At 33.3% G+C, this 72,089-nt stretch overlaps 2 protein-coding genes and 1 long non-coding RNA gene across 12 annotated transcripts; 2 read left to right on the top strand and 1 right to left on the bottom strand.

Moving 5' to 3' along the window:
* Window positions 1-20,295: 20,295 nt before the first annotated feature.
* Window positions 20,296-23,499, bottom strand: LOC107939649 (uncharacterized). Its single transcript, XR_001695206.2, has 4 exons — window positions 23,294-23,499; window positions 23,036-23,106; window positions 21,430-21,691; window positions 20,296-20,758 (listed from the first exon to the last, which is right to left on the bottom strand). It is a non-coding gene; the product is annotated as an uncharacterized lncRNA (long non-coding RNA).
* An 18,900-nt stretch (window positions 23,500-42,399) lies between these two features.
* LOC107933840 (phosphoenolpyruvate carboxykinase (ATP) 1) lies at window positions 42,400-46,062 on the top strand. 3 transcript variants are annotated; one of them, XM_041084260.1, is made up of 12 exons: window positions 42,400-42,988; window positions 43,141-43,331; window positions 43,385-43,556; window positions 43,643-43,727; window positions 43,828-43,928; window positions 44,079-44,377; window positions 44,500-44,673; window positions 44,771-44,836; window positions 44,953-45,131; window positions 45,205-45,374; window positions 45,455-45,623; window positions 45,744-46,062. In XM_041084260.1, the coding sequence occupies exons 1-12, from the start codon at window positions 42,741-42,743 to the stop codon at window positions 45,885-45,887; spliced, it is 1,998 nt and encodes a 665-aa protein (XP_040940194.1). In that variant the 5' UTR covers window positions 42,400-42,740; the 3' UTR covers window positions 45,888-46,062. The 3 variants fall into 3 exon arrangements, with proteins under 3 accessions (XP_040940194.1, XP_040940195.1, XP_040940196.1); XM_041084261.1 differs by having other exon boundaries at window positions 42,515-42,988; window positions 43,403-43,556; XM_041084262.1 differs by having other exon boundaries at window positions 42,515-42,988; window positions 43,457-43,556.
* A 174-nt stretch (window positions 46,063-46,236) lies between these two features.
* LOC107933852 (probable sphingolipid transporter spinster homolog 2) lies at window positions 46,237-53,404 on the top strand. 8 transcript variants are annotated; one of them, XR_005906712.1, is made up of 17 exons: window positions 46,243-46,477; window positions 46,724-46,855; window positions 46,973-47,074; window positions 47,285-47,389; window positions 47,547-47,622; window positions 47,728-47,802; window positions 47,969-48,071; window positions 49,014-49,101; window positions 49,655-49,752; window positions 49,983-50,062; window positions 50,277-50,390; window positions 50,857-50,976; window positions 51,360-51,488; window positions 52,368-52,446; window positions 52,802-52,960; window positions 53,042-53,185; window positions 53,283-53,404. XR_005906712.1 is itself a non-coding variant. In XM_016866175.2 (16 exons), exons 1-15 carry the CDS (start codon window positions 46,335-46,337, stop codon window positions 52,924-52,926), a joined length of 1,566 nt encoding a protein of 521 aa, XP_016721664.1. In that variant the 5' UTR covers window positions 46,237-46,334; the 3' UTR covers window positions 52,927-52,960; window positions 53,042-53,404. The 8 variants fall into 8 exon arrangements, 7 of the variants coding, with proteins under 7 accessions (XP_016721664.1, XP_016721652.1, XP_016721644.1 ...); XM_016866175.2 differs by having other exon boundaries at window positions 46,237-46,477; window positions 47,731-47,802; window positions 53,042-53,404; XM_016866163.2 differs by having other exon boundaries at window positions 46,240-46,477; window positions 52,802-52,954; window positions 53,027-53,404.
* The last annotated feature ends 18,685 nt before the right edge of the window (window positions 53,405-72,089 follow it).

The raw sequence follows: 72,089 nt of genomic DNA on the forward strand, positions 1-72,089 counted from the left end.
CATATAATTTCACCGACAGAAATTGAACTACGACCGGATATGACTTATGAAGAAGAACCGATTAAGATTTTAGCTCGAGAAGTCAAACAACTAAGAAATAAAAGTGTTGCACTTGTGAAAGTGTTGTGGCAAAAGCATGGAGTAGAAGAGACTACATGGGAACCTGAAGAAACTATGATAAACCAATACCCACACTTGTTTACCAGTAAGATTTTCGAGGACGAAAATCCTTAAAAGGGGGGGAGAGTTGTAATATCCTAAATTAGGGCTTAATCGAAATAGTGGTTTCGTGACCACAAATCCAAGATAGAAATAATTATTTTATAATTATTTTGATGATTACGATATGATTGCATGATTGTGTGAAAATTTCGTGATGAAATTCTATGCCTAAAGTGCTTAAATTGAAAGTAGGGACTAAATCGAATAAGTTGCAAAATTTGCATTCTAGAAGTTTTTAGTATGAAATTGCGTTGAAATATTAATTAGAAGGTCTTAAATAGAAATTTGACCAATTTTAAGTTCATGGACAAAATTAGGACATGGAAGGAATTTTTGAAAGTTTAGTAAGGAGGGGCATTTTGGTCATTTGGAAATTAAATAAATAAAATGGGAAAAATAACACAAAATTGGTCATCCTCCTCCTTAGTTGCTGCCGAATTCTCCCTCTCTCCATAGCTAGGGTTTCTTCAACTTTCAAGCTCCATAGTAAGTGATTCCAAGCCCCGTTTTTAATGTTCTTTACGTTTTTGGAATCCCGGAAGCTCGATTAAGCTTATGCTAGCAATAATTCACCTAGGGTTTATATTTGAAAAAATACCCATAGGTGAAATTTGTGTATTTAGATGTTTTATGATAGAATATGAGGTTTTAAATTATGTTAGACAACTTGTGCTACTCGGTTTTGAGTGAAAACAAGTAAAAGGGCTTAATCGGCAAAAATACCTAATAGTCACAAGTATATGTTAGAGTGAGAATTTGATGTTGCCATAGAAGGGAAAAGTGATCAGCATGTTATAAAACATAAGAATAAGGAATAAAGTTTAATTCCCGAGCCTAGGGGCAAAAGTGTAATTATGCAAAAGTTTAGGGGCAAAAGTGTAATTTTCCAAAGTTCGTATTAAATGTTGTTTTGATGAATGCATGTATTAAATAAGATTAATTTGGTATTATAGATCAAGAGAAACGAGATTCAAGTCGCGATCGAGTAAAAGAAAAGATTGTGGACTAAATTGCAAAATCTTTATATTTTGGTACCAAGGTAAGTTCATGTGTAAATAATGTAACATATTTGTTATTTTTAAGTTATTGATGTTAATTATATGATATGCTGATTTTTAATCGTGAAATATTATGCTTTATGGTTAATGTTGAGTAATATGCAAATTATGTTTACTACTTGATAAATATGAATTGCTACCGAGTATCGGTTCCGATATTCCATGGAAGACAACAAATGTGGGATCGAGGGAAAAAGCCCGTTTGAACCTTAAGAATAGATTAGGATACAAGTGACATGCCACAAGGATGGTTGAGCATCCGAACTCGTTGAGTTGAGTCCGAGTTCACTTATGGATGCAAATGTCCGAACTCGTTGAGTTGAGTCCGAGTTCGTAAGATGCAACTAGGCATCCGAACTCGTTGAGTTGAGTCTGAGTTCATTTATGGATGCGAACGCCCAAGCTCGTTAAGTTGAGTCCGAGTTCACTTAGGGGCGGGTTACATGATTTCTTGATTACATATGTGGCACTTATGTGCAAATTATCCATGTATCCGAGTTATATTCCGATGTGTCCAACGGGTGAAATTTCTAGTTTAATGGAAGAGCACTTAAGATATAAGTGACGTTTTGGGTAAGTGTTGTGAAATGGACACTTTGGACAGGTATGTTCTTAACCCTCGGGTTGGAAAAAGATACAACAACGATAAGATCGTAAGATGATGAATGATATTTAGAAATGTGATAAATGTTTTGGTGATACCATGTTAAGGTTGTTTGGTATGATTGTATTGTTATGTTACTTGTTATTTGCATATGAACTTACTAAGCATTTATGCTTACTCCTTCCTTTTCATTCACTGTAGTTTTGAACAAGCTGGCTCAGGAATCGGGACAGGTCGAAAGTTCGATCACACTATCCAAAGGACTTTTATCTTGGTAAATGGCTTGTACAACTACTTAAGTATGGCTTGTATAGCAATATACCTATTTTGTGTAAATAATTTTATGATATGGCCATGTTTGGTTGAGAAAATGTTTGATATTGATAAGTCATGGTGATGGCTAATTTAGATCATGTTTGATATCATGGAAGTTTAATAGGTTATCTAGTTCATAAAAATTCATGGAAAGATGAAACTTGCCTTAAAACAGAATATTGCTACAGCAATGACATGAATTTGAAAAATCACTAAAAATAGTATAAGTGGAACTAAATGATGAGTAGGTTATGAAATTGAAGCTTAATGAGTCTATTTTCATGTGGATTGAACAAAACAGGCATATAAATTATATTTTATGAGATATTTAAACTTTTTGTGAAACAGGGCCAGAGTGATTTCTAGATCCCCTGTTCTGAATTTAAAAATTCATAATAAATTTTACAAAAATAATTAGAAGTTTTTATTTATATGTAAAGATTCCTTATTGAGTCCAGTGTTAAGAGAAACAAACCTCATAGTCATTGAAATTCTTTATAGAGAGATATTTGATTCGTAATACACAGAGGTTAGAGCAGTCGAACCTTGAAACAGGGGAGACTTTAATTAATAAACTGTACTAATTGGCCTAACCAAAAATTCTAGAAAAGAATTAATAAATAGATATATGAGTCTAAATTCAGGGAAAATTTACGGATCTTGATTTCGAGTTTCGTAACTCGAGATATGATTTTTTTCTTGTAACTGTGACGCAAGTAGCTAGAAAGCTGTGAATGTAGAAACAAATGATTTGAAGTTCTTAATTTGATAAATTATGTTCGGTAACCCCTCAAGCTCGACTCCGGCGATGGTCTCGGGCGTGGGGGCGTTACAGAGAGTTTAATGAATTGAAATACTAAAATACTACCAAAAAAAAAGCAAATGGAGAAGTGTGAGTTCATACGGCATGTTAATCAGAAAGAGTTAATGAATTGAAATACTAAAATACTAAAATACTACAAAAGATAACATAATGTTCCATGTGTGTTCAATCTTTTTGCAAAATTAAAAGATAATGATTAACAAATAATGCAGTTGCAACTCCAAGAAAAATTTCAAATTAATATCTAAGTATTCAAATTAAGTTAATAACAACATTATTTATACAATTAAAAAGGAAATTTAAGTTTTTTTTAAGTTTTTGTTTTTGAATATTTCCAGGAAAAAAACTATAAATTTGGTAGAACTCAATAGCCAAAATGTTGTTAATCTCTTCAAACTTCAAAAAAATTGAAAAATTTTGAAACAAAAATGGAAAAAAAAAAGTGCAGCCTTTCAGCTGGTTAGAAAATATCAGAAACTTAAACTGAATAGCTCAAAGTTTTCTTGGGCGCAATCAATTCAACGATGCTGTCATTGTCCCTTTAAGCTTCCAATTTTCCCACGATTATCTTAGAAACCAAATAGGAACAACAAAAGGAAAAGAAAAAAAAGAGCAAGTAAAATGAAAAACCATCACCGTCTCATTTGGCCGGTGTCGATCCAACACACCCCATTCTGCTATTCTTCTAAAGCACAAAAGCTCACCAATCTTCAAAGCCCGAAAGTTGAAATTCACAGCAAATTCTTGTTCATTGCAAAAAATAGCTAAATCAATAAGAAAAAGTAATACTAATACACAAATATCAGTAAATACCCTAATTCTAAACTTGAACTATTTTCTTCAACCCCAAAGCTGACTTCTGAAACCCTTGCCTTTGTTAATCCGATTTTCTATAGATGGGAAATCAATGGGCAGTGGGAAGGGTGAGTTTTAGGGATTTCAAATTGGGGAAAAAGATAGTTTTTTTCGGATGTCGAATTGGGGAAGAAGACACGATAAAACTTTAGGGATTTGGGACTAAGGAAAAGAGGGGAAATGAAGGGGAGAACGGAGAAAATGTTAGGTGTTATTGTCTGGGTAAAAAATAAGGCAGCAAAACGACAATGGTTTGACCAAAACAATTTGACATTTGCTGCGTTTCCACCGTATGGCCGCTAAAAGGGTAAGCTATTACGGCGTTTTACCAAAACGCCACTAATAAACCAATAAAACGAAGACGTTTTAATATAAACAAAATCAACTTTAGCGGCGTTTATAAACTAGCGCCGCTAAATCTGAACCTACTGCGGCGCTTTGCCACAAACGCCACTAACAAATCCTATAAAACGGCGCCGTTTAGTTTTAAAACATGATGATCTTTTGCGGCGTTTTTGGAAAAACGCCGCTATTGCATACCTTTTGCGGCGTTTATGGAAAACGCCGCTAATGCCTTTAAAATTTTAAATTATTTAATATATAAATAAAAAATAATATAAATTAAAAAACAATAAGTTATATAGCCAAAAAACTTTAATTTTATTTTAAATAATAGTATTTTAATTTTTTCATTTAAATAAATAATTTTTTAAAATTTAACTAATATTTAAAAGAGCTGCATAAAATTTGAAATCTTAAAAATTATTGAAAATTTGAAATCATTAAAATTTGAAATTATGTAATATATAAATTAAAAAAATCAGTCATATACCCAAAAAACTTTAAAATTAATTATTTTAAATAATAGTATTTCAAATTTTAATTAAATTTTTTAACACTAATTATCCTAAACCCTTAACCCATGTCCTCTTAACCCCTAAACCCCTCAACCCTAAACCATTAACCCTTAATCTTTAAAATTTAAACACTAAACCCTAAACCATGTCCCCTTAACCCTTAAACCCCTCAACCTTAAACCATAAACCCTTAATCCCTAAACTTTAAACACTAAACCCTAAACTATATCCCTTTAACCCCTTAACTCTTAACAATTAACCACTAGACCCTCAACCTTTAAATCTTAACCCCTAAACCATAAACCCCGAATCCCTAAACCTTTAGCCCTTGAACCATAAACCATAAACCATAAACCATAATCCCTAAATCCACAATCAATTATCCATAAACCTTAAAATAATATTAACCCATAAACCATAAGCCCCTAAACCCATAATCCCTAGACCCATGCATAATCCATAAACCTTAAAATATTAACTCGTCATAATCCATAAACCATAAACCCTAAACCATATATACCCTAAACCATGCATAAACCTTAAACTATAATAATGATAATTAATTAAATATTTTAAAATTAATATCATCTCTTTTATGATTATATAAGAATTTATTTAATATATAAATTGACAAACAATCAGTCATATACCCAAAAAGCTTTAAAACTATTTTAAATAATATATACTATATAACATTTTTTATTTTTAACATATATTTTTATATGTTTTTATTTTCAATTTTTTTCTACATGTCATTAATTTAGGGTTTATAGTTTAAGGTTTCAAATTTAAGGTCTATAGTTTATGGGTTTAGGGGCTAAGCATTAGGAGTTAGGGTTAATGGGTTAGGATTTATGGTTAGGGTAGTGTTTAGAGTTTTAAGGGTTTATGGTTTGAGACTTAGGGTTTACAAGTTTGGTAATTTAAGGGTTTAGTGGGTTAGGGTTTAGAGAATGGTGTAGTTAATTTATATTGTTTATAAAGTCAGTTTCAGATATGATCAAAATAAAATCAAAATAAAAATAAGACCTTATTTTATTTGTTATAATTTGGTCCTATCCAAAATAGATAGTTACCTATCCATATCAATTTGCTACTTTTTTTTTATTTTTCAATAAATAATTTGTTATATTTTTAATATATTAAATTTAATATTATCTCTTTTACAACTATATAATAGACTATTTAATATATAAATTAAAAATACTAATTAATCTAAACCTTAAACCCTTAACTACAATCTTTAAAACCCTAAATCATAAAACATAAACCATCAACTCTAAACCAACCCTTAAACCCATAATCTATAAACCTTAAAATAGTTTAGATCTATAGCGGCGTTTTTCCAAAAAGCGCCACTAAAACTCAAATCTATTGCGGCGTTTTTTGAAAAGCGCCACTAAAACTCAAATCCATAGCGATGTTTTTTAAAAAGCGCCGCTAATACTCAATCTATAGCGGCGTTTTTGAGGAAGCGCCGCTATTGCCACTGAAGCTCAAAATAAATGACGCAGTTCAGCTATAGGTCGACCGATAGCGGCGCTTTCTGAAAAACACCACTAATAGCGGCATTTTTGATAAAGCGCCGCTATTGCCACTGAAGCTCACAATAAACAACGCCGTTCGGCTTAATCTTTTAGTGGCATTTTTATAAAAAGCTTTCTTAAAAACGCCGCTAATTCTCGATCTATAGCTGCGTTTTTTTTAAAAACGCCGCTAATACTCGATTTATTCAATTTTTAGTGGCGTTTTCTTTTCAAACGCCGCTAAAAGTCTGTTTTCTTGTAGTGTTATGCTCAAAATTATACTCACGAAAAGCCCGAAGAAATTTATTACTCGCACAACCTTGATAATTCCAAGAAAATATTGATAATTTCGAATCCATAAAAATAGATAGGAATATATTAATAAAAATAAATAACACCAAAAACCTTACTAACAGAACCTTAAAAAATCGTTCTTAAATTCTTTTACCTGGGTCTGGAGCAACAGCTTCTGATTCAGCACTTCGTACCATGGAGACTGTTTGAGCCAACTTAGATATAGAATCACTCAAAGGAATTTTAGAATTATTTTTAGTTCTAAAATTAACCCCTTTCCCTTTTGAGTGATTTTATTAATTTTTTTAGTAGGTCGGAAACCCAATCTTTACTCCCCATCGATTTCCCCAAGTTCCGAATTTTATTACCACCAGGGGATATCACATTAGTCTTCTTTAAAGGGTCCCCTCCAGCTGTTCCTTTCACATTGAAGGACACAGCAGTGTGTCTATTTGAGTTAAAACCACCGGGGAAATCAGCCACTTGGATATCAACCGGTTCTGACATTGAGGAAATTGACATGGTTTGCGCATTTGATCCATCTCCCACGCTCTCCTCCTGTCCACTAAGGACAGGATTAATACAAGAAATATTCATAGATGAAGCATTAATAAAATTCGAAGAAAATTTTAAACATTCTGCGCCAATCGGATTTTTAATGGAAGGAATAATCAATGAATTAGTGCAGCCCCCTGCTTCATTAATAGAACGATTCGGCGCTATGCAAGAATGGCCCAAAATTTCATTGGCCTGATCCAGCTCACTACCAGGCTTGTCCGTATTTGTGTTTGGCCTTATTGGGCCGACTGCTCCATTGATTTTATTAGCAGGTAAACGGTCCACTGGACCACTCACAGCTGGCCTGCTTTTATTACCAGTTGACCGACTGACATCCTCATTAACAGCCCCCATCTGCTCCTTTCTGAAATAGAGTTTTCCCAATTTTTCATCCGCAAATTCTCAATAAATTTTCCAGATTTGAAGATATCCTTCAATTCAGCCGTTTGACCCTCATTTCCTTTATTAATTTCAGCTTCCAAATCCAAAACTTCCATATCTACTAAAGCATCAAATCGAGAACCTGATTTTCTTTCCCGAAAACTAGCTTTGCAGGAATTACTACTCCTGAAATTTCGCACTGCTTTCTTCTCCACTACCATCCAAGGCCCGTAAACGGCGCTTTCACCTTCGCTGACCTCCTTAGCCTGAGTAACTCCCGACTGGTCCTTCTCCGATGAAGCCTCTGGTTGCAATGAGCCGCAAAATTCTTTGGTATGTCCATATTTCCTACATGTAAAACAAATCGTAGGAAGACCTTCATATTCAACCTTCTGATACAAACCATTAACACGAACTTGAGCAATCAGGGGCTTATCCAGGTTGTTGTAGACGGCCATCCTAGCAAATCTGCCTCTAGCTCTGCTATCCGTGTTAAAATCTAACCGGAGCACTTTGCCAATGGTCCCTTCAATTTCCTCAATTATTTTCTTTTTGTACAGGTACCCTGGAACGCCTAGAAGTCTTATCCAAGCCATCACCATGGTTGGATATGGTTGTGAGGGGGTAAACTCTTTGGTCCAAGGTTGGACAGTCAAATATTATCCATAAATTAACCAGCCCTGCGACAGTACTTTAGCATAATCGCCAGTTGATTGAAACTTAGCCAGAAAATATCCATTCTCAATATCCATGAGATGGAAGGGCATGGATGGATTCCATAGGCTACTGATACGACTGTGAAGCGCCCCATACCCAACATTCCTTCCAAGCAATTTTAAGACAACCGTGGACTCCATTTCTTTAAATAAAATTTGTTGGATTCTTTCAGAAAAAGTCAATAGTAGGAATTCCATTGACGAAAGATTATGTATATCTCCATCCAAAAATTCCAGATCTTCATCAGCACTAACACCAGGAGACTCCAACCCTTTCTTATTCAGAGACCCAAAAGTAACCCCCAAAAGTTTGTCCTTCCAAGAGATCGTAGGGCCAAAACTGGATTCAACCACCATATCAATAATTTCCTCTTCACTACCATTTTTGAACTGGACTTTTTTCGTGTTGCAATCAGCAACTACCTGATCAACACCACCATCTTCATCTTCCGGCAGAGAAGAAATAGCATCAACAGACAGAGAGTTTTCCATTTTTTTATTCATTATAAAATTTTCTTACTAATCAAGTAAACGTATACATAGTGTAAATCATGGCGATGGTAAATATATTTATTAAACATATATTTGGATATAGTCTCCAAATTATTATATATTTACAAAGTTTGGGCTTTTATTGGTTTTTGTCTTTAAAAAAAAATTAGTTGATTTTCATGCTGGTTGGCATGTGAATGTATATTGTATGAAGATTTTGGCTAATGAATTGGGATTTTCCAGTTGGAATGTATCACTTTCACTCTGATCACCAAAAGTGGGTGAAACAAAATCACGATATAGATTCTATTCTTGTGTAGTGAAATAACTTCTTATGGACCCTGGAATAAGAAAAGGTTTGTGCACTAAACAAAAACTCACTTACACCTAATTTTAATTATTAAGTTTTATTCTAATTTAGTTAGTTTTGATATTATTATTATAAGAGAAAGTGGATTCAAGTGTTTTAAAGCGCCATTATTTTTTTTATTTAAAGATTAAAGAGTAGTTAAGTCTACATTTATGTAATTTATAAAAGAAGAAATTTAAAATAAAATCTTTTTTTCTTTTTGAACGAATATAATAGATGTTGTTAATATAATTTTAAATTGTAACTTTAAAAAATTATAAAATTAACTTTTTAGAAATTATAACTTAAAATATATATGAATCAATGGTATTCTTAGGTTTTGTTCAAGTCTAATTTTGTGATTGATTTTAATTTGCAAATGCATAATTTATCATATTAATTTAGTATTTTTAATTTTTATATATATATTTCTTAGTATTGAATGTAATAATATAAGGAGAATTCGGATTCAACTTTAAGAATAATATTATTAAAATAATCTCAAAATATGAAAGGAATTTTAATTTTAAAAAAAATTAAAAATAATTTTCGTAATAAAAAAGGCTCCATGATTATGGTTAAGGTTGTTGATTGTTTAGGATGCGATGAGCAGCTGTCAATGCTGTTTCCCATAGAGGCATGGATTCGCTTAGCCATTTCCTCTCTGTATCTTTACTGTATTCCCTTTTTTTTTTCACTCAAATGGAGAATAATCAGCTTAAGATATTTTTAAAAAGAATTTAAATTTAAATTTAAATTCAGTTATTAATAAAAGAGTAAACTACAAAAACAGTTATCCAACTATGTCTTTAATTCTATTTTTATCAATTTATTCACTAATTTTTTGAAATTAAATATTTTAATTACATTTCTATTAGTTATTGTTAAATGACAGAAAATTGACGTAGGCTTTTTTTTATTTGTCTAATAACAATTTTAACCTTTCATTGTTTACACATTCTAACAATTTAATCATAAAATTTAAAAAAAAAATAAACAAATTTAACCCTCAATGTTTATAAAATTTGTCATTTTAGTACTAATTCTTAAAATTTCAATAAAATTAGTTCTCAACATTTAGAAGGATTTTCATTTTAATTATAATTCTAAAAATATAAAAATATATTTTTAAAAAGTATTTTTAAATATTCCTTGATATGCCTCCAAAACATGCTCAACAATAAGAGTATTTAACACTAGTTATATTGTGTTCACTTTAAACTAATGTCACCTTCGTAAATATGGTAAAAAAATCAAGTTAACTTAAATTCAACTATCTAAGTGCCATAATTTACATTAATATCATATTATTTAATTTACTTCCTCTAAAATATTAACAATTTTTTAAACTATTACCGAACAATTATTCAAATTTTTGTTTCTTGTTTTAAAAATATACAGAGACTTAATCTTTGAGTAGAGAAAACAATGCAACGTGAAATATTTCATATGAAATGAAAAACCTAGAAAAGTTTCTCTTTTCACCTTGGCTTTTCTGACTTGGATGTATCATCAATAACTTCCAAACTTAGGTAGTCCCAAATGCATTGGTCAAATGACCAAATTCCCGAAAAATTTAGTTCAGGAATTGAAAATACGAGCTAAACTGAACAAAGGGAGATAACTTCGTCAATTTCATGTCTCATGGGATGTCCAACTTCATCTCTCTCTAATGCCCATCAATTCATTTCATGTTCATTTCTCTTTGAATCATTTGATATATTTTTCTTTTTGTTTCCTTTTGTATGTTTTGATTTTTTTGATTTATACTTTTTAGATTTTTTAATTATTTAAATTTTTTATCCAAAAACAATTTTTTATATTTTCCTTTTTTGAAGCTTTTAGAATTAGAACTAAATTGAAAAGATTTGTAAATGTTCGGTCTAAATTTATTTACTTTTTTAAAATTAGAACTAAAATTACAAATTTTATAAACGTTGAGGAATTTGTTAAATTTTTAAAATTTAATATCAAATTGATAGAATGGATAAACATTAGGGCACTAAATTTGTTATTAGGCAAATAAAAAAAGGCTTATATCTATTTTTCATCACTCATCTAATAATAACTAGCAAAAAAAATTGACTAAAATATTTAGTTTAAAAAAATTAAATAACTAAATAAATAATAATTAAGTAACCAAAATAAAAATAAAGACATAACTGATTATGGCTTACCCTTAATAAAAATAATGTTGCATAAATTTAGAAATTAAATCATAACATCTACAATCTCATTACGATATATTCGAACGGCAACTTTTATATATATATATATTGATGTCCTTCAGCTTTGTCAAAGAATCCTAAAGGTTCACATGTCAAGAATCACAAGTTACAGTATTGTGTTCCCTCCATCTTTGAAAAAAAGCATGGGAATGCCTTTGTTGATGGTTTATACAGTGGTGTCGATAGCTTAAGAAGTTCACATGATCGTATTGAGAGTCACATGCGATGCCTAAACATGCAAATCAAGATAAATTGAAGAGTTTGTGCGTGCTAGAATTCAAACCCATACCTTATAACGTATAAGGCGTTCATGGATAAGATAGATATCGGTTGAGGTGCCTTTGTGCCCTTTTCAAGGATGATACAAAATCTCAAGACAAAAACAGAGATAAAATTCTCTCCAATACAAAAGCTTCATAGTGCACACAAGTTTGAATATATCTATACCATATAATAATGTGATTGACTGAGTTGATGTCACGAGTAAACTCAACGCCAATTTAATCTTGGAAATTACTAAAAACCATTTATAAAAAAAGTAATTAAATGTTAATGCTTTTACTATTTTTATATGAAATGTTTAAATAAAACAACTAAAAAGATCAAATGTTGAGGGATTAAACCCAAACTTGATGAGGATTTATTCATAAGTGTTTTATCACTTTACCTCTGATTCTTTCTATTGAATAAATGTTTCATAAATATATTTTGGCAAAAGGGTTTAGATAACCCTTAGTAAAGAAAATAATTGAGTACTTGGGAAAAAATACACCCAATTGAGTAATTAATGATGAAAAAAATCAATTAAGCCATTTCGTTAACAAAAATTGCCGTTTATCGACTTGATTGTGAACAAATGTTGATATGGTTAGCGAAAGTAGTGAGAAATTGACACGTAATATACCATATGGACAAGTATATTGTGTTGAAAAAATTGTTTGTGAAAATGCTCTTGTTGCACAATGAAAATTTAAAATTTTTCATAAAACCAAACATTTGTTGTGTTATTTTTGATAATAAATTTTACCAAATTTCTTTCCTTTGTTTTTCGGACTAGCGAGGCCTACCGATTTTTTTTTCTACCAACTGATCTTCTTTGCTATCTTCGATCGAACCCTTAGTTGTTAAGAGAGTGAACTCTTAATTTGAACTGAACACAAAATGAAAACTCTAACTTCCAATGGAGAAAGTTTTAATTTCTCTATGGAAACCAAAGATCGAAAGAACTCAAGTACTCACAAAATTTAGATTTTATTTAGTGATTAGTAAATTTTGCTAAATTTCGATAGAGTATCCACGTATGTTTGAGTTGTGTTTTTAACTATCCCATAATCCCTATTTATAGGGGGAAATTACAAGAATTCTACTTAAAAAGAAAGAGAGGAAAAATAATATTTTAATAAAAAACTCATAGTCCCTTTCGAACACTATAATGTCCATCCCCTTTTTTTAGATAGGTTGGTTGGGTTTTTCATGCATTGGGTATAATTATATATATAGTCTAGTTTTAAATTAATTTAAAATAAGCTCATATAATTATACAACCCAATTGTTAATTTTCTATTTTCAAAATATTATTTATTTAATTAAATATAAATAATTAAGTCGATTAAATTATTTCTCTCAACCCAATTTTAATTTCGTTAAAGTCATGATGTTTTTATAGTATTAAAATACACGAGTAAATAAATTTAATTATAATGTTCAATAAAACTATGATGAGTAATTAATTTAGTTTTTACTTTAAATATAATTATTTAATTACAAGCAATTAAATAATCATTAAAATAAATTAAATTAATTTTTAAGTCATCTCTTGTTCCTTTCGAGAAAATATATTTACTAGAAATGGTAATTCATGCAACATTTATCTCTTTCATCATTTTCATTCATTTATCATATCGGTTCTTTTTTATCCATATAGGGTTGTGTTGAATAAGTGGAGAGATCAATTGGACAAATATAATTAAGGTTTAAATAATTTGTACTTAAGTTTCGACTCTTCGTCTATTAATTATAACAATATATTTCATGGAGTTAATCCACTAAAAGTAACATGACCAAACTCCCTATTATTATAATGACTCGATCTTGGTCGGTGTCGAAAAGATAAATTTTGAGGCTGATGTTATTAAACTGAGTTGTTCGAAAATTTAAAAAATTAAAAAGATTATGGGTTAAATACGAGACTAGAGAATAGAACTATTAAATTATTACATTAGATAAGTAATTAACTGTAGCATAGAGACTAAATTAAAAAAAATAAAATCAATTAGCAAATGAACAAGTACTTACAAAGTTACTAACCAAGTATTTGAAATTAATCATCCTATAGTTAATATTACGCTAGTGGGATAAAATGATCTCCACTATCCATATCCATTAATTCTTGTCAAAACCAACTACCGCCATTGAATTTTTGTTCACTAAAATTTATTTAGGTTAAGCAAATATGATCATATATATTAATGGGAGAGTGTGTAATATTATATATCTGGTCTAATCATCAAACTTGAATTATGGAATACTATATTAGTCACTTGACTATTCTCCATTAACATCCAACTTAACCTCCAGCACATCACGAATTAAACTAAATAAAACATGTATAGTTTTAAGAAAGTACAAGGTCGTGAACTTACTTCACTTGCCTCATGATACACAGTGACATAAATATGCTAACCTATGTTGCATGCATAACTTAACTACTCTTTTATAGAAGTCTTAAATAATTAAAGAAAGGAATGTGAGCCTTAGGTTTTTCAAAACAATGTACCTCGCGGTATACAGTAGTTCATCTATCTGATATAGAGGTTCGCACCCCTGCTAGCTTGCACAATCTAAGACTTTCATGGGGTAAGTTTCTTTCAACAAAGTAAGTCTTCACAAACTACCCCTATGTGTTTGGATACCATGAACATGGTTCGCAGGGTTTCTTTTATAGCACATATCAAATCCTTTAAAGGTTCGCAGTTAGCAAGTTGCCAATCACGGGGGTTTACACTTGGCACAGTTCGTAACTCTGTCACTTTGCAGCAATTTTAGTGAACTTTGAGTTTTGTTAGGTTGATTAGTTTATGTTATTGCTTATGGGGAACACTATGTTATAAATTACTTATTTAAGGTGAACTTGTAAAATTAAGAGAACATCAATCAAATTTGGACTATCTTTATAAATTTAAATTTTAGATGCATTTATAAAACATTATCTATTCGCGAATAAAAACTTAAGGAAAAACATAAGGAAGCATATTAGTAAGTAAGTCCTAAAACAATCAACGAAGTCAAAAGAATTATATCTCTAAGCCCAAACAGTATTTTCACATTGCCTTTAATCCAAAATTCGCTTGTACGACCTTTACAGCATGTATACTTCACTTGGATCACTCGCCTCGCCATTGCTCACCTTGCGATCTAGCTGTCTGTAATGAATAGAGAGGAGTGTGTGAGTTCTCGCGAACTTAGTGAATATACAAGAAAGAATAACCACATAGCATACACAAAACATAAGTTAAACAAAAGCTTTGGCAAAGTTGTAGAACATACGAACACGGTTCGCCATACTTACGCGAACTTTGGTTCATAAATACCTACTATTAGATAGCTTAAGAATAGCAAAACACATTATTTCAGAAAACATAAATTTATTTTCCTGTTGGATAAGCAGATCTCTTTATAACGCCTCAGAATGACTCAATGAGTCTTAACATGTCTCATAAGTGTAGTATAAAACTAAACATTCTCCAGCGCACCATGTCCTAGTGAATGAAGCTTAGCTCGACATTCCTTTATCTCTCCAACCTGTCTTAGGGCCTCTCGCTCAAATCACAAAACATAAAGGTGAGTACTCACAATCCTATGGTAAGCCATTATATCCAATGGTTTTAGGAAAAACATATTTGTCAAAACATGTAGTTAAAACATAGAGGTCGCATATTGTAAGGAGCTCGCAGAATTGTTCATATTGAGCTCATAATAAAGAGCTCGCATGTCATTGTTCATAAAAACACATATTCAAAGCACGACCACAAAAAAAAAGTTTTTAGAGAAAGCTTACTCTCAGAACTTAGGTTAAGACCCTAAGCTCCAGATAAACATTATGGTTTGCCCATACATGTGGCGATCTTTAGACACTCAACAATTTACTAAAAACCTTTAGACAAGCTTCGCTTTTCCCTTTTCTTTTCTTGTAGACAATTCTATAAAGTTTGAAATTTCACAAATATACATAAGTCACTAATAGACAAGGCATATAAAAACTCATACATAAACACAAGCAATCCTAGGTTTGTACATGCTTGTCTTTTGGCGAACCTAGTCTCTTTTGTTGCAAATTCTTCTAAACACAATATAAGAAAAGAGTCTTACATTAGATCTTGAGAGCTAAGTTTTGGGTTCTTAGAACTTGATAATAGAATAATCGACAAAGAATTTGAGAGAGTTTTTTTATTTAACAGTATATGAAATTTCTAATGGAAAGGGCTTAATTTATAGGCACTTAGTGTTTTGGTGTTCTTAGGATACCTAGTTGTAGTAGAAGTAGTAAATAGTTACGTGCATAAATGGTGCTGTGAAGAGAAAAGTAAGTTGACTTCCTAATTTTTAGTATAATTACCCTTTGACTACTCCTACTTTTGACTTTTGGCCCAAACAAAGATAATAGCTCGCCAGGCCCACTGGAGATCCTTGCTTCACTAAACCCACTGGTGATCATAGTTCATTGAATCCACTAGTAAACACCAGCTAACAAGACCAACTATCGAACACTAGCTTGACAGACCCTACTAGTGTACACCGTCTCGCCAGACTTGCAAACGTACATTGTCTTATCGAATCTGTTGGTGTATACCTTTTCGCCAGACCTGTTGGTGTATACTAGCTTATCAAGCCTTCTAGCGAACTCCAACTCGCCAAACCTACTAGAGATTGTAGTTCGTCAAGCTCAAACTTCTAGGCCCTATTTTAGAATGTTATAACTCTCTCCCTCTTAAGAAATTTCATCCTTGAAATTACTTAGAATAGATGAGGATACTGACGCTTCATTGCTTCTTCTGTCTCCAACGTGGCTTTGCAGGTTTTGCGCTTTCGCCAAAACACTTTAACTAAAGGAACTCTCTTGTTTCACAAGACCTTTTCCTCACAAACTATGATTTCAACTAGTTCCTTGTCATATCCACAACTAGATCACACCTCAATTTCATCCACTGACTCAACATGAGATGGATCTATTTGATACTTCCTTAGCATGGACACATGAAAAACATCATGGATTCGCTCAAGTTCTGGTGGCAGCTTGAGTCAATAGCCACTAGACAAATCCTTTCAACCACTTCATATAGACCTATGAACCTTAGACTTAGCTTCCCCTTTTGCCCAAATCTCAGGACTTTTTTTTATAGCGAGACCTTTAAGAACATTTGCTCGCCTACCTGGTGCTCAATATCTCACCATTTTAAGTTAGCATGGGACTTTTGTATGTTTGATGCAATCTTTAGTCATTCGCATATCATCTTTACCTTCTCATCTATTTCTCGAACTAACTCTGGTCCAACCATTTGCCTTTCATCTAGTTGTGTCCAATACAAAGGAGTTTTACATTTTCTTCCATATGGCACCTCAAATGGTTCCATTTGGATGCTTGATTGGTAGCTATTATTGTGCGAGAACTCATTGAGAGGTAGATATTGCTCCCAACTTCCTGCGAATTTTAACACACAACTTCGTAGCTTGTCTTCTAGTACTTGTATCACTCTCTCTGTTTAACCATCTGTTTGTGGATGGTAAGCAATACTAAAGTTAAGTTTTGATCATAAAGCTTCTTGCAAACTTTTCCAGAATCTTGAAGTAAGCGAGAATCTTAACCGAAAGTAATGGAAACCGGTACACCATGAATTCGCACTATTTCTGTGATGTATATTTCTGTCAGTTTTTGCAATGTATAGTATGTGTGAACTTTCAGTAAGTGCAAACTTTTTGTGAGTCGATTCACAATCAGTCATATCACATCTTTCTTTGTCGAAGCTAGGGGCAAGCTTAAAACAAAGTCCATAGTGATCCTTTCCCACTTCCAATCTGGAATTTTGAGTGGTTGAAGTAATCCTAAGGGAATTTGATGCTCTGCTTTCACCTTCTGGCAGGCTAAGCACTTCGCCACAAAGTTGGTGATATCTCCCTTCAATCCAGGCCACTAATATAGTTCACAAAGGTCACGATAAATCTTATTACTTCATGGGTGCATAGAATAAAGGCTGTTGTGAACTTCAATAAGTATCACATGTCATAGCTCTTCATCATAGGGTACACAGAGTTTTCTACGAAAACAGAGTACCTCTTATTTATTTAATGCGAAGTCCCCTTGAACTCATTTTTTTTACTTGGCGAACCCACTTTACCAAGTCTTTTTTGGCGACTTACTTCTCATTTATTTATTGTGAGAGGGTAGGCTTCACTTATAGTTTAGCGAGCAGTCCCCCATTACTCATCACACGCAAAAGCGAGAACAGAGCTCATAACTCACTCATTGATTTTCTACTTAAGGCATCTGCAACCACGTTTGCCTTTCCAGGGTGATATTCTATCACACAATCATAATGTTTCAACAGCTCGATCTACCTTCTTTGTCGTAAGTTCAGCTCTTCCTGTGTGAGAAGGTACTTGAGGCTCTTATAGTCTGTGTAGATGGTACATCGCTCGCCATATAAGTAGTGTCGCCAAATCTTGAGTGCGAACACCACAATTGCTAACTCCACGTCATGAGTTCGGTAGTTTTGCTCATGAAGCTTCAACCGTATTGAAGCATAAGCTACCACCCTGCCTTCTTGCATCAGCACGCAACCAAGTCCTATCTGTGAAGCATCAGTGTAAACCACAAAGTCTTTTCTAGATTTTGGTTGAATTAGTATATGTACTTTATTAAGTATCACCTTAAGTTGTTCGAAACTATTCTGTCTTTCATCAATCCATGTGAACTCCTCATCCTTCTACGACAACTTTGTTAAGGATGATATTATGGTGGCGAACGCCTCAACAATTCTGCGATAGTATCCTGCGATCCCCAGAAAGCTTCGCACTTCAATAACACTCATTGGTGATCTCTATTCTAGAAGTTTAAGGTCTATATGAACACCTTTTTTAAAACCACATGACCCAAGAATGCCACCTCTTTAAGCCAAAACTTACACTTGCTAAGCTTTGCGGACAGTTACTACTCTCACAGAATCTGTAGCACAGTTGGCCGATGAGCATCATGCTCTTCTTCGGTTCATAAGTACAGTAGAATATCATCTATGAAGACTACCACGCACTAGTCCAAATACTCATAGAACACTCGAATCATCAAGTTCATGAATACAACAAGTGTATTTGTTAAAAAAAGTGGAAGTAAAGCTAAACAGGCTGATTTCAAGAGGATCACCTACCTTGGCGGACAATGTAGTGCCCCATGCCCTACCCTTAATGAGGATCCAAGACGGTGCGTTACAGCCTTACATCTTTATATATTCTTAAAACCTAAATTGAAAAGAATTTGGACTTCGCTAACAATTACCATAAATAACAAATTAGAAAATATTGAATCATGATGTAAACCATTTCAAATCAAAATCATAAGTTTCAATACAAAAGTTTGAGAAAATCGTAGTTTGGCGAAATAATCTTAATTACAAAATATTATTCTTCAGAATTCTAAGCTTAAATGCCATCCCCCACTGTCACGCGTAACACAAATTCATTAGGAGCCTCACAACAGTAAATATCCTCTAGCGTAGTCCTAGGCCTATCCTTTACTTCTTCGTTAACCCTAAGATGGAAAGGTAATGGAGTAAGTTTGAAGAACTTAATGAGTTCTAAAGTAGATAGAACAAATAATATACATAAAACGAACAATTAATTCCTTTCCATCTTAGTGAGACAGACAGTTCGCCTATAGGTGAATACCATACACAAGCGGACTGTACACAGTTCACCCATTGGCGATTACCATACTTGCAAAATTCTTACAATTGACATTGTTCTATTGGTGCAAATACTACATCCATGCATACATGCAGACACCCTTCTTCATTATATCAAACACCTTAGTCCATGTTCAAAGATCATATCATTTGTTCATTTCCCTTTCTTGTCATGCTTTGTCGATCTGGTTTGCAATTTCTCTTGCCCAACCAGAGGCTACATTACCATTCTCATGTATCATGATCTGCCAATTCAATGCTTATAACATTGAAGGTAACACCATGAGTTCATTTCCTTTTTGTTCAGACCATATAATTCTTTTCAAAGTCAGGAGGGACACTGACTTAACACGAAGCAAGGTCCTTACAAAATTTACATAGACATTCCAAACCAGACTTTTCATAGTGAACGTTTGTTACTTTAGTGCAAACACTTTACCTTTACAGAATAGGTGAACTATAACACCCCTAACTCGTATCTATCGCTAGAATAGGGTTATGGAACATTACTATAAAAGCGTAACTCAAATCATTCGTTCTCAACATTTCATAATCATTGCGAATTTCAATCAAACACATGCATAACGTTCCTAATTCGAGCCCTCGAGGCCTTAGAAATATTTTAAAAATGAATCGAGACTAAATTAGAAACATTTAAAACTTCAAGAAAAAATGGAAAAATTCACATTGTAGGGGTTACACGATCGTGTGGCCAGGCCATGTGACTCACACGGCTAAGACACACGCTCATGTCTCAGGCCGTGTGGACATTCAAAGTAGGGACACACGATCATGTCCCAGCTCGTGTTCGTGCTCATGCTCGTGTAACTATCTGACTTGGGTCATACAGTCAAGCTACACGCTCGTGTGCTAGGCCGTGTAACTCTCAAAATGTAACTTTAAAAAAACTACAGTGGACGCATAGTCGTGTCGCATGACCATGTCTCACACACGGCTGAGACACATGTCCATGTCTTAGGCGGTGTGGACAAAAAATTGGCCAAAATCAAGCCATCTTCTTCACCTACCTCAAGCATGCACCTAAACACAATTTGCGCATATGACTAAGGCATCAAAACATATTCAAATATGCATAAAATGACCAATTCAAATGATCAAATACTATTCAATTGATATGCCATATAGGCACCTCAAAAGCAAACATACAAATTTACTTAAACATATACAAGTACTTGACACTTTTCATTCATCAACACCTAAATCATTTTCATCTCAAACTTATCACAAATTGACCTATATCACTTTAGCTTAAACGAACCATTTGTACCATACCATTCACACATTATAAGTACCAAACTATCATAATGTAACCATCATCAAATTGGCACCAAACAGCCAACTTATACATACCAAAATCCATGTCTAAGCATTTAAACAAACATCAAACACAAGTCCACCTATACATGCCATTATAACCTTTTCTAAAACATTAAGAACTATCGATATAATCGTTGGATAGTATGATAGATCTTCGACGAACTTCCAAACTGATCAAGTTTTCGATAATCTGAAAAGTAAAGGAAAAATAACTACGTAAGCAATGAATGCTTGGTAAGCTTGTATAAATTTTAAACATAACGTTTCATTTCAATAATGAACTTTATAAGGTAAGCAAAAACCTATTCCAATGCCATAAGATTTATCAAACCTTCCATTTACTTACTTTAGCTTCAAAGACATTATCAACTCAAAAAATAGTGTATTTATCCACAACCTAGATAAATTCATCCATAACTTAAGTAAATTTCTCACATATAAGTAAACACTTTAACTCATCAATGTATTTACATTATCACATTGCTCTTAATTATGAACTTACCATTTTATTACATTTCCTCACTCATATCATTTGCATAACACAAGACATAAACATAAACATAGGCCAATTATGCAAACTTGACACAAGCCTATATATCATCATCAATACACCAGTTAGTGCATATACTTATAATTCACTCGAAATATCATAAGGTAAGTCATATATATATGAATAACATCACTTGAAATCATCAATTTCATGAACATAAACATACTTTCGTTGAACAATACCTTTTTATTCCGTTTCATAGATTCATGACATAAGTCTTTTGAATACTTATCAATCCCTTCCTTTTCATACCCGTTGAATCAAATGAAATAACATCGAATAATAGAAATAATATTTTCAGTAAAACTTACCTGGTACAATACATTGGCACGAAGATTGCCAGGCTCAAAGCCTGATATAATACAGTGGTACGAAGCCTACTAGGCACAAAGCCTAATATAATACACCGGAATGAAGCCTACTAAACACAAAGTTTGATATAATACACCGGCACAAAGCTTGCTAGGCACAGAGCCCGAGTATCACCAACACAAAGCCTGCTAGGTACAAAGCCCGAATATCACCGGCATGAAGCCTGCTAGGCAGAGAGCCCAAATATCACCGGCATAAAGCCTGCTAGACACAAAGCCCGAATAACGTTACGTTTCTATTTCCTAAAACATAGCTAGATGACATTCAAGATTTAACCAATAGAAATAGTATGAAACATTCAACTCAGTTAATAATAATCGTATAATGAACTTACCTGGCTAAATTGCAGAAATATCAAAGTATAGGGGCTTTTTGGTAATTTTTCATTCTTAATTTTTCACTCAATCTTGATCTAAATTAATAATTTTATTCAATTAATTAATTTAGATAGTAAAACAATTTATTTTATGCAATTTAGTTGTTTTTGATATTTTTACAAAATTACCCCTAACATTTTACTTTTATTCAATTTAGTCTTTGAGCCTAAAACATGCAAATTAACCATTTTTAATGCCAATTCACATCAATCAAGTATTCATGGCACACAAAACAATGCATTCATGCAAAAAATTCATAAGAAATACTATTTTAACAATTTAATCCCTAATCAACAAATTCATTAAAAATCACTTAACAAAATACTTTCACATAACAACTAATATTTCAAATTCATTAATTAACATAAAAAAATCACAATATTCGTCAATGGAAACATTCAAAATCGAAGGTACGACCTAGTTGCACCTAGTTGCAACGATCTCAAAAACATAAAAATTATTAGAAACGGGGCTAAATCAAACTTACATGCATATTGTGAAGTTTGGACGAAGCTTGAGTATTCTTTCATGGAGGTTCAGCCATTCAAAAAGAAGAATGAAGAAAAATTTTGATGAATTTCAATATGTTTTAAGTTACGTTTCAACTTATTTACAAATTTGCCATTAAACATATTTTATTTTATCATTTTCATTCAAGTTGTCGTCCAACCATATTAATTAAGGCTAAATCACAATATAGGTCCCCTCATTTCGTTAATAAGCTATTTGATCATCTAAATTTTATAATTACTAAGTTTTGTATCTTTTACAATTTAGTCCTTTTTCTTTAATTAACTATCTCGTTAAAATTTTTCAACAAAACTTTAATACCACCTTAATGACATTCTGTAAATAATTATAAAAATATTTATGACTTATTTTATAAAAACGAGGTCCAGATACCTCATTTTCTAAAACCACTTCACTTTAGGGTCTTACCACTTAAACTTAATAAATTGCTTATATAACATAAATTATCAAATTAAAAACCTTTTAAAACTATATTTGACTCGTAAATATTATTATTTAATATTTACGAACTTGTCAGATTTGGTGGCCCTGAAACCACAGTTTCTGACACCAATGAAAATGGGTTGTTACATGAACTTACCTTATACCAGATATGAAACAAAAGCATTACACATATAAGGGGTATGGAGAAACTCACCAGATATTGTAGAAAAGTTCAGAAAGCAGGACCCTTGCCCTTATCTCGGGAGTTTTCAAGAGTCTCTTGAGCTATAATGTCAATATTTATCTTATCAGATCATTTTACCAACAACTAAACAAGTTTTAACGAAAACATGAATATGAAACTTAGAATATGAAAGTTTCCTCCTTCCTTATTTTAAACTAACCTTAAAGCATAAAACGCTAGGGCATTGCAAATAACTATAAAAATAACTTGAGTTTTATTGGCATTTACCAGGTACCAATGTCGATGGAGTTTGCTGAATATAACAAACTCGATCCTTCAAGCAAGTCTTAGTTCTAAAGTTTTTCGACAAATGCAAGGAAGATTTAGAGAGAAAATAAGGTTTGCCAAAAGAAAGCATAAAACTTGCTTAGGAAGCTAATGTTGAATTTATACAAGTACACACGAAAGGAAAACTTAGTGGGCAAACATTTCACCTACCACCCTTCTTTTGGTACTTGTGACTAACAACTTTCTTTATCATCTTAAATGTATGTCATTTCCATTTCAGAACTCTTGTCCCATTTTAACTAATCTTTTGCACTAACCAGTTGGTTTAACCAGAACGATAAGATAATAGTATAGCTAACAATTCTTCCAAGCTAAGGGATTAACATTGATAAATAAATAAATAAATATTAACATCTATCAGCTGGGGTGGCATATACCCTATAAAGGAGTCTGCTAGACCACCAATGTGATAGCCCGAAATAGGGCCTAATCGGAATAGTGGTTTCGTAACCACAAATCCGAAGTGAAATAGTTTAATTTTATAAATTTTTATTAGTTACTGATTGATTGAAATATTGTGTGAAAATATGGATAGGAAATTTTAATGCTTTAGTGCTTAATTGAATTTTTAGGACTAAATTGAGAAAAATGCAAAGTGTGTCTAATTAGTGATTAAATGACTTAATTGAATTATTGCATGAAATTGGAAGTGTTTATGTGGCAATTAGACCATAAATTAGTGTTATGGACACAAACGGGTATTTCTAGAAAAATATCTAAGTAATGGGTCAAGGGCATTTTTGTCCAAATTGGGTAAAAGACAAAATAAAGAGAAAATAAGTGTCCATCTTCTTCAAAAAAATCGGAAGCTTGCTGCCGAAAGTTTCAGGTTACCATAGTTAAGGGTTTTGATTTTCCTAAGCTCAATTGTAAGTGATTTCTTGCCCCGTTTTTAATTATTTTCGTATTTTTATGCTTATTGAAGCTTGAATTTCATGTTTCTACCATTTAATTTAAATGAAATTAAAGTTTAAAAATTGACCCATTCATGATATAATTGTAAATTGATTAGTGATGTTAGATAATGAATGTTTGAAGTGTTAATTACAAGTTTTACTAGATGAATTTCAATGAAAAATGTTGAAAAAGGGCTAAATTGTGAAAGATGGTAAAGTGTGCATAAAGTTGTGATTTTGTGAAATTGAGGCCCGTTATGAGCATGAAATATGATTTAGTGAAGTTTGAAATTTAAGAATTTAGAGAATTTTATTTTTACGAGCTTAGGGACAAAAGTGGAATTTTTGAAAAGTTATGGGGAAAAATGTAAATGTGTCAAAATGTTGTGTATGAATTGTATTTGAATGGAATATTGATAAAATGTATTAAATTGTGTTAATATAGATCAAGAAAGAAGAAATAGTGCAAGTGATCGGGGAAAAGAGAAAGTTATCGACTAAATTACAAAAATAGTCGTTTTGCATCCGAGGTAAGTTATATGTAAATAATAGTTATATTTGTATAAATTGTGAATTATATTTGATATGTGAATTAATATTGAATGTGGAAGGAAAGTTGTTCATGAATTATTCAAGTGATAAAGTGTTGAAAATAAAGTGTTAAGTGTAAATTCCCGGTTGAACTTAGGAATAGAATTGGATACAAGTGACATGTCACTAGAGACCAGTGTTACAGTGTTACAGTGAGTCTCGGGTGCTGGGTGATCTAGCATGTGTTGCAGACACCTGACAGCTTGTGTGAGCAGACCCGTGGACATTTCCAGTGTTATTGATCAGTGGTAGCTTCGGCTACATTTCAGTGGTAGCTTTGGCTACATCCAGTGGTAGCTTCGGCTACATATCAGTGGTAGCTTCGGCTACATATCAGTGTGGCACTTATGTGCTAAATCTCTACATATCCGTGTATATTCCAAGTGTTCAACGGGATTAATAATGAATTAAAGTGAATATGAAATGTTAAGTGTGAAAATGTATATGCAAGTGAATTGGTAAGATTGTGTATGTGTAAGTGATTGAAGTTGCTAAGAAATGTTTTGATTAGTTATATGTTAAAAGTGTTAATTATTAATTGAGTAATTATTGTTTACATGTAACTTACTAAGCTATTTATAGCTTACACATCTCTTTCTTTCCTTTGTTTTATAGTGATTTGAACTTGATCGAATAGTGGACCGTCGGAGCTCGTATCACACTATCATAACTATCTCGGTATTATGTGCTTTTCAAAATGTTTAAACTATGGCATGTATAGAGTCTTAATCATTTTGAGCATGTCCAAATGATATGGCTAATGTTAGCTATTGAAGTAGTTATTAAAGAATATGTTTTGGAGTTATGTATGTTTAAATGGTAACTAATTCAAAGAAGCAGTTTCTTTGACAGCAGCAGTGACGTGAATGTGAAAAATCACCATAAATAGTAGAAATGGAATTAGAGGGTGAATGATATATAGAATTAAATCTTATCAAGCCTATTTTTACATGAAAGAAACGGTGTAGGCAAAGGAATTTTATATTTTGAGATATTTAAATTTTAGTGAGACAGGGTCAGAATGGTTTTTGAAGTCCCCTGTTCTAACTTTAGAAAATCATTATAAATTTTACAGAAATAATTATAGGTCATAATTTATATGTTTAGATTCCTTAGTGAGTCTATTTTCAAAATAAATTAATGGTAACCTTATATGAATTCTGTACAATTAGATATTTGATTTTTAGCGCCAAGAGGTCAGATCTGTCGAGCTGTGAAACAGGGGATACTTTAATGAATAAACTGTACTAATGTGCTAAGTCAAAAATTCTGAAAATTTTATGGTAAGTAGGAATATGAGTCTAGTTTCACGGAAAATTTACGGATTTAAATTTTGAGTTTCGTAACTCAAGTTATAATTAAATTAGTGACAGTTGCGCAGGTGGACAGTGTTGTTATGAACAGTGAATTTAATTTTAAAAGCAAATTTTTATGCTCCGAATCGGTAAGTTAAATTGGATGACATCTCGTACTCGATTCCGGAGACGGACTCGGGTAAGGGGTGTTACATTTAGTGGTATCAGAGCTACGGTTTAGTCGATTCTCGGACTAACATAGCGAGTGTAATAGACTATCTATACATGCCATAATTGAATAATGATAGTGTGACGACTCCTGACATCTTAAAATGTTTTTTTATAGTAACGGATTCTAACTGAGATACAGCTGATGATGCTCAAAGTAATGTGCCTGTTGAAAGTCGATTCGAGACTCAGGGTCAAGGAGATGAGGCTCGAGAATCTTTTCTCCAAATGATGAACAATTGGTACACTGAGTTTGTTAGAACTAATCCTAATGCTCAACCTCCTCCGCCCCTCCTATTCCTCAAGCTGTTCCCATAGCTCCTCAACAAACTGAAGTGTTAAAATTGTCAAAGCCTCCAGTGGACAAAATTCGGAAGTATGGAGCCGAAGAGTTCCGAGCTAATGTAAATGATGATCCTGAAAGAGCAGAGTTCTGGCTTGATAATATTATCAGAGTGTTGGATGAATTATCTTGTACTCCAGAAGAAAGTCTCAAATGTGCTATCTCATTGCTGAGGGATTCGGCTTATAATTGGTGGAAAACTTTAGTGTTAGTGGTGCCTAAAGAGAAAGTTACATGGGACTTCTTTCAAGAAGAATTCCAGAAGAAGTATGTGAGTCAGCGTTTCATTGATCAAAAGAGAAAAGAGTTTCTTGAATTGAAACAAGGGCGCATGACGGTAGCCGAATATGAGCGAGAATTTGTCAAATTAAGCAAGTATGCCCAAGAGTGTGTATCTAATGAAGCTACATTGTGTAAAAGGTTTGAAGATGGATTAAACGAGGATATCCGATTGCTAGTGGGAATTCTTGAAATTAAAGAGTTAGTGGTACTAGTTGAAAGAGCTATCAAGGCTGAAGAATTGAGCAAAGAGAAAAGAAAGGTGGAAAGTGAAGCAAGAGATGAAAGAAAAAGATCAATGGGCAAGCCATTTCAGTCTCAAGCGAAGAAGTTTAAAGAAATGAATACTCGATCGAATGTTTCTAGTGTGAATTTTCAAAGAGATCGAGGAAGACAATATTCAGGTTCTAAAGCTCAGGCAACTTCTATGGCAAGTACAGGTAGTGTTAAACCTACTAGACCGGAATGTCAACATTGTGGAAAACGACATTTGGGGGAATGTTATTTAATCAGCCGAGCTTGTTTTAAATGTGGATCTCAAGATCATTTTGTGAAAGATTGTCCGGAAAGAGAAGAGATAGAAAAGTTTCAGAATGTGAGATCGAGCAGTGTGACTACTAGAGGAAGACCACAGAGAAATGTGGGCATTGGAACTAGTGGTAGAGGCGTAACAAAAGACACGACTGTAAGATCTGAAGTAGGAGCTCCAGCAAGAGCTTATGCCATCCGAGCTAGAGAGGAAGCATCTTCTCCTGATGTGATCACTGGTATATTTTCTCTTTACGACACTAATGTTCTTTCATTGATTGATCCTGGTTCTACTCACTCGTATGTATGCATGAATTTAGTGTCTGATAAGAATTTGTGTGTTGAATTGACTGAGTATGTGGTTAAAGTGTCGAATCCTTTAGGCAAGCATATGATAGTTGATAAAATATGCAAAAATTGTCCTTTGATTATACAAGGTCAGTGTTTCCCTGCCAACTTAATGTTGTTGCCATTTGATGAATTTGATGTTATTTTGGGAATGGATTGGTTGACATTACATAAGGCCAAGATAGATTGCAGTCAGAAAATTCTTGAGTTGAAGTGTGGTAGTGGTACAGTTCTTCGGATTGAAACAGATAAGTCAAATGTGATGCCAATTGTGATTTCTGCCATGTCTACTCAGAAATGTTTGAAAAATGGTTGTGAAGCATATCTTGCTTATGTGTTGAACACAAAAGTGTCTGAAATAAAGATCGAATCAGTGCCAGTGGTATGTGAATATGTAGATGTGTTCCCAGAAGAGTTGCCAGGTTTGCCTCCGATTAGAGAAGTAGAGTTTGGTATTGAAGTAATGCCAGGTACTGCTCCAATATCGATTGCTCCCTACAGAATGGCACCAACTGAATTAAAAGAATTAAAAGTGCAATTACAAGAGCGGACAGATAAAGGATTTGTTAGACCAAGTTACTCTCCGTGGGGTGCTTCCGTGCTATTTGTGAAGAAAAAGGATGGGACATTGAGATTGTGTATTGATTATCGTCAACTTAACAAAGTGACAATGAAGAATAAGTATCCATTACCCCGAATAGATGACTTGTTTGATCAGTTAAAGGATGCCACAATGTTTTCCAAAATTGATTTGAGATCCGGATATTATCAATTGAGGGTTAAAGAGTCAGATGTGCCAAAGACTGCTTTCAGAACCCGATATGGCCACTATGAATTTCTTGTAATGCCTTTTGGTCTGACTAATGCTCCAGCTATTTTTATGGATTTGATGAATCGAATTTTCCGGCCCTATTTGGATAAATTTGTTGTGGTGTTTATAGATGATATTCTTATTTATTCCCGAAGTGAAGCCGAGCATGCTGAACATTTAAGAATTGTGCTACAAACGCTGCGAGAAAAGAAATTGTTTGCTAAATTTAGCAAAAGTGAATTTTGGCTTAGTGAAGTTGGATTTTTGGGGCATATTGTCTCGGGAGATGGCATTCGAGTGGATCCGAATAAGATATCGGCAATAGTTGAGTGGAAGCCTCCAAGAAATGTATCTGAAGTTAGGAGTTTTCTGGGCTTAGCCGGATATTATCGTCGATTTGTAGAAGGTTTTTCGATGATAGCTTCACCGATGACAAAATTGTTGCAAAAAAGATGTTAAGTTCGAATGGACCGAGGAGTGTCAACAAAGTTTTGAGAAATTAAAGAAGTGTTTAACTGAGGCACCAGTGTTAGTGCAACCTGAGTCAGGAAAGGAATTTGTTGTTTATAGTGACGCGTCACTAAATGGGCTTGGATGTGTATTGATGCAAGAAGGAAAGGTGATAGCGTATGCTTCTCGACAATTGAAACCGCATGAACGAAATTATCCTACCCATGATTTAGAGTTGGCTGCTATTGTCTTTGCTTTGAAGATTTGGCGTCATTATTTATATGGTGAGAAATGTCGTGTTTTTACAGATCATAAAAGTTTGAAATATGTTATGACACAAAAAGATCTGAATTTACGGCAAAGAAGATGGTTGGAATTGTTGAAAGATTATGAACTTGTGATAGATTATCATCCGGGAAAAGCTAATATAGTTGCTGATGCTTTGAGCAGAAAGTCTCTCTTTGCTTTGAGAGCTTTGAATACGAGATTAACATTGACTGAAGTTGGATCATTGTTTGCAGAGTTAAAAGCTAGACCATTGTTTCTTCAAGAAATTTGTGAGGCTCAGAAAGTGGATAATGCAAAGAAGAAAGACTCAGTGTGCAGTGGACAATAATTCTGATTTTCAGATTGATTCAGATGGATGTTTAATGTTTCGTGATAGAATATGTGTTCCGAAAAATGTTGATTTAATTCAGAAAATTTTGCAAGAAGCACATGATAGTCATTTGGCAGTTCACCCCGGTAGTGTAAAAATGTACAATGATTTGAAGAAATTTTATTGGTGGTCGGGTATGAAATGGGATATCTCCGAGTATGTGACAAAGTGTTTAGTGTGCCAACAAGTAAAAGCTGAACACCAAGTACCTTCAGGATTACTTCAACCTATTATGGTGCCCGAGTGGAAATGGGATAGAATTACTATGGATTTTGTTTCTGGATTGCCATTGTCACCGAAAAAGAAAGACTCAATTTGGGTTATAGTTGATCGATAGACTAAGTCGGCTCATTTCATTCCTGTGAAATGAGTTTTTCACTTGACAAGTTAGCTAAATTGTATATTGTTGAGATAGTCCGATTACATGGTGTACCTATGTCTATTATCTGATAGAGATCCACGATTTACTTCAAGGTTTTGGAAGAAATTACAAGAGGCATTGGGTACTAAATTGAATTTTAGTACAGCATTCCATCCCCAAACCGATGGACAGTCTGAAAGAGTAATTGGGAAAGATATTTACCTTTGGTGGAATTTGCTTACAATAATAGTTATCAGTCAAGCATAAAAATGGCACCTTATGAAGCGTTGTATGGACGAAAGTGTCGGACTCCATTATATTGGACTGAACTTAATGAAAATCAGTTACATGGAGTCGATTTGGTAAAAGAAACCGAAGAAAAAGTGAAGATAATCCGTGATTGTTTGAAAGCTGCATCGGATCGACAGAAGTCGTATGCGGACTTGAAAAGAAAAGAGATTGAGTTTCAAGTGGGAGATAAAGTATTTTTGAAAGTGTCTCCATGGAAGAAAATTTTGAGATTTGGCCGTAAAGGCAAATTAAGTCCAAGATTTATTGGTCTGTATGAAGTGATAGAAAGAATTGGTCCAGTGGCTTATCGATTGTCTTTACCATCGGAATTGGAAAGAATTCATAATGTGTTTCATGTTTCTATGTTGAGGCGATATCGATCGGACCCATCACATGTGATTTCACCGACTGAAGTGGAAATTCGATCGGATATGACATACGAAGAAGAACCGATTCGAATCTTGGCACGAGAAGTGAAACAGTTGAGAAACAAAGAAATTGCTTTAGTGAAAGTGTTATGGCAACGACATGGGGTGGAAGAGGCAACATGGGAAACCGAGGAGGCTATGAGGAAACAGTATCCCAACTTATTCACTGGTAAGATTTTCGGGGACGAAAATCCCTAAGGGGGGAGAATTGTGATAGCCCAAAATAGGGCCTAATCGGAATAGTGGTTTCGTAACCACAAATCCGAAGTGAAATAGTTTAATTTTATAAATTTTTATTAGTTACTGATTGATTGAAATATTGTGTGAAAATATGGATAGGAAATTTTAATGCTTTAGTGCTTAATTGAATTTTTAGGACTAAATTGAGAAAAATGTAAAGTGTGTCTAATTAGTGATTAAATGACTTAATTGAATTATTGCATGAAATTGGAAGTGTTTATGTGGCAATTAGACCATAAATTAGTGTTATGGACACAAAAGGGTATTTCTAGAAAAAATATCTAAGTAATGGGTCAAGGGCATTTTTGTCCAAATTGGGTAAAAGACAAAATAAAGAGAAAATAAGTGTCCATCTTCTTCAAAAAAATCAGAAGCTTGCTGCCGAAAGTTTCAGGTTACCATAGTTAAGGGTTTTGATTTTCCTAAGCTCAATTGTAAGTGATTTCTTGCCCCGTTTTTAATTATTTTCGTATTTTTATGCTTATTGAAGTTTGAATTTCATGTTTCTACCATTTAATTTAAATGAAATTAAAGTTTAAAAATTGACTCATTCATGATATAATTGTAAATTGATTAGTGATGTTAGATAATGAATGTTTGAAGTGTTAATTACAAGTTTTACTAGATGAATTTCAATGAAAAATGTTGAAAAAGGGCTAAATTGTGAAAGATGGTAAAGTGTGCATAAAGTTGTGATTTTGTGAAATTGAGGCCCGTTATGAGCATGAAATATGATTTAGTGAAGTTTGAAATTTAAGAATTTAGAGAATTTTATTTTTACGAGCTTAGGGACAAAAGTGGAATTTTTGAAAAGTTATGGGGAAAATGTAAATGTGTCAAAATGTTGTGTATGAATTGTATTTGAATGGAATATTGATAAAATGTATTAAATTGTGTTAATATAGATCAAGAAAGAAGAAATAGTGCAAGTGATCGGGGAAAAGAGAAAGTTATCGACTAAATTACAAAAATAGTCGTTTTGCATCCGAGGTAAGTTATATGTAAATAATAGTTATATTTGTATAAATTGTGAATTATATTTGATATGTGAATTAATATTGAATGTGGAAGGAAAGTTGTTCATGAATTATTCAAGTGATAAAGTGTTGAAAATAAAGTGTTAAGTGTAAATTCCCGGTTGAACTTAGGAATAGAATTGGATACAAGTGACATGTCACTAGAGACCAGTGTTACAGTGTTACAGTGAGTCTCGAGTGCTGGGTGATCTAGCATGTGTTGCAGACACCTGACAGCTTGTGTGAGCAGACCCGTGGACATTTCCAGTGTTATTGATCAGTGGTAGCTTCGGCTACATTTCAGTGGTAGCTTTGGCTACATTCAGTGGTAGCTTCGGCTACATATCAGTGGTAGCTTCGGCTACATATCAGTGTGGCACTTATGTGCTAAATCTCTACGTATCCGTGTATATTCCAAGTGTTCAACGGGATTAATAATGAATTAAAGTGAATATGAAATGTTAAGTGTGAAAATGTATATGCAAGTGAATTGGTAAGATTGTGTATGTGTAAGTGATTGAAATTGCTAAGAAATGTTTTGATTAGTTATATGTTAAAAGTGTTAATTATTAATTGAGTAATTATTGTTTACATGTAACTTACTAAGCTATTTATAGCTTACACATCTCTTTCTTTCCTTTGTTTTATAGTGATTTGAACTTGATCGAATAGTGGACCGTCGGAGCTCGTATCACACTATCATAACTATCTCGGTATTATGTGCTTTTCAAAATGTTTAAACTATGGCATGTATAGAGTCTTAATCATTTTGAGCATGTCCAAATGATATGGCTAATGTTAGCTATTGAAGTAGTTATTAAAGAATATGTTTTGGAGTTATGTATGTTTAAATGGTAACTAATTCAAAGAAGCAGTTTCTTTGACAGCAGCAGTGACGTGAATGTGAAAAATCACCATAAATAGTAGAAATGGAATTAGAGGGTGAATGATATATAGAATTAAATCTTATCAAGTCTATTTTTACATGAAAGAAACGGTGTAGGCAAAGGAATTTTATATTTTGAGATATTTAAATTTTAGTGAGACAGGGTCAGAATGGTTTTTGAAGTCCCCTATTCTAACTTTAGAAAATCATTATAAATTGTACAGAAATAATTATAGGCCATAATTTATATTTTTAGATTCCTTAGTGAGTCTATTTTCAAAATAAATTAATGGTAACCTTATATGAATTCTGTACAATTAGATATTTGATTTTTAGCGCCAAGAGGTCAGATCTGTCGAGCTGTGAAACAGGGGATACTTTAATGAATAAACTGTACTAATGTGCTAAGTCAAAAATTCTGAAAATTTTATGGTAAGTAGGAATATGAGTCTAGTTTCACGGAAAATTTACGGATTTAAATTTTGAGTTTCGTAACTCAAGTTATAATTAAATTAGTGACAGTTGCGCAGGTAGACAGTGTTGTTATAAACAGTGAATTTAATTTTAAAAGCAAATTTTTATGCTCCGAATCGGTAAGTTAAATTGGATGACATCTCGTAGTCAATTCCGGAGACGGTCTCGGGTAAGGGGTGTTACAACCAAGCTCGCCTTAGCATAAACTTCACCCAAGGGCGCATTCAATAGACTTTAAGCAATTAGTCATACCTAGCAGTTTATGCATTTAGAACTTATCATTTACGCCTTACTTCTATGAATAGTACTCGAACTTTAAGGTCTCACCGGGTGGGATGTTATAGACAGCGATGCATACAGCTCCCTAGATTCATAGGAATTTGTTCGCCAGAGTTGGGGGTTTACTTATACTCTCCCCTCTGTGGGTTTGCAAAAGAAAAGGGTTGGTGAGAGTTAAGCTTTAGTGAACATGTGCACTTACGAAATGGATGGTCTCTAAGCCATTGAGGAATGTACAATAGACACCAAGTCTGACATTCAAGTGTACCTTCCCCCTCAATTCTCTCATCTAGTCCTTATTTTCAAAAATCAAGTGTGACCATTTCTACTCCTTCAAACACTTAGCTGAAAAGGAGGCAAAGACACCTTTAAGGTAACAATTCACTCGGTAGATATCTATGCTTTACCCTCGTTGTGTCTCTTCTTTAATAAAATTTATTTTCTCCAATGCTTGTACTTTCAATCAATGTAATTGCTTATCCTTCCTTTATATCCTTTTTTCCAATTCAACTACTTTTACTCTCATTTTTTTTGCCAATTTAGGTGAATATATGTACACTCACCACTTAATAACTTAATAAAATAAGGACTTCAGGAATCTAGTCAGATCGAACATCATGCACATAATGGGTACACTTTCCAATTCCTAGGTCCAAAGGACTAACTAAACCATACTCTAATACCACTAAATTTGTAACACCCTTACTGGATCCATTAGTTAGAATCGGGTATGGAACATCACACCTGAACCGGGTTAATGTACATATTTAGACCTCATTGTTTAAAAATCAGACTACATCACCTATTCATTTAAAGAAAAATCTTTACAAGAAAGACACTAATTTTTAATCCAAAAGTTCCCTATCTCGACTTCGAGCCTCCTAGTTCACTGTCTTGGTGGACTTTATATGTTGCCATTGTTGGAGAATATGCCCATATTGTAATAGACATTTTACTCTTTTTTATTTTTCCAAACGATGAATAAATAAATAAAGTTAATTTCACATTTCACTATTATGTCTTTTATATTTTCTGTCTTTTATATTTTGCATGCATAGCGAAACTGTGACAAGCAAATATTAGCTCATTGATTGTTTAAAGTTCAAACCGAAAATAAGTGGCAATGTAAAGAACGTTTACATTATGAGAAATACAACTTACTTCAGTAGATAATCTAAATAAGTCTATAATCCCGTAAAAGAATTAAAGTGAGCATTTGATTCAAATAGTAAGAATGATTATTATGTCGTCTACAATTCCAATTGGGGAGGTGGCTAGTATTGGCTATCGGAGCAGTTGACTCCACAAGTAGAAACATAAATGTATTCATTGGTAGAATGATACATTGGACTGAACCCAAGATGAATTAATTCACTTGTGACGTTTATGGTATGATTTACCTAAATCTTGAATTAGTCACCATATACAATTCATGTACTTTGACATAAGTGGAGGCTTATGCTCTAAAGATGATTGAGCCCATAGCCGGTATGTTGGGTACTTGACTTGTGTATGACATGGCTTTACTAGCAACAGTGGAATGCATAGCTCAATTAAAGAGTTAATGATATTCTCTCATTGGCATTGTGTGGATTGATAAATATGAAATGTGGCCACAGGTTGTTTATTCTCGAATGAACAATTTATCATAGTCATTTGTTGACAGTGATTATATTAATCATTAAGAAGACACAATAGTGACAATTAGATAAAATATGATTGTATTGGGTGAACAAATTTAACTCAAAAGAATCAAGGATATCATATGAGGGTAACATGCACATGACGAGGTTATTGGACAAAGCAGTTGGATGAATTGCTTCCGTAAAGAGTATACAATAATGAGTTTTCAATCATGGTACTTCTTGTGAACTGGCTCCATGATTAAGTAATTACGAATTATCGGAATGATGCTTCTGGACATAATTGCAATCACTAGAGTCTAATTGTATATGTCTGATTGGTCCCTCCGCTAGCTCAACAAAAGCTCAATCGGACTGCATTTGAATCAAAAGAAAATTTTATGACTTTGCGAATAATTTAATTGAGTTGATTTATTCGATGTGGAATTAAATTAGGTGGTCGTAAGAATTGTTCAACTAGAAAATTTGATTAAAGAATTTTCTTGAAAAATTAATTTGGAAAATCTAAGTGATTTTTAGAAAAAATAATTTTGATCAAGTAAAATTAAATTAATCAAATTAATTAAAATTAATATGATATTTATGAAAGTTAATTTTCAAGTCAAACAATTGGCTTAATGGGTAATTGAACTTGAAAATTATACTTGAGATCGTAAATTAGGCCTAGGAACGCAAAATCGAGACAATACCCAAAAACTGGTCGAACCGGGCTCGGCATGTGAAACCGGGCTGACGGTCCAACCAATGACTAAACCAAACAGGTTGGGTCATCATTGACTCAGACCGAACCGGCAGTAGTTGAACCGGCTCGGGGTGTCGTAAGGGCGTCGTACCTGCACCATCGGACATGGTGGTGCCGATAGTTGTGGCTGCTGTGTCCTGGTGGCTGGTGGCAATTGGTCATCGATGGTTGAGTAGTGAAAGAGTTACACTTCTACTGGGACTCTACTAGAGATTTTGATTTCAAATTAATTATTCCAAAAATAATATTATTTTAATAGTTTAATATTAAATTTAATTTAATACTTATCTTAATAATTTTTTAATTGTTTAATATTAAATTTAATTTAATGTTTATCTATTAGATAAATATTCTATTATTTTAATAAGATTTAATATTAAAGTGATTAAGTTTAATCATAGTTAAACCCTCTAAACTCTCCCTATATAAAGAGAGTCTTGGGTCATTATTTACACACACTTGAATTCAAAAGAAAGTTGTAGAGAGAAAATTCTCTGAAGAGATTATTCTAGAAAATTTCTAGAGCTATTTTTCTGATTTACAACTTGACCCAAAAATTTAGAGAAATTACAAAATTACCCCGCTGGTAATTTTTGTGAAAGTTTTTTTGATTCGAAGCGAGCCCACACTCGACAGACTTGAGCTTGAGGGTAATGAAGAATACTACTCAATCGAAGTGCTCGTCCTAGACGAATCGAAAAGGTACAATTTTGATTAAGTGTTTATTACTTTAGATATCACAGATCTTGTTCTGGAAAAATTTTTAAAACTCTAGTTTTTCCCTAAATTTATTTTTACTACATTTTCCAAACCCATTTTTCCAACAGTCATAGCTCAACTATAGTCTTACACAATATGATGTCATGTTTTACTGTCCTGACGAACTTCATATGTTACAATAACCCAGCTGTGGTCTTACATAATATGATACCATGTTTATTGTTCTGATGGACTTCATATGTTGTTATAGCCCAGATATGGTCTTACACAATATGATGCCATGTTTACTGTCCTGACGGACTTCATATGTTGGCATAACCCAACTATGATATTGCACAATATGATATCATGTTTACTGTCTTGGCGGACTTCATAGGTTGTCGGTAACCATCGTCATGGTGTCGCTCTATAGAGTTTTCGCTTGTCGACACTAACAAAAAATCATCACCTCTGTCATTGGTTACATTAATATCAACAACTTCTGGTTTCTGCTTACCATTTTTGTAATTTTCGGCATCCATTTTATTTTTATTCTAAAGTTTGTAACACTTTGCCTTAATTTGACATATCTTCTTGCAATAGCCACATTTTTTGTCTTGATTTTTGGATTTTGATCTTGCCCTAGAGCTACTCCGATCTGACTTTTTGGATTGTTGTTTGCCCTTTGCAACAAGGATTAAGGCCTGCCTGCCTGACTTCTTATTTGGGCCTAACTCATTATCGAGTTTATCTTTGCTCAGTAGATTTCCCTTCATGTCCTTAAATGAGAGATTATATCTCCCCTATAAGTCAGGGTTTCCCTGAAAGTTCTATAAGAAAGGGGCAAAAAACACAACAATAACATAGTTTGATCCTTGTCCCTGATATTTAAATTGAAATTCTTTAGGTCATTGAGAAGGGTAACGAACTCACTCATGTGAGCCCTAATGGACTCAGTTTTAGCCATTCTGAACGTGTAGAGATGTTGTTTTAACATTAACCTGTTAGCTAGAGATTTTGTCATGTATACCCAGTTTTCTCCATAGCGCAGATGTTGTTTTCTCCATCAATACTTCCTGTAGCACATTATTTGTAAGGCATAGTTGAATTGCATATAGAGCTTTTTCATCAAGCTTTTTCCATTCTGACTGGTTCGTAGATGTGGGTTTCTTCTTTGTAACAACCTTTTCAGGTTGTTCTGGACCAGTATTGTCATCATTCAAACTTGCCAAAACTGATATTTACGATTCTATCAAACTTCTCAATGTCGAACTTTGTCGTTGCCATATTTGAACAGGTTGAATGTGGAAACTAAACCAAGCTCTAATACTAGTTTGTTGGGCATAAATATGTGTATGCAATGAACAAGAATAATAACGAAGAAATTGAAAAATTTGAACACAAAAATTTTACGTGAAAAAACTCCTCCAAAGAGGATAAAAAAATCACGAGCAAAAGAAAATTTCTCTAATATAAAAAAGTACAAAGATGGAGAGAACCAAAGAAATGAAAAACTTGAAACCCCGAAAGAAAAACGCTTTAAACTCAAAAAACACAGAATTCTCTCAATCTTTATATTTTCTATTGTATAAACCTAGGATAACTAAGGTCTATTTATAGGCTGAAATTTGTAGCTTTTATAACTAGAATATCTGTAGGTTAATTAGGGTTTAAATGGGAAACTAAAATAGAATTTAATTGAGAGAAGAAAACCGAGAAACTTGAGGAACATATCGCCACGTCGTGACGTGGCTTTTGCGTTGTTAGGAGGAAGAATAATTGCATCGTCGGGACGAAGATTTTTTCTCGTTGTGACATCGAATTTTATCTTATTGAGATGTTACTTACTATTTTATCAAAAATGCGAGGTAATACTCCACACTAATTTTTTTTACAACAAATAAGGATAAAAATATTATTGAGATATAAACTAAACTTCAAACATAATTATGCTTTTTATCACTTTACTTTAATTCACTATATTATTTTACTTTTTCTTATAAGAAATTCTTGATAGTTTGGGGTAAATCATTAGTTTTCTTGAAGTGATTAATTAACATGGTCCAATTCAGTGTCCACCTTCCATTTATTTCCCCAATTGGATACCTAGTTAAATACGGTTGAAACACTGAGTATTAATCGGTGGATTTAAAAGAAGGCAACTGGGAATCTGGGACCGATTTTGATTAAAACTAATAATTAAGTTTGACATCTAAATATCAATGATATTTTAACGTGATGGTTGGTCAGATTATTCTTTAATCATAAAGTTGGGAGTTCAATTTTTGTCTATGAGAATAAAGCACATTTTATAACTAGTTATTTACTTCTTTAGAGAACACTCGTGACAAGAAAATTAATTACTACTACCAATGATGAACATCTTAATTTCGATAAAAAGAAAAAAACCAAATCTTTTTACTATGTATAAGTTGTGAGTTTAGTCATTTTACTTTAATTTGATTATTCTTAATATTTTTTTTTTAATTTTAAAATTTTAGCATTGACCAAATAGTAGATATTAGCTTCATTAAGTTAAATCTGCTATTTCTAATATATTATGCGACAAACATATATTATTTATTACATGTGTAATGACTTGTAAAATATTTTATTTTCACACTATAGAAAAAAGTTAGTGAATGAATTTAATAGTTATTGTTTATATTAATAATAAAATTTTATAATTTAACAAGTATATGAACTAAAAATGATTAAATTTAAAAATATTGATTAATTTTTTTTACTTATATACATAATACAAGAATAATAGTTAAATTTAACAAAATAGATTTAGTTATTACTATTTAGATCGGATTAAAATTTTAAAATTTGAAAAACATAAAAATTAAAATTAATGAATTTAAAAATATAAAAACTAAAATTAAATAAATCAAAAGTATATGTATTAAAAATAAGCAAAATTTGACAAAAATAATAAACTGACATCAGCAGAAGATTAACCTTCGGACGATTTCTAAGAAAAGACTGATGAGGTGGCGGCCGTACTTTGATGAATGTCCGAAGAATAACGTCTAACATGGACATCACGTGATGACTGAAAGCTGCTTCGAATTGGACACGTGGAGGGATTTGTTCTTTGTAGAACCCCTTTGGAATCCGATTCCTCCAATTACGGCGAAACCAAGCGGCGCTGATATCAACAAATGGTTTTTGTTTAACTAACGTTCTTAGAACACCGTTTAATCTTAATTCACACTATTTATCATTATATTGTCAACTATATTTTATTATGAAAAAATAAAAATAAAATGATATTCATAAACAAATATGTGAAGATCAAGATTAAAATATTGAATATTAAGTTTATAAATGTTAGGGGCGAACTAAAAGCAAAGTTAAAAATAATTTAGACATAGATTTAAATAAAAATTAAGTTGTTAAATTAAATTATTTGTTTAATTTTATGGCTTGACCTGATTTTTTTTAAAATTTAGATGATCTTATATTTATTTTTATTTAAAAAAAATTCTTTTATTTGATTTTAATTGAAAAATATCTTTACACGTCATACGTACTATATTAATTAAATTTTTTTTACTATCTAAGTATGTTATATAGCTCATTTTAAATCAATATTATAAAAAATGTTATAATTTTTTTAATTTTAAAATATTTCAAATTATTATGAGAGATCAATCTATATAAATAATGAAATAAAAAAAATAAAGAAGATTGAACACAAATATTTACGTAAAAAAACCCTCCAAAGAAGATAAAAAAAACTACGAGTAAAGAAAACTTCACTAAAACGGAAAAAAACCGAAAAGGAGTACAAGATGGAGAAACAAACAAATCCGAATCCAAAAAAATACAAAGTTCTCCTGAAATTTCCACAAAATTCTCTCTTAATTATGTTGTTGAGTCCAACTCTATTAGGTTGCTAAAAACCTTATTTATAGACTAAATTTTGTGGCTAATCTAATCAGAATATTCCTAGAGTTGTCAAAGTTTAACTGAGAAAAATAGTAATATTTAATAAAGAGAGGAAGTCTGATTTAAGTTGAGTACATGTCGTCATGTCGTGACGTAGCATATTACTTCGTTGGGACGAGGCAACTCTTCTTGTCGGGACATTGTTGTCGTGTTATCATGACATCGGCTCTTCTTAGTGACAACGTCAATTCTGTTTCATTTGAAATGTGATACATACTCTACCATTATAAAGTTTTAAATTTTAAGAAATAATATACAATTGAAACACGAATAAAATTATTTAATATTATAATATAAAAACATAAAATTTATATTAATTTAGAAGTGAAATACGTAATATCCAATTTGTATTAAGAATAATCCTAGTTTTTAGTTTTTTTTTCTATTTTCATTATGAGCATGGATGAAAAATATATTACTAATAAAAGAACTAATGTAAATAATCCAGTTAATTAATAAAAATGTAAAAAAATTCAAAGTAATAAATTATTTATATTAAAAGTATTATCAAATTGATTAGATTAAATTGAAATTTTATTAGCATTAAATTGAAAAATTTTGGAAGGGTCAAATATAATTTTAAATAACGATAAAGGGTAATTTTAAAATATTAAAAAAAATTGAGTGGCCAAATCTAATTTTACATTTTTTAAAGTAATGATACAAGAACAATGTAATGATGTTAAAAATTTTGGGGGGCCAAAAGCAATTGTACCCTTTTTACTTGCCTAAACAATCCACCAATATCAATGTTCTTAAAAATTTTGTAGGGGCCGAGCCTTGCTTGCTCCCCCCTAGATTCAATTGATAATAAATTATAACATTTATGCTAAAATAGAAAAATGAATTAAAAAAAATATCAACCAAAGAATGGTAAAGGAAACAAGAATTGACTTTTGCAAATGACAATACTACACCTTTTCAATGATATCATAAATGTAGAATGAAAATCATGAAAACGATCTTAACCCTCCCTAACCTACTTCTACGACAGGCACAAAAGATTTTGACTAAAATGAAAAGGCAAAATTCTTTTTTTGCCCTTCAATTTTACAAAAATGTTATTTTAGCTATTTATTTAATTTTTCACATTTTTTAGCTTTTTTAACTTATTTTTTTGTCAAATCATTTCAAAATGAATGAAAAAATTAATGTTTGTTACCTTTACTGATGCGGCACATACGTGAATTGCTACGTAGATGACACATTAGCATTTAATTAATTTTTTTATTTTTAAAAATAGTTTTTATAATATTTAAAATTTTTAAAAATTAATTAAATGTTAATGTGTTGTCCATGTGGCAATCTACGCGTATGCAACGTGAAAAAAGAAAAAAAAAATTAACTTTCTATTCATTTTAAAGTAATTTAACAAAAAAAGAAAAAACAAGTTTAAAGGTTAAAAAATGCAAAAAAAAAAGAATAAGAAAATATATAACTAAAATAACTTTTTTGTAAAATTAAAACACCAAATAAGTGATCATACCAAACAAAAACAAACAAACCAGTTACAGGTCTGTGTGCGTGTGTGGGAAGGAACCAGCTGAATCGACTTGTTTCTATTTGTAGCATAGTGTTTAATCCAGTTGGATCTTTTATCTGCTTTGTACTAGATTGTATACTTGTAATTCTACTGGTAAATTTGAATAAGGATTTAACCATAGTCAACTCTAACCCTTTTCTTTAGTTAACCCCTACCCTACTGAACCCTTTAAATTGGACTCCTCCTCCTCCCCTTCCTTTCTCATCAACCTTGGCTTTGGCGCTCAATTTCAACTTTGAATACTCCAATTCACTTCTCACTCGTTTTCTTTTCCTTTCATTTCTTTTGCTTCTTTTTACAATACCAAAAGCGATTGTTTTGGAGACATACTGGATAACACTGCAAAACAAAAGTCTTACTATATTTCTTTATTGTCACTTTGTTTTTAGAGAGAACAAGATATGGCGGCAAACGGAACCGGATTGCCAATGGCAAGGAAGCCGTTGGCGAAGATTGTTACGGAGGATAAGCAGGGAAACGGAATGTGTCACGATGATAGTGCAAAAGGCATTAAGGCTCAGACTATTGATGAGCTTCACTCTTTGCAAAAGAAGAGATCTGCGCCAACTACGCCTCTAGAAGGGAACCAGGGTGCCTTCGCTAGCTTGCCCGACGACGAGCGCCGCAGGCAGCAGCTTCAGTCCATCAGGTACTCATGCAACTGCTTTCCAACACTTAAATTATTTTCTTATCATCCTAAAGAATTAAGATGATTATTTAAAAAATAGTAGTAATATGATGATCATCTTGGGGAGACACACAGCGACCAGTGATTTTGTTTTTAATTGAGTTTCTAAACAGTGCATCTTTGGCGTCGCTGACGAGAGGGGCAGGCCCAAAGGTGGTAAGGGGAGATCCAGCAGCGAAGAGTAGTCAAGCGGTGGAGCATGTGGCGCACCGCCACCACCACCACGTGGAAGCACCCACCATCAGCGTCAGTGACGACAGTTCTTTGAAATTCACCCATGTTTTATACAACCTCTCCCCTGCAGGTATACATAACATCACATGATAAAGTAAAATAACGTAATGTAAAAAAAAAAAGGGTATTGTTTGTGTACAGAGTTGTACGAGCAGGCTATAAAGTATGAGAAAGGGTCTTTTATTACGTCGTCAGGTGCATTAGCTACCTTGTCAGGAGCCAAGACGGGGCGGTCTCCGAGAGATAAGAGGGTTGTTATGGATGACACCACCCAAAATGAGCTTTGGTGGGGAAGGTAAGTGTATGTATATATAATAGTAAATTTTTATGTTATGAATTATAGAAAAATTGAAGGAACAATTGAAGGGAATTGCATGGCAGGGGATCACCCAACATTGAGATGGACGAGCATACCTTTCTTGTTAACAGGGAAAGAGCTGTTGATTACTTGAATTCCCTCGACAAGGTCAACTTTTTTTTTTCTTTTAAAACTTTATTTCATTTAATAATAATAATAACTGTAATGAAATCTGATTGATGGTAATTGGATGTATATGATTATCCAGGTTTTTGTGAATGATCAATTCCTAAACTGGGATCCACAGAACAGAATTAAAGTACGGATTGTCTCTGCTAGAGCTTATCATTCATTGTTCATGCACAACATGTAAGTAAAAGCTAAGAAATTTAAAATATATATGTGCATCATTTGTTGAGTTCTATAATTCAAATAGAAGAACCCCATGGAGGAATTATGATTTAAAAGGCTGGTAAAAGCTTTAGTGTAGAAATGGATGAATTGTGGGGTGGTTGGCAGGTGTATCCGACCCACTGATGAAGAGCTGGAGAATTTCGGTACTCCGGACTTCACCATATACAACGCCGGACAGTTCCCTTGTAATCGTTATACACACTACATGACATCCTCCACTAGCACAGACCTTAATCTTGCTAGGAAGGAAATGGTCATCCTTGGCACTCAATACGCGGGGGAGATGAAGAAGGGTCTTTTCAGTGTCATGCATTATCTCATGCCTAAGCGTCAAATCCTCTCCTTGCATTCTGGCTGCAATATGGGAATAGATGGAGATGTTGCCCTCTTCTTCGGACTGTCAGGTATGTAGTGTCATCGGTTCAAGGTCTTAGTCCTTACTTTGTTCTTGAAGCCTTAATAAACTTGTTTTGGAAGAAAAGGATTTAAGTCACTCATGTGTTTAGTTGGATAACTTTCTTAATAGGTACTGGCAAGACTACGCTGTCTACTGATCACAACCGGTATCTGATCGGAGATGATGAGCACTGTTGGAGTGACTATGGCGTGTCAAACATTGAAGGTGGTTGCTATGCCAAGTGCATTGATCTTTCCAGGGAGAAGGAGCCTGATATCTGGAACGCCATTAAGTTTGGCACTGGTGAAAATTCTTTGTGCTCTCTTTTTTCCAGGCTATGTTTTACTGGAATACAGTTGTGGTGTTTGGTTTCATTCTTTTAATTCCTTTGTTTCTGCAGTTTTGGAAAATGTAGTGTTTGATGAACATACAAGAGAGGTTGAGTACGGGGATAAATCAGTTACAGGTATATATACTATGAACAATTTGGGAGTGATAAAAAGAAAATTCCTTGATGTCAAACAATTTGGCAGGGAAATCATTTTTACACATCATATTTACGACCATTTCCATTGCTTGCAGAGAACACTCGAGCAGCGTATCCTATCGAATACATTCCCAACGCCAAGTTACCGTGCATTGGACCACACCCAAAGAATGTCATCCTTTTGGCATGTGATGCCTTCGGTGTCCTTCCGCCTGTGAGCAAGCTGAACCTGGCACAAACCATGTACCATTTCATTAGTGGCTACACCGCTCTGGTACGTTTCCGTGTCCGACTAAAAATGGTTTGAAGCCCCTGAACTTGTCTGATGATGATGCATGACCATATAGGTGGCTGGCACAGAAGATGGTATTAAGGAGCCGACAGCTACATTCTCAGCTTGCTTTGGGGCAGCATTTATCATGTTGCATCCTACAAAGTATGCAGCCATGCTTGCTGAGAAAATGCAAAAGCATGGAGCAACAGGATGGCTTGTCAACACCGGCTGGTCTGGTGGAAGGTAAATTGCTTTTTATTGAAAACCCTTTTTTGGGATAGCATCCAACACTAATTCCTGGAACTGTTGATTTTCTTTTACAGCTATGGCTCTGGAAACCGTATCAAATTAGCCTACACCAGAAGAATCATCGATGCTATTCACTCCGGTAGCCTCTTGAATGCAACTTATGAGAAAACCGATGTGTTCGGGCTAGAGATCCCCACTGAGATCGAGGGAGTGCCTTCGGAAATCCTGCGTCCAGAGAACACTGTAAGCTATATCCGTTCTTCAACCTTGTAGAGCATAATGTTGGCCCTACCCTATTCTTTATTAGTGATGATAGCTTGAATTGTCTCTGAATGCTGATGTATTTTGATTCATGGATTGCAGTGGGGTGACAAGAAGGCATACAAAAACACATTGTTGAAATTAGGTGGTCTGTTCAAGAACAACTTTGAGACCTTCACAAATTACAAGATTGGCAAGGACACCATGCTGACTCAAGAGATCTTAGCAGCCGGTCCAAACTTTTAATTCAAGAACAAATAACGTTGCGAATAAACTGATGGAGAGTGACACAAATAACGGTTTTTGTTTGTAATATTAAATGTAGTCCTGAGTTTAATTCTTATGTAAAATGGTTTCTTTACATGTGGAACAAAAAGCTTGAATATAAGTCACATCTTAATAATAATAATTCAATTTTCTATGATATTTATAATTAAACATTAGTGGTATTTACTCTTTCATAATTTTAATGCAAAAAATTTTAAAAATCATGAAAATTAATTTTAAGAAGGAAACAGAAAAAACACAGAACAGAAAAGCAAACGTTGCGTGGTGGGTGTAAAGTAGAGCGTGATTGCGTAACCAACGAAACGAAAAGAGCAGTAAACGTCAATCAATTATTTTAATTTAAAATTTTTAATAATAATAAAAAAAGAATGTAAAACTATAAATATAGAAGCCACTGTTTTTACAATGCCATTGTGTTACTACCGTCAGCATCTCCAAAAGAAGAGAGAAAGGCAGGTTTTTGCTGCTCCGCCAGAAGAAATGGGTCTTTCTTCCTCTTCCATTACCAAGGATCCTCCTGCTACTCCTTCCTGGTTCACTCCCGAAAGGTATTCTTCCTTTGTTTTTTTTAAAAAAAAAAAACCAAATCTTTATTAAACTGTTTTATCCGGAAATTATGCTTGTTCTTCAATTTAGCTGGATTTCAATTGCTTGTTAAGGCTGATTCTGAATGCAGTTTGGGTTTATGAAACAAGAGTTAGGTCTAGGTTGAACTTCTTTCAGTTCTCTTTTATTTTTTGTTTTAATAGAGATGTTAATTCCTGATTTATATTATTATTATTATTTTTTTGCAGGTTATTGATTCTATTTTGTGTAATTAACATGATAAATTATGTTGATCGAGGAGTAATAGCGAGTAATGGTGTGAATGGGAGTATTAGGACTTGTGATGACAAGGGAATTTGCACATCTGGTAGTGGAATTCAGTAAGATTTCACTTAACATTGTTTGTTTGTTTTGCTGCGCACATTCAGCTTTCGTAAGATCTTGTTTATTGCTTATTATTTGTTTTAATTGCCTTGCTGAAAGATGTTTGCTTGCAGGGGGGAGTTTGACTTGACTAATTTTCAAGATGGTCTCTTATCATCTGCATTCATGGTCGGACTTCTTGTGGCGTCCCCAATATTTGCCTCTTTAACAAAGAGGTGAATTACCTTTCATGGTTCTTTTCATTCTGTACCTTTAAAAATTTTAAAAATTTTAAAAATTTTCAAACTGGCATTTTTGTTAGTAGCACTGCGATGTTAAATACTACTTAAATCTTATTGTTTTGATTGTTTAGCTACTGTTGTATTTTTGGCTGTTAATTACATGTCAAATTGGTTGATAATGTTAGTTGATTTATATGATTGCAGCCACCATCCTTTTAGGCTTATTGGAGTTGGATTATCTGTTTGGACCTTAGCTGCAGCTGGATGTGGTGGTGCATTTTCCTTTTGGTTTATTGCAATATGCCGCATGTAAGTGTAGCATTCTCAATACACTCTGGGAGTTTTGGTTGTAGTTCAATCTTACTAAACAAGTTTCTTATGCTACATTGTACGTTTTATATTTTTTATTTATTTATTTTTTGTGTGTGTTTGTTTTTTAATTGTGGCTCTGTCTTTGATGTTTTAGGTTGGTTGGTGTTGGGGAAGCTTCCTTCATAAGTCTTGCAGCTCCATTTATTGACGACAGTGCTCCCGTTTCTCAGGTTCATTTATTTTATTTATTCTTTAACTTCAGAACTTAGAGCTTCTTGAATACATATCCTCATGCCCGGACTACACGATCATGATAATCCACTGTAATACTCCAGAAGACAGCCTGGCTTGCGATGTTTTATATGTGCATACCTACTGGAATTGCTGTTGGATATGTTTATGGTGGATTTGTAAGTTTGTATATCCCTTCCTTTTTTACTCACTAATTATAACTGTTGCTTTTACGTTGAGGAAGTGATTCCTAGACCATATCATTTGTTGGTTCCCTCTGTATTGTCTAGCTAGTCTGCAGGATGCTTGATGATTAATCATAAACTATGTCTGCTTATCATATAGGTTGGGAGCCAGTTTAACTGGCGCTATGCTTTTTGGGGAGAGGCATTATTAATGCTTCCATTCGCGGTTTTTGGCTTTGCGTTTGAACCATTACAGTTGAAAGGTATTTGTTTATATGTGTCGTCTGCATTCCAGAGTTTTATGTCTTATTATCTCACAACAAGTTAAGTGTTGAACATCTGCATTACTGAACTTCAAATTATAAGTTTCTGTCCTGTTGGATCAAAGAAAGTATTGAAATTTATTGAGACAGTTTCTTCAGTAATTGATGGTACATGTTCCTTATCATTCTTCTTTTTGTATCAACTGGTTCCACTATTTAGTGAGAAGTTGCTTGCAATAGTGGGGTGAGAAACACATGCTATGTGTGTATGTCAAAGTAAATATTTGAATATGAATGGACAGACTAGAAAGGAAGTCTTAGGTCCTCCCTTTAACAAGTAAAAGAGCTTGTTTTTAGCAAAATCAGACAAATTGAAAGAGAAAACTAAAAAGGGAAGCACTTTTCAGATAAAATAGATTAAATCAAAGAACTTCTGTGACTGTTTAACTCCTAATGTTCTTGCATAATCTTTTTACTCATATCATCCAAAGAAACTTAAGGTTTTTATACTCTAGTTCTAACACCTGTAGTTTGTTGTTCCCAATAAATGTCTTTTCACTTGTGACTAAATATTTAAACCACCTTCTAGCATGTATAATCACTAATGCAAATATGGTGATCATTAGGGTGTGCATGTGATTTGGTTGGTTTAACTTTTTGCTAAGTGAAATCAAACAGAATGTAGTTGATTTTGATTTAAACTGAAACAAAAAAGTGGGTTTCTAAACCTAAACAGAACTCAACTAAAACTTATGGTTTCAGTCAGAATTAGACCAGAAAATTTTCACATACACATTACTTAGAATCGAGCAAAAAAAAAAAAAAAAAAAAGAAGCAAAATGAGTCATAAGTTTGTTTCTTGTAATAAGCTGGCCTACCAGCAGGTAAGTTTCCTTTTTTTCTCTAAGGCACTCATGTAATTTTAAGTCTAACCTATCATAGTTGCAGATTCAGAGGCATCAAAATTACATGATAATATTTTGGTTGGAGCTGACAGTATGAGTGTAGATGAATTGAAGAAAACTTCAAAGTGAGTTGTTAAGTCCTGCTTTCTATTGCAACAGCATTCCTTATAATGGTGCAAGCTGGTTCCAAATAATGTTTACTCACAAACCTTTATTCCAATTAGAAATTTTACAAAAGAAATTAGAGAAGAGTCATCAAATAAGAAAGATTAAAAGGAACTATAATTAGGTAGTAAGGCTTTAGGATTCTAGTTGCATGAAGAATGTTGGACACATTTGGGTCACCATCCTTCTCGATACGGTACCCAACAGGAACAATAGGCCTCTAGTCAGAAAGTGGGAAATGTGGGAATTACAGCTATGACTTGGGAGATAATGACAATCTGAGCACATGTAAAATGCAGGCTGCAGGAAATAGGCTGATTGATGTAGTTTTGAAAGTGGTTTATGTGGCTTTGGTTGAAACAACTATATTGCATCCTGTTTTAGTTATGTTAAAAACACACATAAAATAAGATTAATTTTATGGATGTATAAAAACTTTCTCTATATGTTAATAATATTCATGATTCATTCCGTTCCATATCATGATTAAGGACTGAAACATTTCTTTGGCAGGTCAGTAAACATTCACAATATGTTGAATCAATTTTCTCAGTTTGCAGAAGATATGAAAGCACTTTTGGTGGACAAAGTTTATGCTGTAAATATTTTTGGTATTTTTCTTGGCACCCTTAACATCTATTTCAGAAATGCTCTTAGAAAACAAAATCCAATAAGATGCTACATGAGTTTTTCTTTTTTGGTCACGATTTTTCTCTTGGATATTTCCAAGATAATCTATAAAATATGTGATTTTTATTTTCTTATTAATTCTTTGTAGCTAAGTTTGTTTCATGTGTGATTGTTTTGGCTTGTAAAGAATGACTACTAATATTTTGTCCAGCAGGTTACATAGCATACAACTTCGTCATTGGAGCATACTCATATTGGGGGCCAAAGGCTGGTTATAATATTTATCATATGGTACAATTTCTGACTAATTACATGCACTATGGTTTCTATCAAAATCTTTTCCTGTTAGAATTTTCTTTTCGGCATCACAACGAATCATACGAACTGTTTCTGACAACTTACATGCCTTCTATAGAAAACTCTTAGGATTTTCTTTTTGAGACCATAAAGAATCATTATTACCTTCTGTTCGGTGCTGTAATTATTTTAGTTGTGATTTTTACAGGAGAATGCAGATATGATGTTTGGAGGGATTACAATTGTTTGTGGGATTTTAGGAACATTATCTGGTGGCTTCATACTAGATCGCTTGAGTGCTTCGATATATAAAGCTTTTATTGTGAGTTTTATTTCTCCTTGATGATGTTGTATGTGAATGGTATTTTCTAACTTGCTTATTTGGAACAAAAAGATCCATTCACATCCTTTCGTTTGGTTATGACAAAGTAAGTCAATAAAGTGTAAGTTTTGGAGAAATTAATTAAAACTAAGTGTTATTCTTTGTTATTTTGCCTAATACAACCTCTGATTAATAATAAATAACAGATGGATATAGAATTTTGGTAATGTAAAATTACCTCTTTCACTATTACTTATTTAAATCCAGACTACTAAAGAAAAATTGCAACCAGAAAAAGAATAGGAGGAAAAACATGATAGTGACTTAACTGGTAAAGAGACAGACAAACTAATGTTTGTGATTTCCATAGTTGAAACTAACAATTAGCTATGAATTTGTCTGAAATTTGTCTCGTTTTTGCTTTCTGTTTATAACATTGTTTATGGCTTACTTTCTTCTAAAACAGCTTCTTTCAGGGGCAACGTGTCTGGGTGCAATATTTTGCTTTCTTGCCTTCTGTCTCAGGAGCTTGTATGGTTTCATAGTTTTTTTCGCATTGGGTGAATTTTTTGTTTTTGCAACACAGGTAAAATAGAAAATTGGAGTGTGTTAGATTTATGATATTATTTTTCTCCAAATTATTATGTACTTGTATTTCTTGGGATGTAGGAACTCTCTGCCCCTTTTTCAACTAGCTTCATTTAGTAAAAGATACAAAAGGGAGATTTAATTGGAAGTTATGCCTTGAGTTTTACCAACCTGCTTCACTGCAGCTATAACATATTTTGTGGAAGTTGAACTACATTTTTATTTAATAATAGAAAGAGCTTTTCTGATCCATTATTGCCTCTTTAGTGAATACATTGACGCTTGAGCAATATTTTTCCATTTTGGACTAATATTATCTTGAAATATTTATCCAGTTCTATATTAATAGTGTTACTTTCTCATCATACATTGATTTTCCAGGCTCCAGTGAATTACGTGAGTCTCCATTGTGTCAAACCAAGTTTGAGACCATTATCTATGGCGATCTCTACCGTTTCAATTCACATCTTTGGCGATGTGCCTTCCTCACCACTTATTGGGGTCCTCCAGGTGCTTTTTAAAAAAATATATATGAGCTTGCACAGTCACATGTGTTTTGATGTGGTAGATCGTTTATTTACATCAATATGCTGTTTCCTGTATTTTGCTTTGAAAAAAGTTTTCCTGCTAACTTTGAACACAATTTCCAAAATCTTTCAGCTTTTAAAATGTTCTTAATTCTAAACGTAATTTTCAATCGATTAGAATGCAGTATGCTTTGCAGTGTCCTATAAATTTTTGGGAAACAAAATTCACAATATCTCGTCTATCCATATTACTTAAACTTGGGTGTTTTAGACTCAGGTATCCGTGTACAATATTAATATTTTCAATTTTCTTCTTCTTAAGATTTCCGTGTATTTGGAGGGTCTTTGGAGGATTATAACCTCGTACTCATGTCCGGATATGTATCGAATATAGATGTTTGACATGGATACTTCAAGAAAGATGAAGAGTCGTAGCAATATAGCTCGCTATTTTCGAAAAATACTATCAACTACTAAAAAGTATTAGGTTGAAAAATTGATTCTTGGATCTTGCATAGATTTCAATGTTGAATTAATTTATAAATGAAATCATAGCAAGTTAGTGAAGTATGAAAATGAAACTATATATAGATTCTGGAAAATTAATTTGCCCATTTCTAATGAATTTTTTTGTTGTGTTAAATGACAAACCCTTTATCTTTGCCTTATTCCCTACCTTTTATCTCTATTTAAATCATGTCAAACAATCACTTTAGGAGAACTGGATGCAAGAATTTGAACATTCTTCATTTTCTTTCAGTTTCAATTAAGGCTCTTATGAACCATGAAATGCCTATAAATCTATCTATGTATATTTATTTTTTTCAGAGCCTTGTTTGTGACTGGTGATGTTTTGGAGCAGGATAATATTAACAATTGGAGGGCAAGTGCACTTATTTTGACTTCTATTCTCTTTCTTGCTGCTGGGATATGGTTTATAGGTGAGTAATTATAAGTTCCTCACATTATTTCTGGAAGATCTGATGATATATACATATATATATTTCTTTTTTCGAGGTAGTGAAACCTCCTTTAAGCATGCAAATATACTCAAAGCTACCAACGATGCAGGACTCGTCCAAGTGATACTGATTAATAATAAGTTCGTACTTGTTTATAAAAATAAAAGGGACTTGTGATTTGTTTGTCAAGATATCGGACAACATTTTATCTTGAGAAATAAAGCATGATGCAGTCATATTTCCTTTACCGAAACATGATAGCCTGATAAAAACCCTGAACTTTTCCGATATCTTTGTTACTTTAACAAAGACTATTATTGTTTCTCTTTGGCAGGTGTTTCTCTACATAGTGATGATGCATCTAATGACAGAAGTGAAAGTCAAGTCTGTACAGTCACAGTAGACAATGGAACACCATTGCTTTATGGAAATGGGGATGAAAGTTCTTACGAAGCCTAAGTTCAGACCTAAATGCAAGCTATCAGATGTAAATGTATATATATTGTTTCAACTGTTATTTTTCCTAGTTGTAAGAAGGTTGCAAATTTATTTAGGTTAGTTTGTCTTCATGCAGTCTCTGCAATCAGTAATGGGAGCAAAATGACAGATTTTGGTTGCATCCCCCAATGTAAAAAGGCATTCTGCATTCGGGACGGTGAGATCGCGTGTAATGAATCACGTGAAGATAAACTTTCAACATAGATCGATCTCCGGGAAGGTACGAGAGAAAAAGAAAGAGATGATATCGAAGGTATTTGATGTTGTGGAACTTACTGCATCAACTAATATTTTAGTCACATGCACATTATTTGCAGATTCTATTGTGAATGGTATTTAGATTTGAGCTTCAAAAATTGATCAACCTCATTTGCTTTGTTGGTTGAAGTAATGGCTGCAATTCAAGGAAGATTGCTATCTTCTTCTTTTTAGTGTTTCAGTTTGATATCTGACTAAACTTGCTGAAAATTCCATTTTAATTTCCTAAAAGAGAAAAAAATGACTTTTTTTCCTCATTGGAAATCAACTTAATTCCGGCAAAAAAAAAAAATCCAACTATTTCTTCAACGTCTGGAACTTATTTGTTTCATTTCCCCCCCTCTATGGGGGTCTTAATTATCTATTAACTAGCATTGACCACCCCGCTAATGCTTGGGTCTTGGTTTTTATTTATTTAATAATAAAAGTTTAATTTAATTATATTCATTAAAATTCGTCTTAAGTATAAAAAACTAATTTAGGATAATTGTTTTAATTAGGTACAATTTGTAAATAGATTCATAAGCTGATATGTAAACCTAAATATTTACATACATTATTTTAAAAAAATCTTGATAAAGTTAAATACCATACTATAAAAAGAGTGACTTATGTGGATTTGAGATTTTAAATTTATTAAAATTAATATAATAATAAGGTATTTTATGTTTTATTTTGTTGCTAATTAGTGAGATATCTTTAAATGTCTACTTATTTCATGTTTTTTTTATTAATTTGGTGTCATGAGTTAACCGAATATTAACTCAATTATGAAATTAGTAAAATATCCTCTTATATAGAAATTAAATTATATTTTTATATTGTGTTTTTGTCTTTTTACATAATAAATCAATAAAATTTGATCATAACGAGATTTGAACCTAGAATATCAAACAATTAATTTTAACATTGATTTTTATTCAAATTTTTAATAAATATATTTACTATAACTTTTCATCTAGATTATGATGTGCTATAAATATAGTATTATTTGAAAGAAAAAATGTTTAAATGTTTAAGTAATAAATCTTTCTCTAAATTTAATGTTAAGAGTTAAACCTGAATGTATAAATTTGCAGAAACAAGCTTGAGAGGAAGAAAAGAAGAGAGAGAACTTAGAGGAGGAGAGGAAAATGTATAAAAATTGTACTGCTCGTCATACTTCTTACATCCAGTCAATATTTAAAAGGAAATCAAACAAACAATTGACAATTGTCCTACCAAAATAACTAATCGTTAGTTACTTAAAAGATTACAACACATCATTTTCATTGAAGTCGAAATGCTCCGTTTTGTTCCAAGCCAAATACACACCGTTTTATTTTGTTCAGATTTTAGCTCATATTAGCCATTCCCTTCCTGCAAAATATCCTTGTCCTTAAAGATTAAAATGAGGAAACTTGTTCTTGATCTGGTCAAAAGACTCCTAAGTTGCATCTTTCGGGAATGAGTTTGCCCATTCCACTAGGATTTCCGTGACTATACTATGGCTTCTCTTCACAATACGTCTGTCCAACACTCAAATTGGTTCCCTAGTCCAAACTCCTTCAGCATCAATGACAGATAAGGCTGACTGAACTGGTGCGGACCTAATGTGCTTCTTAAGTTGAGACACATGAAACGTGGGGTGTACTCTCAAATCAGAAGGAAGCTAAAGTCTGTAAGCTACCTTCCCTACTCGGGCTTCAACTGGGAAGGGTCCAAAGTACCTAGGGGAAAGTTTCTGATTGAATATTTTTCTAATTGAGTGCTGCTTATACGGTTGTAGTCTCAAGTAGACCAAATCACCTACCTTGAACTCCCTATCACTTCTATGCTTATATGCTTGTTGTTTCATTTGATTCTGAGCTCGCTTCAAATGGAATTGGAGCATCTTTCGAGTTGCCTCTCTTTGTTGTAGGCTTCGGTCCACACTAGGCACCAAGGAAGAATCAGCTAAGAAAGGAATGTGGTGGGGAGGAGGTTGGCCATACAATGCCTCGTAGGGTGTAGTGTCGATGGCTGAGTGGTGAGTGGAATTATACCACCATTTTACCATTGGAAGCTAATTCACCATTCATTCGGATACTCCCTTGTCATGCACCTAAGGTACTCTTCAAAACACCTATTCAAAACCTCATTTTGACTATCTAATTTGGGATGGTAGGCAGTGGATAGTTGCACTTTTGTACCAGCATGGTGGAAAAGGTCTTGCCAGAAATAATTAATAAACACCCTACTTCTGTCTGAAATGGTTGAATCAGGTAGTCTATGGAGCTTGAATATATGAGTCATGTATTTCTTAGCCACGGTCGAAGTGGTATATGGATGGGATAAAGCCAAAATGTGTCCTGTCTTAGTGAGCTTATCCACCACTTCCCAGATGACGAATTTACCTTTTGACTTGTGAAGTCCTTAAATAAAATCCATATTGATAGATAACCAGGCTCTGTTTAGTATAGGTAGTGGTTGCAGTAGACCCGGTTTTGCTACTGTTTCATTTTTGCACTTCTGGCAGACAAAGCACTATTTAACCCAAATTTTGATGTCTCTAGTTAGTCCTTTCCAGTACAATGCTAATGACATTCTTTTCCTTATAGCTTGGATACCCGAATGACCCCCTATGACACTTCATGAAAGTGTTGAAATAGTCTCCTTTTGATTGCTTCATATTTCCTTACCACTATTCTCCACTTTCTTCTTAAAAGTCGCCCATCCCATACATATTTAGAATGTTGAGAAGATGGTTGCTGAACCTCTTCACATAGCTTCTGCAGTCGATTATCAGATGAATAAAGTGCTTGGACTTTATTCAACAATTCAGACACCATCGTGAACCATTTAGCTGCCATATTTGACCCACTAGGAGAGACTTGTTTCTAGAAAGGGAGTCACCTGCAACATTATTAGATCATTTCTTATAGATGATTTCATAGTCGTATCCCAGCATCTTGCCTACCCATTTTTGCTGGAATGGAGTAATAGCCTATTGATTTGACAAAAACCTCAAGCTTTGGTGGTCTATCATAATCTTGAAATGTCTCCTAGCCAAATAAGCATGCCATTTTCTTACTGCCAATAGTACTGCGTGCATTTCTTTTTCGTAGATTGACAATGCTTGATGCCTCACACCTAGACCTTTGCTAAAATATGCCACTAGCTTCCCTTGTTGCTAAAGCACAGCTCCCACATCGAAACTTGAAGCATCTATATCAACGCAAAATTCTATTTGAAAGTCTGGAAGGGTAAGCACAAGTGCTGAGCAAAGGGCTTCCTTGAGCTATTAGAATGCTTTGAGCGCTGGATCATCCCAATCCCAAGCATTCTTTTTCAAGAGATTGGTAATGGGTTGAGCTGGCAGCCCATAGTTCTTGATGAAACATGTCTAATATCCAATCAGCCCCAAGAGTCCCTTAAGTCCTTGGTACAGGTTGGCATAGGCAAGTTCATTACGGATTCAATTTTGGCTTGGTCCGTGGCTACTGTTCCTTTGAATATAACATGGCCTAAGTATTCCACTTGTTCTGTCCCAAATGCACATTTATTTTGTTTTACAAAAAGTGTTTGTTGCCTCAAATTTTTAAAGACTATCCTGAGGTGTGATAAATGCTCTTCCCATGATGCTGAGAACGCCAAGATGTCATCAAAGAAAACTAAAACTATTTTTCTTAGTAATGGTTTAAAAATAGCATTCATGAGGGATTAGAAGGCTGAAGGGACATTAGTGAGGCCAAATGGCATCACAAAAAATTTGTAGTGCCCTTCATGGGACTTGAAGGCCATTTTATGGATATCCGATTCATCCATAATGATTTGGTGATATCTCGGTTTAAGGTTCAACTTAGAAAAGAACCTGGCATGACTTAGCTCATCTAATTGCTTTTCGGTAATGGGGATAGGAAACTTATCCTTAATGGTCAACTGATTGAGTTTTCGATAGTCCACATAGAGCCTCCAACTACCTTTTTCTCTTTATCATTACTATGGGAGATGCAAAAGAGCTCGTGGTATCTCTGATGATACCAACAGCTAACATGTATTGAATTATTTTCTCCATTTTAGTCTTTTGGACTGTTGGATATCTATAGAGTCGAAGCTTAACTATCACATTCTCGTCTTTCAAAGGGATCTTGTAGTCTTGTGCTCTTTTCGATGGTAAACCAACATGAGTGCTAAAGATGTCAGCAAACTCATCAATGAGTGCCTTTAAACCCAAATGTGTTATTGGAGGAGTTGCAATAAGACAAACTTGAGTTGTGGATGTAATACCCTTCATCCGTATTCAACGCCGGAATATGGTTACATAGTATTACTGGACTTATAAACAATTAAACATTTAACTCTACATAAATTTTCACATTTCAAGCAATCATCAATCAATTTCAATCACATAGTCCCTACTACGAGCCTACATGGCCCAAACATGCATTGGGAGTGGTTCGGGACTAAACCGATAACATTGTAAACTTTTAGAACACAATGAAATTTTTTTCTCAAAAATAGGTGACACACACCTGTGTGGCTAGGCCGTGTGTCTCATACGGCCACCAGACACGCCCGTGTCACAAGCCGTGTGGACATTCGAATTAGGAGCACATGGCCGTGTCCCTGCCCGTGTTTGAACCTGTGTAACTCTCTGACTTGGGTCACACTGCCAACACACATGCCCGTGTTACATGCCCGTGTGCCAGGCCATGTGCTAGGTCGTGCCAAACCTATAGGGTATACTGACTTATGCCACACGGCCAAGTCACACGCCCGTGTGTGAGGCCATGTGGAGCATACTGACTTGATCTCAAATTCAACACCAGGGGACACACGACCGTGTAATGTGATCGTGTGTCACACACGGCTGAGACACATGCCCGTGTCTTTACCTGTGTGGACAAAAATAGGCTATTTACGAAGTCATCTTCCTACTCGTTATGCACATATCTATACAAGTTCAATTAGTTCCATTTCAAGACACAAATAAGTAGCCAAATATTATCAACCAATGTTCAAATCATACCATTTCATTACCAACAATAAAAGTCACAAATATGCAACAAATTGCCATCTAATTTCATACCTAATTCACATATACAATTCAATTAACTAAACCATTCCATACACCAATTTACAAGCACATAGCTTCCCAAATTATCAGCCCTTATAGCAATCAAATTACTTAATATCATTAAGCATTATAAATTCATACTCAATCACACAATATAGGTCAATTACCAAACTCAAAATAGAACCATTTTCACATTTATAAACATCATCAAATTCATCATCTCAATCTAACTCAAATGACCATATTACATTCTCATCATACATACCAAAATGACTCAAACCTAGACATGCCATATACCATATATACATAACTTCAAAAGTACCAAAATAGATGTCTGATAATGCGATGTCTCTGACAATCCCCAAAGCTGAGCTAGCTTTGTAAGACTATAAAACATGGAAAAGTAAACAAAGTAAGTTGTAACAGTCCAATTTTGATAAAATTGGAACAGTGGTCTCGGGACCACAAATCTGAGCTGAAAAATAAAGTTTATTTTTTATTTTATAATATGGTCCGTATTATGATATATATGTCATGTGAAAATTTTGATAAGAAAATTTTATCGATTAAGTGTTTAATTAAGAGAAGGACTAAATCGCATAAAATGTGAAAGTTGAATTCTAGTAGCTATAAGGATTAAACAACTATGGAATTCAAAACTTGAGGTCTTTATATGGTAATTAGACTATTAAAGAAAGTATGTAGATATTTTGGTGACTCATCCATGTAAATTTAGAAAAAGGGCAAGGACTAAATTGAAAAGTGAAAATATTTATTCAATTAAAAGATGATAAAAGAGATATCATCTTATTTTCTCACCTTCTTCCCCAAAATAAAACATGGAAACCCTAGGAGAGAGAGAAGAAACTTTCATGGCCAATTGGGTAAGTTTTCTTTTCCCGTTTTTAGTAATTTTTATATTTTTAAAACTAGGATAATTTAATCTATTTATTTAGGGGATCAATTTGAGAAGTTATCAAAGTATGGAAAATGGGTCATGGATGTATATGCTGAAAATTATAAATTTATGGTAGAAAATGAAAGGTTTTTGATAGATAAAAAACTTTTATTGAAGAAAAATGATGAATTTTTATGAATGCATGTGCTATAAATTTTGTAATAGGATTTTGGTTAGGCTTGGAATAGGGAGTAAATTGTACAAATTTTATTTTCCGAGCCTAGGGACGAAATGAGAATTTATAGAAAAGTCAGGGGAAAAATGATAATTTTTCCTAGGATGAAAATTAATTCCACTTGAATGTGAAATATGGTAAATTGATGTTAAATTTACTCGTATAGATCCGGATAGACCAAATTCGGAGCTAGAACGAGGAAAGAGGAACGTGTCAGATTAGTAGATTTTATGTACACAAACATTGTCGAGGTAAGTTCGTGTAACTAAATTGTATATGTTTTTATGCTTGAATTTAATGTTGTGTTTATGAATTGTATAAATGTCATAAATATGTGAAATGATCACGTACTCATTATAGCCCGATAAATGAAAGTGCCTGATTAATAATAATGCTCGATAAATGGTAAATGGTAAAAATGTTACTTATATGCTTGAAATGAATGTGGAATGTATCTATTTGAATTATATGTATGATTTAGATGCAGGAAATAATCACATGTTTGTTAATGCTTGAAAAATATTAAATCCCGTTTGAATAAAGGAAAAATCGATGGATAAATGTAATTTTCCGAAATGAATGAGGTCCTACATTTGTTCCTGACAGGATTTGGCTCGAATGAGTAATCCTATTGACTTCATTTATGAAAGGATTTAGCTCGGACGGGTAATCCTGATATAAGTCCTCTCGAGCATATGTTATGGATTGGATTTAGCCCGGATGGGTAATCCAGATCAAGCTCTTTAGAGCATAAGTCATAAAAAGGATTTAACCTGGACTGACAATCCTGTCGTATACATGTGTGGCTCAAGAGTGTACTCTCTGATATAGTACCCTATGGGTACCATTGGAAATGAATTGACGGATTCTGATTCGTACACCTCGAGTGTACAACCTATGTATCCATCGATATTTCAGATAAATTCAATGGGTAAAAGTTCTTGACATGAGAAGATATTAATAAGAAATGAGTTATTACACATATCGGCCTGAAATACATGAAAATGACGATACGTGATAATTAATATATGGAAATATGAAATGACGATATTGTACATGAAATTTATTTGATGAGTATTTACATCCTTGTTTATAGACTTATACACCTTGAGTGTATAAATCGTGACCTTGATATTTCGAGTAATATGAGTAAAGTTCTGATATGAAATGATCTGAGCTCGAAATGAACTAGTATGAGATTATACTTGTGATAATGAGATGAATAATGTATGTCGTAGAAATCATATATGCTTGGAGACTTGATTGTTATTGAGCCCATACATGTTTTTGATGTTATTATGGAATATATGACTAACAAGGGCAATGAGGATATGTGTAGGGCTTGAGGTCAAATTGAATGAATGTGCCTTACATAGTTACCTCAAAATAGAATAAATGGTAAGTTAAGTACCATGTTATTTGAGCTTACTAAGCATTTTATGCTTACTTAGTTTTATTTTCCTGTTTAATAGTAAATCGGAAGCTCGTTGGATTGAAAGCTTGGTGAAGATCACTCACACTATCCATCGGCCCATGTCGGTACAATATGATAAATCAATTATGGTTATAATGGCATGTATATGATATATTGGCCATATTGGCATGTAAATGTAAATGATACTTGTAATTTAGCCATTGGAATGACTAGTATTGGTTTGTTTTAATATATTTGTAATATCAAACTATGGTAGTTACATATATGTCAAGTAATTGATCAAATTATGTCTTACTTGAGGACTTAACTAAGGTAAGATTATAGACATGTGTGCGTGAAATGATATGCCATGATGAATGATGAAATTTTCTTGATTTGAATGCTTGAAATGGTTGGTATTTGGATGTGTGATTCAAGTGCAGGTTATGGGTGTGATTTTGGGGTGAGAAATGAAGCTAGAATGGCTTTATTTTGTCCACACAGGCAGACACACGGGCGTGTTTCTAGACAGTGTGTGACACGCGGCCGGATACATGGGCTTGTAGTTAGACTGTGTGTCCCATGCTCCCTAATTTTGAGAAATAGAATACTCAAAATTGAGCATATAGGCAGAGACACAGGCGTGTGTCTCAGTCGTGTGGGCTACACGGCCTAGGACATGGGCATGTGTCTTGGCCATGTGAAACCTGCACCTAATTTCGAAATGAATTAATTAACCACATGGCCTAGCACACGGGCGTGTGGCATGGCCGTGTGTGCAAGTCGGAGAGTTACACGGCGAAAAACACGGCCTGTAGCACGAGTGTATCCCAGGGCCACAAGGGCATGTCCCATGGGCCACACGGGTGTGTGAGCCCTGTAACTTGGAAAATTTTTGAAATGTCATGAAAAATTCTTAGAGTTCCTGATTAAGTCCCGACTCGATTCTAATGCTTGTTTTGGGCCTCGAGGGTCCATTTAAGGGAAAATATGAATAATTTCGATTAATAAATAGAAATTTTAGGAGAATTATTTGAAAATATTCTGAAAGTTTTGGTAATGCTCTGAAACCCTATTCCGGTGACGGATACGTGTTAGTGGTGTTACATAAGCTATGAAGCTTAGTAAGTTCGTATGTAAATATGAAATAATTTCATCATTCATTAACATATCAAAAATAGATGACATAAATTGCATTAAAACATCAATAACTAAGTTAACATAAAGTTTAACCATAAGTTTCCTTTAATTCGTTACTTGAACAGTTTCCCATACATACCTTTACCGATACGTATTTATTTCTCACCAATTCACTTACCAAATCACTCCGGTTTTATAAATGCTTATGGTACAAGTACTTTGATTTTTTGATGCCATAGTCCAACTATGGTCTTACACATATATTGCCATGGCCCTATCGTGGTCTTACATTCGCATGCCATAACCCGGTTATGGTTTTATTTTCTGATTGCCATAGCCTAGCTATGGTCTTATTCAACAACTCATCTTATTTAACCGTACATTTAATTTAAGATTTCAAAATTTAACTAATAGGATATATACAATCTAAATTCCATCCATCAATTAAATAAATACACATTTAAGTTCAATTATACAAACTTACCTCGTATACGGAAATGACGAAACGGACCGGCTATGCAATTACTTTGCTTTTTCCCCGATCTAAGTTCAAATTCCTTTTTCCTTGATCTATTAGTAATCAAAATCAACTTATTTATTCTCTATTTATTCAATTCACTCTAAAATATACATTTGGGCTATTTTACACATTAGCCCCTAAACTTTCATATTTTTATAATTTAGTCCTTATTACACAAATTCACAAATTCATGAAATTCAAGACTAACCCATGCTAGCCAAATTACCATTATATGCCTAGCAACTCATATATTTCATTTATTTTACATTTTAACCACTAACTTACACATTTCTCAATTTAATCCCTAATTTGCATTTTCACTAAAAATCACTTAACAAAACTTGTATAATTCATAACAAATATTCATATTTCATCATCAAACATCAAACATCAAATATCAAAGAACAAATATTTTCATCAATGGCAACTTTCAAAATCTTTAACAGTTTTGCAAAATAGTCCTTAGGCTAGCTAGTACTAGTTGCAACGATCACAAAAACATAGAAATCATTAAAAACGGAACAAAAACCATACCTAAATGAGCATATGAAGCTTGGACGAATGAAACCTAAAGCTTTTGCTTTTCTTCTTGCAAAATTCGGCTAAAGAAGATGATGATAATTTAAAAATGGTTTTGTTTTATTTATTTTGTCATTTATTAACCATTTTACCATTTTAACCTTAAAATTAAATCAAAATTTCATTTATGCTAAACCATTAACATCCAATAACATATTAATGGTATATTTAACACTTAAGGACCTTAAATTTAAGGTTCTATAGCCATTTGACCCCTTTAGCTAATAGAACAACACTTCTGCACTTTATGCGATTTAGTCCTTTTTATCAAATTGCCCTTTCAAACGATAAAATTTCTAAATGAAACTTTCACACAATAATTCAATCATGCTGTAAACATTAAAATAATAATAAAATAAATATTTTGACCTTGGATTTGTGGTTCTAAAAATACTGTTCTGATTTAACTAAAAACGGACTGTTACAATTCTCCCCCCTTAGGGATTTTCGTCCCCGAAAATCTTACCAGTGAATAGATTAGGGTACTATTTTCTCATAGATTCCTCGGGCTCCCACGTAGCCTCTTCAACCTTGTGATGTTGCCATAATACTTTCACTAAAGCTATGCGTTTATTTCTTAGCTCTTTAATCTCCTGAGCTAGAATTCTGATTGGTTCTTCGTTATAGGTCATATCGGGTTGAATTGCAATCTCTATCGGAGAAATAACATGTGATGGATCAAATCTATATTGGTGCAACAAAGATATATGAAATACATTATGAATCTTTTCTAGCTTAGTCGGTAAAGCTAGTCGATATGCCACTAGCCCTATTCTTTCGATGATTTCGTATGGCCCGATGAAACTCAGACTCAACTTGCCTTTTCGACCAAATCTAAGGATTTTCTTCCATGGAGATACTTTCAGAAATACTTTATCACCAATATGGAATTCTATGTCTTTTTGTTTCAAATCTGCCTATGATTTCTGTCGATCTGAAGCTACTTTTAAACTATCACGAGTTACTTTCACTTTATCTTTAGTCTCCTGAATCAAATCAACTCTGTGAATTTGTTTCTTGCTAAGCTCGGTCCAATACAATAGAGTTCAGCATTTGTGACCATACAAAGCTTCGTACAGTGCCATGTTTATGCTCAATTGAAGAATGTTATTATATGCAAATTCAACCAACGGCAAATATTTCTCCCAATTGCCTTCATACTTTAAAACACAACATCTGAGCATATATTTTAGGATCTGAATTACTCTCTTAGACTGAACATCAGTTTACAGATGAAAATCTTTACTAAAATTCAACTTCGTACCCAGAGCTTCTTGTAATTTCTTCCAGAACTGCGATGTAAATCTCGGATCTCTATCCGAAATAATCAAAACTGGTATCCCGTGCAATCTAACGATTTCAAAAATATATAACTCAGAAAATTTATCAAGTGAAAAATCAGTATGTACCGGGTTGAAATGTGCTGATTTTGTTAATTGATCAACAACAACTCAAATAGCATCTTTCTTCTTCGGAGATAGGGGTAATCCCGATACAAAATCCATAGTCACTCTGTCCCATTTCCACTCTAGTATCATTACTGATTGAAGTAGTCTCGACGGTACTTGATGCTTAGCTTTCACTTGCTGACAAATCAAACACTTTGATACAAACTCAGAAATGTCTCGTTTCATGCCCGACCACCAATACGACTTCTTCAAATCATTGAACATTTTGGTACTTCCGGGGTGAACAAAGAGGCATCCACTGTGCGCTTCATACAAAATTTTCTGAATAATCTTGGAATTTCTCAGTACACAGATTCTGTTTCAGAACATTAAACAATCATCGGTTCCAAGTTGGTACTCTAAATCACTAGTCGTCACACTTTGCACTCTTTTAGCTTGCAATTCACTATCACATTTTTGATCTTCGCAAATTTGCTAAAGAAATAACGGCCTCGCTTTCAACTCAGCTACAATCGAACCATCATCAGAAAAAGCTAACTGTGTATTAATCGCACTCAAAGCAAATAATGACTTTCTGCTCAGAGCATCAGCAACTACATTCGCTTTCCCGGGATGATAATCAATTACTAGCTCACAGTCTTTCAGGAATTCAAGCCATCTTCTTTGTCGCAAGTTCAAGTTTTTCTGAATCATTAAATATTTTAAGCTCTTGTGATCTGTATAGATGTGGCATTTATCACCAAACAAGTGATGTCGCCAAATCTTTAATGCGAACACAATTGCGACCAACTCTAAATCGTATGTCGGATAATTCTTTTCATGCCACTTCAATTGTCTAGAAGCATAAGTTATAACCTTGCCGTCCTGCATCAATACACAACCCAAACCATTCAATGATGCATCACTATCAATTACAAATTCTTTACCTGACTCAGGCTATATTAAAACTGGTGCCTTTGTTAATAATGCTTTCAACTGTTCGAAACTCTACTGACACTTCTCAGACTATTTAAACTTTACATCTTTCTGAAGTAATCGAGTCAGCGGTGTTGCCATCATAGAGAATCCTTTCACAAAACGTCGATAACAGCCAGCTAGTCCCAGAAAACTTTGGACTTCAGATACATTTCTCGAAGGTTTCCAATCTTTAATTGCAGAAATCTTGCTCGGGTCAACTCTAATACCTTCGGCTGAAACGATATGCCCCAGAAGTCCAACCTCTCGGAGCCAAAACTCACACTTGCTAAACTTTACAAACAATTGCTTGTCTCTCAAGGTTTGTAACACTATTTTCAAATGCTCGTCATGCTCGGGTTCATCTTGAGAATAAATTAGAATATCGTCAATAAATACAACAACAAATTTGTCAAGATACAGTCTAAAAATCCGATTCATCAAATCCATAAAAATGGAAAGAGCATTAGTTAATCCAAAGTCATAACAAGGAATTCATAATGTCCGTACCTCGCTCTGAACGCTATTTTCAGCACATTAGCATTATCGAAACCCTTTTTTATATTTTGAAGAAAATGGGGATTGACTTTAAAAACGAAAATAGAGTCGCCACCAATCCTTTTTGTTTAAGTGTGATCGGGTCACCTTGTGATCGATTATTTTAATAAAGCATTTTGATTTATTAAAAGAACATTTTTGGTCTACGAAATTCTAGAAATCGAGTTCGAGAATCGGTTACGCACGAGGAATGATTAGCACCCTCATAGCGCCCAAAATTGGTACCTTGTTGATTAATTAATGTTCTAATGTTGAAAATTTGAAAAGATTTTAAAAAAACAATTCTTTTAAAAAATGTTTGGATTACTCGAATTGGATATTGAGAGTCTCTTGTTCCGAAGGGATAAAATATCATATCCAGCACGTTAGGATACAACATTTCAAACCCTCGATTCTAAGACCATCTCATGATTTCCAAAACCCAAACATTGCAATTTTAAAAGGATATTTGGTTATTTGGTCAACGGAAAATCGAAACCTAGCACATTAGGGCACGATTTCTCGAATTTCCAAACATGAAATATTGCCTCATTTTAAAAATTTCAAACAAGAGTGATTATAAATCCGACACGATATGCATTTATTTATTAGAGTAAAGTGTAATAACACATAGTGGATAAATACATTGGAGCTTAATTCACGACATGGATTAAATGAAATGACTAAAAAAAACTACACGAAACACGAGGAAATAATGTACAAATGTTATGAATGAAAATAATACGTAAATACAAATAAATGAATCATAATACAGGCAATGATATCAATCACACAACATTCAACATTTAAATACAATCATCAATAAATAGAGTCCAATAAATTGAATAATTTAAAAAAAATAGTAATATGAAGCAAATCTAAATAAATAAATGTAAAGTTATTTTGAAATGATAATAATGAGTTTTAAAATAAATAATGTAAAAAAAAATTTTAAAGTCCATAATATACAAATTTAAAAAAAACGAATAATGTATATATATAAGTATAAGATAAATAATATGAAAGAAAAATCTTAAAATGGATAATAAATAAAATATTTTAAAATAAATAAATAGAGTTTAATATATATATAAAACAATTTAAAATAAAATATAAATAGCTTAAAATATATAATATATAAAAGGAAATCTGAAATAAAACAATGTATATATAAAAAAGGTTTACACATAAATATTATATATATAAAAATATTTAAAATAGATAATATAAACATATACATGTAAAAGTTTAAAATAATAATATACAAAAAACTTACAACAAATAATAAAATAATTTTTTAATATATATATAATATTTAAAACAAATAATGTATATAAAACTATTCAAAATAAGTGACATAAAACAGTTCAATACAAAGTTTAAAATAAATAAAATGGTTTTAAATTAATAAAAAAATTACATGAATAAGGGCTTGATTGAAAATAAAATGAAATTTTAAGGTCCAAATTCGAAAAAGATAAACGCAAGTATATAAAAAAAAGACTAAATCAAAATCCAAATAAAATTTAAAGGGGAATTCGGGTATAAAAATGAAACAAGGGACCGATTCGAAACATGCTGAAACATCGAGAGGTTAATCGAGACAATATCCCAAACCCCAAATAAGTGTGCTGTTTCATTTTGAATCCAGAGACGAAATTAAAAAAGAGTTAAAATTAACATGTCAAATCCAAAAGAAAATAAATTAAAGAAAGTGGACCGAATTAAAATGCCCCCAAAAGCGGGAGGACGACGGGCATAAATATCCCACTAAGTAATAACGCGCAGACCCCCTCTGGAGTGGATCGGGTTGCGCACGGGCGGTCCAAAACGGTGTCGTTCTGGCACCTGGGTTACAATCTTAAAACGACGCCGTTTGCTTCTGTTATAAAAACCATTTTTTGTTTTTTTGCCATTTGTTTTATTTTTTAAATTCAGAAAACCTTCCCCTTTTTTTTTTATTTTTACTTTGCTAGGGTTTTGACCCAAATATCACGCCGTCGCTGGACCACCACCATATCTGGTGGCCGATGTAACGCCCCGCACCCAAGACCGTTGCCAGAGTCGAACACGAGGTGTTAACGAACTTAATTCATTTATTTACACAGTTCATTTTAAAACTTCCAGACAAGCTGGCTAACTGCGTCACTGTCACCTTAAAAATTATATCTTGAGTTCCAAAACTCAAAAACTAATTCTGTAAATTTTCCCTGAAACTAGACTCATATATCCATCTACAGATTTTTTTCTAGAATTTTTGGTCGGTCCAATTAGTACAGTTTATTAGTTAAAGTCTCCCCTGTTTCAGGGTTCGACTACTCTGACCTTCATGCATTACGACTTAGATATCTCCCTGTACAGGGATTCAATACATATGATGTTTGTTTCTAATGAAACTAGATTCAAAAATGAATCTGTACATATAAAGCATGACTTCTAATTATTTCTGGTTAATTTATGATAAATTTCCAAAGTCAGAATAGGAGATCCAGTAACCGTTCTGGCCCTGTTTCACGAAAACTTAAACATCTCATAAAATACGACTCATATGGTCGTTTCGCTTCTTCCATATGGAAATAGACTCATCAAGGTTCGATTACATAATTTATTAATTATTTAATTACATTCCTACTCTTTTTAGTGAATTTTGAAACTCACATCACTGCTGCTGTCAGCATCTATTTTAAGGTAAATTTCACCTATTTCATAGTTTCCATGATTCAACTAGCCATTTGACATACATAGCACCAAATATGATCGTGATTAACCATTCCAATGGCTAATCATTGCCAAGCATTTCCACACCTCTCAATAACCATATATATACAAAATGATTTTAATACTATGCTCAAAATATTTAAGCCATTTTCGCATGGCTATCCAAATATATACACATTACCAAAGGTACTTGATTAACAACAAAGGTTAGTCCTATACATGCCATTATCAACGTTTAACTAAAAGAGTACCAAAAGGGCTTAGATAGTGTGGACGACTTCGACTTCGACAATCCCGAGTCTGATAGCTGACGAACAAAAATCTATAAAACAGAGAATTAAAGAAACGAAATAAGCATTTAATACTTAGTAAGTTTTGAGTAACGAAATTATTTACGACTAAAGTATAGCGTTCGTATGACTAAATGAATAATTTCATATATGCACATTCTCAAAATTATAATTTCTTCACGCTTCAACCAATATATTCATACACAGGGTATCAAACCCAACTAGAGGCCGGAAGCTCGTTGATCAATTGAGCGAGTACTATTTGAAAGGAATCAACCTTTCCGATGCATATACGAAACATACCTTATCGTTTGTATTTTATGAGCATATTAATTGAAATTATTACAGCAAGATCGCTCGCTTCCAAACCCAAGTATCTTCGAGATTTAGCCGGATATAGCAACTCGTACAAATGCCTTCGGGTCTTAGCCCAGATATAGTCACTAGCATGAATGCCTTCGGGACTTAGCCCGGATATAGTCACTAGCACAAATGCCTTCGGGACTTAGCCCGGGTATAGCAACTACTCGCACAAATGCCTTCGGGACTTAGCCCGGATATAGTAACTTGCACAAATGCCTTCGAACTTAGCCCGGATATCATCCGAAGAATCAAGCACCTATACCAATAAATCATGACACATCCATATTTCATTATCATAACTAGAATTCAAACACAAGACGCTTATCGACCATTACCATTTTCGGCTCAATAGCCACATACAAAGAGCATGATTTTGATTTGCTTTATAACATGATCTCTATACACATTCGGCTACCCGTCATAGGTATAAACTAATCACCTCAATATACAATTCAAGTAGAATCATTATATCACCGTTTATTTGTTATGCTTATATGTCATGACTTAATCAAATCATAAACTAAGTTTCATTACTCGAAAACTTACCTCGGATGTTGTCGAACGATTTCAACGGCTATTCGACCACTTTTTCCTTTCCCTTATCCAACTTTGATCCTCTAAGCTCTTGAGCTAAATCAAACAATTTACTTCCCAATCAAACACAATCATACGGCATCCATATACATTTTAGAACCATTCTTAACATACTTACTTCTCATTTACAAAACAAATACTCATATCACATTTATAAAACTACAAGCCGAATATACCTATACTTACCTTACTTAAACATCAACCCTCAATTTCTTTGACATAGCACATTCCCGAAAATGATAAGGCAATATAACAGCCTTTAATCCAACCTATAATTCATACATACCACATTCCAAGCATTCGCTCTATTCTATCACTTAACATACAAACATTACTCAATAACTTTCTAGTTCAAATTCGGCAATTACACCAATTCACTAGATAATTTATTATTATTATTGTTCACTTATTCAAACTACATACAAATACCTTAAACTATCTCAATTAACAACCATTTTCTACCCGTCACGTTTACTCTACTTGAACCGAATGCACATAAAGTCCTTGGCCGAAACTCACTAAACACAAATCAGCCATAATCTTGTATTTAATTTGAGCATAACCTTATTAACCTTCCAAAAATCATAAAAATATCAAACTCTTAATATTTATGTGCAAAGCCGAATCTTAATATGATCCAAACTCCAACTCATTCATTTCAATCACTCACACGGCATTTGTTCAATTCATTAGACAAATCTATGTTTGGCCATTGTACTCATGAACATTAGAATTTATCATTTGACTAACTAAAACCCTTCTCTTCAACAATTCTTCATAAAACATAAAAACCATAAGCCAATCTCATCCTTTAATAACTAAAATCGAATGCTCAAACCATCACCAAGATTTTCATAATTTTGACTGGGTTATGTAAGAAACTAGCTAATTAACTAGAAACAAGCTTAAAGTTTAAAGAAAATCTAACACAAATGACTAACCTCCCTTAAGCTCCAAGTGACCGAACCTCTTCTTCTTTCTTCCTTCAATTCACGGCAATGGAGGAGCATGGATGAAACAACTTTGTTTTCATCACCCCTCCCTTTTCATTACTTTATTACCAACCTTTTATTTTATTATTTTTAACATAACACATTAACACAAAATGTTTATAATATGTTTAACCCATTGCATGGCCGGCCACTACCTAAAGTTTTGGGTAATTTGACATGCAAGGACAAGCATTTTCTAACATGCATCAATAGGCCACTTTAACTTTTGCCTAGCACATTTCTAAATTTTCTCACACAAGTCCTATTTAATAAAATTCACTTACAATTAACAAAATTCAAACATGAAATTTTCACACATGTATATATACATATAATAAGCATCAAATATGACGGTTAATTATTTTTATGACTCGGTTTTGTGGTCCCGAAACCACTTTCCGACTAGGGTCACATTAGGGCTGTCACAACTCTCCCCCACTTTAAGAAATTTTCGTCCCCGAAAATCTTACCGGTAAATAGGTTTGGGTAACGTTCTTTCATAGAGTTCTCGGTTTCCCAAGTAGCTTCTTCGATCCCGTGTTTGAGCCATAACACCTTTACTAACGGAACCCTTTTGTTTCGCAACTCTTTCACTTCACGAGCTAGGATACGTATTGGTTCTTCTTCATAACTCATATCGGATTGAATTTCAACCTCGGAGGGATTAATTATGTGTGAAGGATTAGATCTGTAACGTCGAAGCATCGAAACATGAAAAACGTTGTGAATCCTTTCGAGATCAGGGGGTAAAATCAATCTATATGCCACTGGCCCAACTCGTTCGGATATTTCATACGGCCCTATGAACCTCGGACTCAGTTTGCCCTTACGGCCAAATCTGAGTATCTTTTCCAAGGTGAAACTTTAAGGAACACTTTATCTCCCACCTGATACTCAATGTCTTTTCCTTTCAAATCCATGTACGACTTTTGACGATCTGAGGCTGCCTTTAGACTTTCACGGATTACTTTTACTTTCTGTTCAGCATCTTTAATCAAATCAACTCCGAAAATTTTACTTTCACCGAGCTCGGTCCAAAACAATGGTGTACGACATTTACGACCGTACAAAGCTTCGTAAGGCGCCATCTTAATACTTGATTGAAAACTATTGTTGTAAGCGAATTCAGTCAAAGGTAAATGCCGCTCCCATGAACCACTAAACTCAAGGATGCAACATCTCAAC

The sequence above is a fragment of the Gossypium hirsutum genome, chromosome A12 (genome assembly GCF_007990345.1).
Source record: "Gossypium hirsutum isolate 1008001.06 chromosome A12, Gossypium_hirsutum_v2.1, whole genome shotgun sequence".
NCBI classification, from domain to species: domain Eukaryota; kingdom Viridiplantae; phylum Streptophyta; class Magnoliopsida; order Malvales; family Malvaceae; genus Gossypium; species Gossypium hirsutum.

Coding starts and splice junctions, on each gene's coding strand:
- LOC107933840 (XM_041084260.1), top strand. CDS start 42,741: ATGGCGGCAAACGGAACCGGATTGCCAATGGCAAGGAAGCCGTTGGCG. Junction 43,929..44,078: donor TCATTGTTCATGCACAACAT/GTAAGTAAAAGC, acceptor GGTGGTTGGCAG/GTGTATCCGACCCACTGATG. Junction 45,375..45,454: donor ACCGGCTGGTCTGGTGGAAG/GTAAATTGCTTT, acceptor TTTCTTTTACAG/CTATGGCTCTGGAAACCGTA.
- LOC107933852 (XM_016866163.2), top strand. CDS start 46,335: ATGCCATTGTGTTACTACCGTCAGCATCTCCAAAAGAAGAGAGAAAGG. Junction 46,478..46,723: donor TCCTGGTTCACTCCCGAAAG/GTATTCTTCCTT, acceptor ATTTTTTTGCAG/GTTATTGATTCTATTTTGTG. Junction 52,447..52,801: donor TGCTGGGATATGGTTTATAG/GTGAGTAATTAT, acceptor TCTCTTTGGCAG/GTGTTTCTCTACATAGTGAT.